Raw genomic sequence first — 72,089 nt, forward strand, 5'->3', positions numbered from 1 at the left:
GTCTCACGGACCCATCACTAGTGGACAGGTGTCTTTTACACCGTTAATGAGTTAAAACAGGTGCCATTAGTACAGGTAACAAGTGGAGCCTCGTTAGACCTCTTCGACAGCCAGAAATCTTGCTTTTTTGGAGGGGGCCAAAAACTTATTTTCCACTCTAATTTGGAAATAAATTCTTTAAAATCAAACAACGTGATTTTCTGTTTTTTTTTGTGTGTTTTTTTTTCCCGCATTCCGTCTCTCATGGTTGAGGTTTACCCATGTTGACAATTACAGGCCTATCTAATCTTTATAATTAGAACTTGCACAATTGGTGGTTGACTAAATACTTATTTGCCCCACTGTTTTTAGAAAACTGAATTCTTTGCCATGGATATGAACTTCTGAGTACTCACATACTCAAAACTGCATTTTTACTGGACCAATGTGTAGAAAATTGAATTAAATGCCATGGATGTGAACTTTGATATGTTTACAGTTCTTATTTTTGTGGTACTGTAAATCCACAGTTCTGATTAAGTTCTGGCCAAGGTTGGTAAATTTGAGTAGTGGACCTCTCTGACTGCTCACATACTCAAAACTGCATTTCTACTGGTCCAATATTTAGAAAATTGAATTAAATGTCCTGCATGTGAACTTTGCTCTGTTTACAGTTCTCGTAGTTGTGGTACTGTAAATCCACAATTCTGAATAAGTTCTGGTCAAGGCTGTTGAATTTTAGTAGTGGACCTCTCTGACTACTCACAAACTCAAAACTATGCATTTTTATTGAACCATTATTTACAAAATTCAAGTTAAAAGTCCTACACACATACTTTGATCAGGTTGAAGTTTTCTAATGGCTTACTTATATTATAGTTTATTGTATCAATGACCTGTTTGCAGCAAAATCACTACATTCTTTAAAATCACTACAATGTTGTTATTATTTTACTCTAGGCTTATTAAGGGCTCGGGTTATTGTTTACTATATGGTTTTCGTCCAAAACAACATCAAATGCCGTTTTTCTTCCATCAAGGTACAGGTACTTGTGTTTCTGGCTGGATGGATTCCAACACTGTCTAAGAACACAGTCCCCCACTGGATTATTTTATTTAAAAACAAAAAGAGTTTTAAAAGGTGATTTTCTTAACTAATAATGGTAATAATGAAGATAATAATATGAAAAATGTCATTGTAAGTAAGACTTGGCGTTATTATATGTAGACCACACTTATCATATTTGCATGACCCAAAATTTGATGTCCACGTATGTGAATGCCAGGCATTTATGGCGTTTGTTTTTCTCTAAATGATCCAAAATAACCCTATTATAGGTAAAGTGGCAAACAGTTGCAATGCCTGCCTTACTATCTCACCGCATTCAGATAAAAGGGGACCACTGGAGGATCCAAAATCCCACTTAAAGGATTTGAATCATGTGTTGGCTGTCATCTACCTCCAAACCGCCACCCACCCTTGAAAGCACCTGACGATGTTGTTGCCCACCCTGAGCTCTCCCACCCAGTCAGCCCCTCTTCTCTCTTCCGCTCTCAGTGGGTCATTCAGGCCCGGCTTGTGTGGGACGACGCTGTGTGTTTAGGCAGAGGGGAGCTGTGCGAAATGTGTGTAGGAGAGGCTAAGAAAAACACCACGGCCTGGCAGGAGTGTGGAGGGAGTGGAGGACGGCAGGGACGGGTGGGATAGGGAGGAACGGACGCATGGGTATGACGAAGCGGAGAGTAGGAGTGCGTGTTTTGAAGGTGGGGGTGGTAATATCTTCGGAAGATCGTGTTTGAGTAGGTGGTCTTCTGTACTGAGAGGCTGATGAGAGGTGGAGGGACAAAGTCATAGGAGGACAGAGTCCAACCAGCAATTTTCCAGACAAATATCAGTAGAAATGACCTTGGACTATGGTTTCTAAAGGAATCTAGATATGTTAATCAAAAATTTCTTAGACGTATGTTAATGGAGAAAATAAAAGTGAAAGGTGATATAAAATGACTGCACTAGTGTACATTTACAAGTAAAAAATGAATTTTCGGGCGCTTTCACGTGAGCACTGTTTGGACGTTTTTAGACAGAGCAGAGTTCTTTTTCTCAGATGTTATTTTGTGTCATGCGGCAAATTGACTCACTTTTGAATAAATGTAAAAGTTCCGAGCTGGGCATAAATGGAAATAATTTTACTAATGATAATTCATGACATCTGTCATAAGCATTCACTAATGCCCATGATAGTGTCATGTAACAATTATGACGGTCTGAAGGCAATCTTAAAGCAGAAATGTGAAGTAATTTCATAACATGCCAAATAGGGTCACAAGTAATTAAACATTGTCCAACAAATAAAGCATGAAAAAAATTATTTATGTGTTGTATATTTGACAAAATAAGCGCGTTTCCGAAGTTCGAGCCTGAAAGGGGACGAACCCGGAAGTGATACGTCACACCGGGAACAGCGATGGCAGCTCCTTACATACGGCCGCCACACAAAGTGCTTCAAACAATGATTCAAACAGTGATATAAGCGATAAATCGAGCGCAAGGGAGGAGATCCAAGTTTTTGAAGAGTTGGAGGAAGAAGAGGAGCTTGGAATTTTATGTTGGACTTCGCAGGTATTAGCCAGACGCTAATCAGGATGCAAACAATGTGCCTAGACTACCTGACATGGAATGGATACAAGACCCATCGAGATTACAAGATTGGTAAGATATAGGCTGTTATTATTTTCATGATTTGAAGATGCAGGCGTTTGCACATAATTTTGTTTTTGTCTATCTGATGACATTGTTAAAAAAAATAATAATCAGACTTCATGTTCATTTTGGCAGATCCGGCAGCTCTCGTACATATAAAATAATAATATAAAAACGTTGGGGGGAAATGTAGTTTTTTTCCACACAAGCAAACAGATTACAAAGCACCACTTCGGTGTTGTCCCGAGACTACATTTCCCATGATTCACTGCGTGACCTGCGCGCTCGCTGATTCGCTACCAGAAATTAAAACCAAAACGCTTGTTGTTGTCACCTGTCAGCGGCTCTCGTACGTAAAACACAAACCAGAAGGCTATCAAGCGATCACCGTGAAAGAAACGCCGAACCGTACAAATGCAATGCAATGCTTGAAGCATGAAGGTGGAAATACATAATACAAATACAAATAAATGTGCACAAACCACCGGCAGTGTGTCTCTCTTACGGCAACGTGACCGTGAATTACCGCGACGCCGACCCGCTTATATGCACATCCACACCCCTTTCCCGATTGACAGTGGATTAATCCTTTCGGACAAAATCGTAGATGACGCACAATTTAAACACGCTTAACCTAGCGAACACAACAACAACTATGATCGGGGATTGCCACGAGTTGGCTTTCAGCTAACGTCGCTAGCTTCTACTGTACATTCCACAACAGTTGGCAGCTCTGCTTTGACAAAGTCATCAGTCATCTATCCAAATCCTTGATCATAAGCAGACTGGTTAAGGAAGCAGGCATCTTCGAAGTGTTTGCAGCAGAGAACACTACTCGATGATGGCGTGAAATTCCTTCGCTTCCTGCGAACGAAAGATGTCCATTTACGTGCCCTGCTATCCTTTGGCCACTCATACAACTTTTTGTTTGAGTGAGAACAAAACATCGCCACACACCACCGTGGCAATGCAACAAACAATACTGTTCTATGGCGGACTTCCCTCGCACTTCCCGGTGTGACGTAATTTCCGAAGATTGCCGAAGAAAAGCATTTTCATTGTCAAGGGCGTTCCTATGGGTTACACAAAGAATCTGGAAGGGTTGCGTTAAAAAAAATTATGAAAATATGCTTATACAATTGTGGTCAAAAGTTTACATACACTTGGGAGGAACATAATGTCATGGCTCTCTTGAGTTTCCAGTTATTTCTACAACTCTGATTTTTCTCCGACAGAGTGATTGGAACAGATACTTCTTTGTCACAAAAAACATTCATGAAGTTTGGTTCTTTTATGACTTTATTATGGGTTAACAGAAAAAGTGATCAAATCTGCTGGGTCAAAAATATACATACATGGATCTGAAAAAGCGAATCGTTGACTTGAACAAGTCAGGAAAGTCACTTGGAGCCATTTCAAAGCAGTTGCAGGTCCCAAGAGCAACAGTGCAAACAATTGTTTGTAAGTATAAAGTGCATGGCACTGTTTTGTCACTGCCACGATCAGGAAGAAAACGCAAGCTATCACCTGCTACTGAGAGAAAATTGGTCAGGAGGGTGAAGATTCAACCGAGAATCACCAAAAAGCAGATCTGCAAAGAATTAGAAGCTGCTGGAACACAGGTGTCAGTGTCCACAGTCAAGCGTGTTTTGCATCTCCATGGACTGAGAGGCTGCCGTGCAAGAAGGAAGCCCTTGCTCCAAAAGCGGCACCTTAAGGCTCGACTGAAGTTTGCTGCTGATCACATGGACAAAGATAAGACCTTCTGGAGGAAAGTTCTGTGGTCAGATGAAACAAAAATCGAGCTGTTTGGCCACAATGCCCAGCAATATGTTTGGAGGAGAAAAGGTGAGGCCTTTAACCCCTAGTACACCATGCCTACTGTCAAGCACGGTGGTGGTAGTATTGTGCTGTGGGGCTGTTTTGCTGCCAATGGAACTGGTGCTTTACAGAGAGTAAATGGGATAATGAAGAAGGAGGATTACCTTCAAATTCTTCAAGATAACCTAACGTCATCAGCCCGAAGATTGGGTCTTGGGCGCAGTTGGGTGTTCCAACAGGACAATGACACCAAACACACATCAAAAGTGGTAATGGAATGGCTAAATCAGGCTAAAATTAAGGTTTTCGAATGGCCTTCCCAAAGTCCTGACTTAAGCCCCATTGAGAACTTGTGGACAATGCTGAAGAAACAAGTCCATGTCAGAAAGCCATCACATTTAACTGAACTGCACCAATTCTGTCAAGAGGAGTGGTCAAAGATTCAACCAGAAGCTTGCCAGAAGCTTGTGGATGGCTACCAAAAGCGCCTAATTGAAGTGAAAATGGCCAAGGGACAAGTTACCAAATATTAGCGCTGCTGTATGTATATTTTTGACCCAGCAGATTTGATCACTTTTTTCTGTTCACCCATAATAAAGTCATAAAAGAACCATACTTCATGAATGTTTTTTGTGACAAACAAGTATCTGTTCCAATCACTCTATCAGAGAAAAATCAGAGTTGTAGAAATAACTGGAAACTCAAGAGAGCCATGACATTATGTTCTTCACAAGTGTATGTAAACTTTTGACCACAACTAACTGTTTAGCCATTGATATTATTCAAAAACATGGTTGGCCAACCTTAGTTCACATTTCCGCTTTAAGATGCCGCTGTCAAATAAAGTGTTACCTATTAACCCAAATGAATCAACTAATAAGCTGCACTGGACTACAAACTGCATGATTTAAAATGAGGGGGAAAAAGTAGCGGCTTTTCGTCCGAATATTACAGTATTGGCTTTCATTTACATTTTTCTACACATCGGAAAAAAGAAATTCTGTGCCTTTTCACCTTATTAAACAAGCTTATTTCCGCTTCTCTTCCACTTTAACGTTGATTTTAAATTCAGAGCAGGACTTTTGCACGTCGTCTGGGAAAGCATATCTTTGCTATCCTTTTAGTTGCTTATATGAAGAACATGCGTCGGTGGGTAGATGATAGCCAACCTGCCAACACAAAATAAAGAAATTGAGCAAAATAAATAAATAAAATGAACACATTTGTTGGATTGAGATGGCGGCTCCCACTCCCACTCCACAGGTGGTGGCATGAAAGCGGTAGCGGCAGGTGGGCGTTGCCAGGGTCTGTTGTTGTCAAAATATTAGGAACAGCTCTCAGCATCAAACTGTGTACAAACACAAAGATAAATATAATAAACCTACTGATTTTCCTGTTCTTCATATCGACGGGTGAAGCAAGTTTCCCTAATGTTTTGTCTGAGCGCTTGTTTGGGTTGTCTTGTATTTGTGGTTGCGACACTAGATGGGAATTTTGCATGTTCAGTGTTTTTCCTACTTCCCTGCTGCCATTTTGTTGTAGATTAGTGGTGTCAAATTTATTGCGGAGTTGTTTTGCATAACAGGCACGTTAGAGGAAGTCGGACTTCCGGGCATTTAATGACATCACCAGTAGGGGTGCAACAGTTTAGTTAGCCGCCGCTTCGATTTGAACCTCGGTTTTAAGATCACGGCTTCGGTTCGGTTTTGCATTTCTAAATTTTTTTTAAAAACTGCCTTTATTTTGCTTTTTAAAAAATGAAATAAGCACTTGAAATGTAAACATTTTTGACTGTTAAAATGCCTCTTAGCTCTTTGGCTAGTGTAGTGACTGACTACTGAAATATACACACACAGTATTAAAAAAGTTACTTGGCAAAGTAACTGGTGATACATTTCATGTTTTTTTTTTTCATAAAAAAAAAAAAACAAAAAAAACAAACAAACCCAAAAACAACCTTTACTATGTTTGGGGGTCATTTAATGTTGTGAATCAACCGTTAAAGTTGCATTAGTTCCCTTCTGTCTACTTTCGACATGAGAAAATTTTTAAACTGTTTCATCCTTTAAAGATAGACTTAAGTCAAGATTTTGCCGATTTAGGAGTATTTTAGATAAAAAGTTACTTAGGTTCACTAGGAAGGTTCACAACAACAGAGCCTTTCTGAGAAGTTTACTTATCTAAAATGGCGGCTGTTTACTAACGCTACCGAGTCTGTCATTTCGCATGTAGTTCTATATGCATGAGATATCTAGGCTAGGTTGTAGTATGTCGTCTACAGTCAGGAAATATTGGAGACACCTAGCCTAGCATCGCGTTTGCTACAGAGTCACAACAAACACTCTTCCTTCTCCGTGTCTCTGACTTTTCTGGCATAATTCAACCAACGTATTAACGCACATCGTCTCGTTGACGAAACGGTAACAAAATCCAAACGGAGAAAAAAAAACGTCATGCACGAAAAACCTACAGTTTTTTAACGTAACGTATGGCGTTCACATTTAAAAATCAGTGCTCACTTGTACAAATTACGCCGAGATCGTACGACTTGACAGGTATGAATTATAGTGAACCGTCACAGTTAGGTAGTAGCACTCTGTAGCACGGGACGTCCAACTATCAGTGGTCAGGGCGAAGCTATGTGCTTTAGCGAAATCATACGCGGGTCAAGCGTTGCAAATAAATTAACGAAGCCCACCGTGTGTTTTCACTGGTGTCATCTTCGGGGTTTTCCTTCTGTGAGAAAGTGATATCTGTGTGTGATGCCGGCTGAGGTGCCGGAGTCATGTTATAAAAGTGTTGCCATTAGCATGGGGAACAAGCGCAATGCTTGCAATTTTTTCCCCCCCCAATATTTTCTCTCCCTCCGTATTGTAGTCCAAGGGGAAACCAAAATGTTGCCACACCACAGATTTGAAAGAAGCCGGTGCTTCCTCAAAATTCGGTCTCTCCACTCCCCATAGCTATTTGTTTTCTTTGTTGTTTCACTTTCACTTCGCTCGTAAGCGAGAGAGGGCGTTACTCGGCTTCTATTACACAGGTGCTTGACAGCGATCCGACATTTACTTGCGGGGTGGGAATTTCTCCACAGCGGTGCTTCACGTCACACACAGCCACACAGAGCTCGATCAATTCATTCCACAAGCGTTTGGAATACATTAATTGCAAAACCAAAAAGGCGCGGTTCATAAAGGCGTATTGAACCGTACAGGGCGAACCGTACGGTTCGGCTTTGAACTGCAAACCGTTGCACCGCTAGTCACCAGCCACAACAAAGCGTCGCCATATTGACATAGGGGCAAAAGACCAGTCACAAGCAGTTGCTCTGTCGTGCATTGTAATACAAACGCACTTGAGTTTTTTATTTACTGTTATTTTTGTATATTTTTTTTACTGTTATATGTTAACTTGATACTGAAATAGTAGTTTGGTTTAGCCTGAGAGGATTTTTGAACAATTGTGGAACTAATGTACAAAACATTTTTTTTTTTTTTAAAAAGAGGGGGGTGCATCAATAATCGTTTTATAATCGAATCTGAGCCTCTGACTCGTAATCGTAATCGAATCGTTAGGTGCCCAAAGATTCCCAGCTCTACAAAACACTGTCATAATTATGACATGACAATATGATGGCCATTAATGAATGCTTATGACAGATGTCATTAAGTGGCAAATTATGCCACTAACTCCTTTTATGTCCAGCTCGGATGTTTTACATCCATTCAAAAGGGAGAACATTTGACGGATGACACAAAATGACATCTGTCATAAGCATTCATTAATGCTCATAGCAGTGTCATGTTGTAATTATGATGGTCTTATGACGGTCTGATGGCACCACTGTCAAATAAAGTGTTACCAAATCCCATAACTACCAGTTAATGAAAAAACTAGAACAGTAACTGAAGAAATAATTAGCACAGAACACAAATTTTGATTTGTTATTTACATCTGTGGCGCTGCAATGCATGCTAGGAGGCATGTTGGATGACAACAATGTTGACAGCAGGTGGCAGCAGAGGTTGACCGGTTCCCCCAAGAAAACAGCAATGGCTTAATGAAGCTTCTTGAAGCAATGATGGTGGTTTGGTCTTATGACAGTCTTATGATGCCGCTGTCAAATAAAGTGTTACCGGCAGTGGCGGACTTGGCAATTTTGGGGCCTAAGGCGAACATATCCAGGGGCCCTCTTCTTGGGTCAAGGGTTAAAAATGTGAGAAGGGTGAGGAGGAAATATGTTCCGGTACACTAAGGGTGTCCTAAACGACAAATTTGCTCCTGATTAGTCAGCCAACTAGTTTTACGATTAGTCTACTAAATCTAATGATTTTCGTTTTTTTTTTAACTAATTTAGCAATGAAATTTTTGTTGATGCTTATTAATTCACAAAACCATTTTGGAACACTTAAATTCTTTAATAAAGTACAACTAATCATGTAAATAATAATTAATCACAAATAAACAATGAGGTTAAATGCTGATGGCATTTACTAGTGCAAAACAATGGAAAGCAAACAGATTCAGAACACTGACTTTGCCTTTCCAACATTATTCAAAACAATTCTTAAAAAAAAAATTCTAGCATTATTATTATAGTATACCACTATATATAATAGTATTATAATAATTATAAAAATTATTCATTGCCAATCATGTTTGTCACGAAGAGTGTCATTTGAAAGCTATTCTTAGTGTAGAATCTGTATTCTGTAGTATTTACTCAAAATATTATACTATTAATTCTGAAGTATGTGGGATTAACTCCAGAAATTGTTATTTATATGACCAACATGACGTGCTTTTATTTTGAAATGTTCACCGATGGTACGTTCGCTAAACCACTAACCGAAAGCTTTACACTCCGTAATAAAATATTCTTCGTCATTGCTTGTGGTGTCACTAATAGATTTAAAAAAAACAATTCGTTAGCAAATTCTGTTAACCAGCTGTTGAGTGTTGTTGTATGACTGATTGGAACTGTACTGCATTGTTTCACCACAGGGTGTGCTGTCGTGTATTTTATGTTCGTTGTGAAGAAGAAGAAGAAAGTTAGAAGAGGCATTAGCGGCCTGTTCTCAACTTCTCCTGCACTGCATTTTGGCTCTCATGGAGAGCACGTTCGGTCATGTGTTCGAAATAAACAATAGCCGACATGAAAAGTAGCAAGTGAGCTGTAAAAATAGCAAGCTTAGTGGCGTGAAAAACGCGGGAGAGCTAAGTGAAGCTAATGAACAGCTAAGCGGAGTTAAGCGATGCTAAACAGAGCTAAGCTAAGCTAAGCTAAACGGCGCTAACTGAAGCTAAGTGATTGATACTCAGTCCGTCGTCGTGGAATATTCCATTTTAGTGCCTGTGTGTGTGTGTGTGTGTGTGGGGGATAATATAAATGCAGTATTCAAATGGCTTTCTTTTTTGTTTTGTTATTTGTTTGTTTGGTATGCTGACATAATTATATATGACGAATAGTTGGGGGTGCTGCTGGCTCCGGTGGCCCAAGCCCTTGCTCGTTGGGGCAAGGGCAGCTGGTTGGGGGCCCCCTATTGGTTGGGGGCCTAAGGCGATCGCCTACTTCGCCTGAATTGTAGATCAGCCTATGGTTACCGGTTGATATTTTTGGTGTTAGTGTCCCATAATACAATGCGGACAGTTGTGTCTTAGAGTCCATTGCGGCTCATCTTTGAACAAATGCCGTTTTTGTGTCAAATTTGGTGGGTGGCGGCTTATAGTCATGTGCGCCTTTTAGTGCGAAAATTGCAGTACTTCATTTTCACACTTGTCTGAAGGTTAAGAATCTTTACAGTACTTTCTCCATCACCACATCCAATTACCCACCCAATTATAATATTTCAAATTCGTCAGTGAAATGATGAAATCATCTTTTTAAAAAAGCTGTCTAATGTATTGACCATTGTGCCTAAAAGCAGGGGCGGAATTTAGGGTGGTGCTCGGGGTGCGACCACACCGGGCTTCTAAGGTGCCCAGTTTGCGAGCGTAAAATGGAAGTGGTTGGGCGAGGGGAGGGTCGAACAGAAAGCTACGTATTTTACATATATATATATATATATATATATATATATATATATATATATAATGTATATATGTTAGGGCTGTCAAAATTATCGCGTTAACGAGCGGTAATTAATTTTTTAAATTAATCACGTTAAAATATTTGACGCAATTAACGCAGATGTCCCGCTCAGACAGATTTAAATGATAGTACAGTGAAATGCCCACTTGTTAATTACTTTATGGAGTTTTGCCGCCCTCTGCTGGCGCTTGGGTGCGACTGATTTTATAGGCTTCAGCACCCATGAGCATTGTGTAAGTAATAATGGACAACAACAATGGCTACTAGTTTATTTTTTTTATTGAAAATTTTACAGATTTTATTAAAACGAAAACATTAAGAGGGGTTTTAATATAAATTTTCTATAACTTGTACTAACATTTATCTTTTAAGAACTACAAGTCTTTATTCATGGATCGCTTTAACAGAATGTTACTATTGTTAATGCCATCTTGTTGATTTATTGTTATAATAAACAAATACAGTCCTTATGTACCGTATGTTGAATGTATATATCCATCTTGTGTCTTATCTTTCCATTCCAACAATAATTTACAGAAAAATATGGCATATTTTATAGATGGTTTGAATTGCGATTAATTGCGATTATGATTAATTTTTAAACTGTAATTAACTCAATTAAACATTTTAATCGTTTGACAGTGCATATATATTATATGAATATATACTATATATACAGTATATATTCACACATTTCTTAAAAGCTAGTCTACAAATGACCCAATTGTGACATAACATACACACTTCTTCATTTTGCTCTAATGAGCGTGAGTTTTACTTTATTTAAGTTTTACTGAGACTTCATTGTCATACTTAATCTTTACGATACTTTCTCCATTGTCACTTCCATTTACACACCCAATTAAAATATTTCAAATGCGTTAAGTGCAATCATGAGTCATCATGATACCTGCACTTTTTTTTTTTTTAAGGTTTTGCTAGTTTGTGTGAGTGCGTGTCACTCCCTCACGCTTTAGCACAGGTGGACTCATAGTGGAAGGCTGCCAAATACTTTTGGTTTAGAAGAAGGAGGGGGTGGAGGGAGGGCCAACTAGGGTGTAACACTTTTTTGTTGTTTCTCAGATAACTGTTTTTTTTTTTCCTTCTACAGCGCTACCTTTTCTCACACACAAACACACACCCCTGAAATCTCCTCCTCTCTCTTGACTTGAGTGTCTGACTTCCTGACTAGCGCTGAGCAGAGGAAGTTAAAGAGTTCTCTATTTGCTGAAAGGTCAGTGTTTTTTTTTATTTTATTTATATATCTTCCTAAGTGTGGTATTCTGGTGTTATGTATGGAACAAAGTGTCCAATCAGTGCTAAGGTGAGATGTAACCATGCTTGGATGAGTGTTTGAGTGGCCGCAAACTGACCCCATATTGAGGTTTACAGTATGCAGCACGCCGAAAGCAGCTTTTCATGTGTGCATGCAAGTTGTTCACGTCTATTACTAATATGTCAGTAACATATTATGCAACCTTGTTACACCTCTCCTCCGGGAAGGCATGTTAACCCTCCCTTTTTTTGGTTTTATTTTTTGCATTTCTGAGAACACATTTTAGTTATAGTAATAAATGATGTGATCCACATGTGATACACATTCAATTGTCATTTAAATTCTCTTCACTTGGAAAACAAATGGGGTGTGACAAAATATCAAAATAGTGCTATATCGTGATACTTTGCACCCCAAAAGCTTATCGATATGCTCATGGCAAGAATCGAGATATCCTTTTAAAAAGGTGTCAGTGTACGCACACACATTATATACAGTTGTGGTCAAAAATTTACATACACTTGTGAAGAACATAATGTCATGGCTCTCTTTGAGTTTCCAGTTATTTCTACAACTCTGATTTTTCTCTGATAGAGTGATTGGAACAGATACTTCTTTGTCACAAAAAACATTCATGAAGTTTGGTTGTTTTATGACTTTATTATGGGTGAACAGAAAAAAGTGATCAAATCTGCTGGGTCAAAAATATACATACATGGATCTGAAAAAGCGAATCATTGACTTGAACAAGTCAGGAAAGTCACTTGGAGCCATTTCAAAGCAGCTGCAGGTCCCAAGAACAACAGTGCAAACATTGTTTGTAAGTGCATGGCACTGTTTTGTCACTGTCACGATCAGGAAGAAATCACAAGCTATCACCTGCTGCTGAGAGAAAATTGGTCAGGAGGGTGAAGATTCAACCGAGAATCATCAAAAAGCAGATCTGCCAAGAATTAGAAGCTGCTGGAACACAGGTGTCAGTGTCCACAGTCAAGCGTGTTTTGCATCTCCATGGACTGAGAGGCTGCCGTGCAAGAAGGAAGCCCTTGCTCCAAAAGTGACACCTTAAGGCTATATATATAAAGATTAGTGCTGTCAAATTTATCGCGTTAACGGGCGGTAATTAATTTTTTAAAAATTAATCACATTAAAATATTTGACGCATTTAAAGCATGCGTGGAATGACCCGCTCATGCATTGTCTCAAACAGATTACAATGATGTCGTTTTTTTTTTTTTTTTGCATATTGAGAGCTAAGAGGCAGAGAAATGCGAGTGGACATTGACGTTCATTGGACTACGCCATTTACTGGTATAGGCTTTGGCAACTCATTCACAACAAATATAACTATTGTGGCGAGCGACGTGGGGAAGAACGACAGGACTGGCGCAATGGCTGTAGGAGCCATCTAGTAAACTGATGGTGAAGTTCACGGACGGCGCTCAACGCCCTATCCATTAAGACTGGGAAGGGCGAATGAACGTTCGTTCGTTCTAAACTAGAGCATTCACAGTCACTCTTTCTGAAAATTGTATATTCTCTCTGGCCAAGACAAGAAAACAAATCTTACTGTATGTGCAAGCTGGAGTGACTGGACACGACTCTAGTGAGTCAGGTGGGCGCAGCACATCACAAGTGACACAACCGGACACTGCTGCGACACAGGCTAACTACACATAAAATGTCACACATTTTCAACATGTGACGGAAACAATTGCGCATTTTCGTCTTGCTCTCGCCTTGTCAGACGAAAACCGGCATTGTATCGTTGTAACGTTTGTTCCTTCGCTGCCACCCTCCCACTTCAAAGGGATTGGACATCCACTAGCGATAAACATTTAAATTCACAGCAGAAGGATGAAAAGAGCCACATGATTGGACATGTTTCTAAGGTCACATTAAGGCTATTCTGTCAGACCTCCGTGCAGGTACCGAACAACTTGACTCAATGGAGGTTAACTCAGGACACAGTCCAATAAACACAACCACACCTTCTCTACACTCCTACTGTACACAAGCTATGATGGACGGCGCTGGCCTTTTGTCTCGGGCAAACATCACCAGAGGCGTGTTACATTCATGTTTGCACAATCCGCGTTGGCGATAGTCTGCGACATGAGATCTGCGTGACACGTGACTCGGTGTAGTAAAATATGAATGGAGATGTGTTATTTACAGTGGAATCTCCCAAAATGTAGCCTACAGAGGGAAGAAAAGTGAACTAGTTAACTAGTTTACTGATGTCTGGAAGCAGTTTCTTCTGGCTTATAACGTGACATACTACAAGGGTTGGAAAAAAAAAGTAATTTTCTATGATCTGCTATGGACATCCAGTAACCTGAGTGTGTCTTAACATGCCGCCAGCAGCTATGTTTAAGCGTGCATGTGCATGCGTGTCGGCCCTCCTCCGTACAGGTTGGTTGTGTGGAGTGGGGCTAGCAGGCTGACTAAGCCGATGAACAGGAGATATATGGGCGGAGGCTTGAAGAGGCTGCTGCGGGTGGGAGGCCCGGGCAATGCCTGCCTGCCAGAAAAAAAAAGCTTGGATCTGTGTACACTTGCATTCCATGCTAAAAAAACGTAGCACAGGGTTCGTACATGTTCAAATTAAAGCGCTTTTAAGGACTTTCAGACCAATTTTCAAATTGTTCCAGTACCTTTTAAATGTTATCCCACTGCTCATTTTTTCTTTTTAAACAATGAGGCAAAAATAAAATATGGTGCATTCACACCAGTGTTGTTTTTGGCAGCCTTTATAATTTTGGTCTTTTGGACGATAATACTTAGTAGTCTTCATCTAGTTTTAGTCAACGCTAACTAAAAATGTTTTCGTCTGTAAAATTAAAAAAAATAATAAAAATACTCCAAAAATAAACACCGTAATTTTAGCACTAAAAGGCGTACCTGACTGTAAGCCGTAGCTTTGATCACTGTATTATGGGATATTTACACCCAAAGATATTAAGCGGTAACACTTTAAGACCAAATGAACTACCATGAAGCTTTGCAGCCAATTGGTTCATTGCTTCAAGAAGCTTCATTTGGCCATCAATGCTCCCTTGGGGGAGACAGTCAACCTCTGCTGCCACCTGCTGTCAACACTATTGTTGTCCAACATGCCTCCGAGCATGCACTGCAGCGCTACAGATGTAAATAATGAAAAGTTCATGTTCTGTGCTAATTATTTCTTTAGATACAGTTTCATTAATAGCTAGTTATGGTATTTGGTAACAATTTTACAGTGGCGCCATAAGACCATCACTAGACAATCATAATTATGATATGACACTGTCATGAGCATTAATGAATGCTTATAACAGATGTCATTTAGTGTTATCCGGCAAATTATTTAACTTTTGAATGGAATTAAAAGAGCTGGACATAAATGGAGTTGGTGACATAATTTTCCGGGTGTGCCATGTTTTAAAACCTCGTAGATACAGTGCCCTCCATAATTATTGGCACCCCTGAAAAAGATGTGTTTTTTAGCTTCTAATATTTTTTTTAAATTCAAATAACATGGGATCTTAATGGGGAAAAAAAGAGAAAAATCCAACATTCAATACAAGTGCATTTATTCAGTGGGGGAAAAAATCCCACATAAAGAAATAATTATTTGACATCAAATAATGTGTGTCACAATTATTAGCACCCCTGGTGTTAATACTTTGTACAACCCCCTTTTGCCAACAAAACAAGGTCTGGGGACTGAGATGGCCATGGGAGGAGTTTGATTTTGTGTCTGGTGAATCATTTCTGTGTAGATTTGGCCATATGTTTAGGGTCATTGTCTTGCTGAAAGACCCAGTGACGACCCATCTTCAGCTTTCGAGCAGAGGGCAACAGATTTTGATTAAAATGTCCTGGTATTTCAAAGCATTCATGATGCCATGCACCCTAACAAGGTTCCCAGGGCCTTTGGAAGCGAAACAGCCCCACAGCATCACTGACCCAACCCCATACTTCACAGTGGGTATGAGGTGCTTTTCAGCATGCGCATCTTTCATGGCACGCCAGACCCACTTAGAGTGTTTGGTTCCTAAAAGCTCAATCTTGGTCTGATCTGACCAAAGCACGCAGTCCCAGTTGAAGCCAGGGACCGTGTGCTTTGGTCAGATGAGACCAAGATTGAGTTTTTTGGCAAATCTACACAGAAATGGTTTTATTAAATTGGATGTTTCTCTTTTTTTTCCATTAAGGTCCCATATTATTTGAATTAAAAAAAAATTATTAGAAGCTAAAAAACACATCTTAACCAGGGGTGCTAATAATTATGGAGGGCACTGTAACTACATCGCCACAACACAGCAATCAAGCAAATCAGTGCAGCGCAGTGGCTCCGCCCAGGGAATGCAATTTTTGACTGGGGTAACTACATTGGCACGACACCAGTGGGCGTACCATATTCAATGGATGACGATCTTGGCGAAACGTATAGCCTAAGTAGCCTGATTTGGAATTCCCCTCGAGAATGATGCGAAACAAAAACACTCATTTTCAACTTATTATAAAAAAAATTTTTTGCTGACACTGCGTTTCAGGGTCATCAACATGTTGTGCCCAGCCTGCCCCAAAAGTCAAACTCCGCCTATGTATACTTGTCTAGTCTCACTTCGCTGACAGCAAATGAACAAATACTAGTTCAGTGCCATTGATCCTGATAGACGTCCAATCATGTGGCTCTGTTAATCCTTCTGCTGTGAATCTAAGACAAGAGTGTAGGTTTGCATAGGGACATAACACTACCAACTTTTCAGGATGCTTAAATTGTCCCAACCAACTTTTAAGCAACCTTATTTACATTATGTAATGACTTCAGTCATATAGGTAATTTAGATTTCCTCCCCATATGCTGTAAGGATAGAATTGACCCTAACCTTTACCTCTTTTCACTGCTGAGTGTGCAAGTCTATTTTTTCCCACGTAAATTCACATTTGATTGGCTGATGACTTGACCACCCCCCACACATACACGCACACTCACAGCCCCATGCCACCTCCTGTTCCCCCTTTGAAGGATTTTTTTTTTTTTTTGACCAGCAGCAGCTGCAGCTAGTGTAAGTAATTTAAAAAAGACGGCAATATTGTGGAGGTGGGGAACACACCATTAATTTTGCTACCAAAAAGTCTGACCTGTATCAGCGTTAGCATAACATTAAACTGTGTGAATTTCCTAACCTGCAAAACTTGAGTAGGAAGCTGCATAGAGAGAAGTGTCCTACTGTATGTATTTTCTATTGTTAACGTTCATTAAACGGTGAGAAATGTAGTGAATCGAGGATTATCCCTTTCTCTCCAGTTTTCAATTTTATTTATGGGGTTTTAAAGCAGCCCAAAGGAGCTTTCAGTTTTTTTGTTGAGTTTAGCTATGCTTGTGGACAAAAGCAGTAGTGTCTTACCTGAAGGAAGGCTGAATTTTAATTTTTGTGTTTTTTTGTTGTTGTTGAGAGTTTTTTCAGTTATATTTGATTCATATATCTATGGCGGAAAACACAGACAAGACTGAAAAAGCAGTTTCTGATCTTGCACTCCTCTTTAAAAGAAAATGCTGTATTTTAAGCCAAAACAAATGTGTGTTTGATAGAACAATATGTCTCTATGCTGCCATAGCAGATTAATGACGCATTAAGCCCCCGAACTAGTTCTAATTTGTCCATTTTATCCTGAAAACCCCTGTTTACAGACGTCGCGCAACCGCTTTTGTTTTAACCCGGCCATAAAACTAAGGTAATCATATTTATTATTCAAAATGTCTGTCATTTTTAGCTTAGTCATAAATTGGTGTCTAATATTTAGTTTGAAAAAAAAAAAAAAAAAAAAAAAAAAAATGACTTTAAAAAATTATTCACTCGCATATTTTAAACTTTCAAACAAATGTCACAATGAAAAAAAATGGCGTCTGTAAAAAAGTCTGATATCTACCTCATAACTATCGCTTAATTGTATTTTTTGTTTTTGTTTTTTTGTTACTGTCGCATTTTCTCCGATATGTTAGATAAATAATCAATCCAAACAAAGAAAAATTGAAAAAAAAAATGTTTCAAGGGGTAAATATATGAAAAAGAACATCTCGACCGCTCCTGGATGTCTGCGATTTCTGCATCGCAACCCTTGTTATATTGCCATGTTTCACCCATAAAATCCCAAAATCCAGCTCTGGGCATTCACAACGGTGTCTTGACACTCAGTGATACATGCTACATGGAGTTTTTGGATCGGAACAAGGTAAGTACACGATAATATCTCGTTAAAGTCATGGCGTCTGTAATTCTGCTCTCGCGTGCTCTCGCCTCCAGATAGGGTTTTGCCGTTTAATTTTTTTTTTTTTTTTTAAATGCCCTCCTGTTTAAAAATGTTCTTCCCTCAAAAATGGAGATTTTAAGCTTTCCAATGATGTATCACACATGCATATCGGACAATTTTGAAATTTGGCCTAATTGGGGGTCTCAGAGCGGAACTTCAAGTCACCTGGGTGTTTTCCGCCCTATATATGTTACATTAATTTTTCAACACTCAACAGTGTTGAGTAGTGTTAAGACAAATGTTCATTTTTTTTTTGCATCCCTGGATGAATAGTTTATTTACAAGTTTGTATTTATTGTGTATTTTAATATAATTTGAGTTTTGTTCAAATATTGAAATATAAATTGTCTAATTAAATCCAGACATTTATCCTGGAAGTTTTCAAACTGTTTCTTTAGTAGTTTTTGAAAACAAAGGTTTGAATGGAACGGTGTATCACCTGAACCAATACATATAAAAGTTAGTATAAGTCAATACAGATGTATTTTGCATTGATCATTTAGCCTAGCAATTAATTTGGTTCATATTCGTGAGAAATGTAACCCTGCTCTCCCATTCACCCAATCAGTTTGGTTTAATTAATGTCCCTTCGCCAGCAAAAAGTGTACATGCAGGTTATGCTGTTAAACCGTCCCTACCAATGTTGAGACCAAACTTATGCCCTTGATTTAAGCGTTCATGCTCGTAGACGTCCAATCCGTTTGAACTGGCATGCCATGGAATGAACACCTGTTAATTCGCTGCCAGCGAATAAAACTAGAATGTTTTCATAATGCTTTGGAAAAGAAAGCTTTGGCGTGAATAAGTGGGTCCACCCACCTGAGAGAGGGCGAGTGTGTGAATGTGCTCGTGTGGGATGGCCTCACTCGGTCCGCTCATGCCGCCCTATCGCCGCACGCCTTGATCTGCCCCCTGCCAGCACCAGCACCTTAAACGTGGATTGTGCAGCTGCTGCTCAGGTTCAAACAAGATCTTTGCCTAGGTATGTACAGTGGGGCAAATAAGTATTTAGTCAACCACCAATTGTGCAAGTTCGCCTGTAATTGTCAACATGGGTAAACCTCAACTATGAGAGACAGAATGTGGGGAAAAAAAACAGAAAATCACATTCTTTGATTTTTTAAAAAATTATTTGCAAATCACGGTGGGAAATAAGTATGTGGTCACCTACAAACAAACAAGATTTCTGGCTGTCAAAGAGCTCTAACTTCTGATGAGATCTAACGAGACTCCACCCGTTACCTGTATTAATGGCACGTGTTTTAACTCATTATCGGTATAAAAGACACCTGTCCACAATCTCAGTCAGTCACACTCCAAACTCCGCTATGGCCAAGACCCAAGAGCTGTCGAAGGACACCAGAGACAAAATTGTAGACCTGCACCAGGCTGGGAAGACTGAATCTGCAATAGGTAAAACGCTTGGTGTAAAGACATCAACTGTGAGAGCAATTATTAGAAAATGGAAGACATAAAAGACCACTGATAATTTCCCTCGATCTGGGGCTCCATGCAAGATCTCACCCCGTGGCATCAAAATGATAACAAGAACGGTGAGCAAAAATCCCAGAACCACACAGGGGGACCTAGTGAATGACCTACAGAGAGCTGGGACCACAGTAACAAAGGCTACTATCAGTAACACAATGCGCCGCCAGGGACTTAAATCCTGCACTGCCAGACGTGTCCTCCTGCTGAAGCAAGTACACGTCCAGGCCCATCTACGGTTCGCTAGAGAGCATTTGGATGATCCAGAAGAGGACTGGAAGAATGTGTTATGGTCAGATGAAAGCAAAATAGAACTTTTTGGTGGAAACACAGGTTCTCGTGTTTGGAAGAGAAAGAATACTGAATTGCATCCAAAGAACACCAAACCCACTGTGAAGCGTGGGGGTGGAAACATCATGCTTTGGGGCTGTTTTTCCGCAAAGGGATCGGGACGACTGATCTGTGTAAAGGAAAGAATGAATGGGGCCATGTATCGAGAGATTTTGAGTGAAAATCTCCATCAGTAAGGGCATTGAATATGAGACGTGGCTGGGTCTTTCAGCATGACAGTGACCCCAAACACACAGCCAGGGCAACAAAGGAGTGGCTTCGTAAGAAGCATTCAGACAGTCTTCAGATCCCAACTTCATAGAAAATCTGCGGAGGGAGTTGAAAGTCCGTGTTGCCCAACGACAGCCCCAAAACATCACTGCTCTAGAGGCGATCTGCATGAAGGAATGGGCCAAAATACCAGCAACAGTGTGTGAAAAGCTTGTGAAGAGTTACAGAAAACGTTTGGCCTCCGTTATTGCCAACAAAGGGTACATAACAAAGTATTGAGATGAACTTTTGGTATTGACCAAATACTTATTTTCCACCATGATTTGCAAATAAATTCTTTAAAAATCAAATAATGTGATTTTCTGGTTGGTTTTATTCCACATTCTGTCTCTCATGGTTCAGGTTTACCCATGTTGACAATTACAGGCCTCTCTAATATTTTCAAGTGGGAGAACTTGCACAATTAGTGGTTGACTAAATACTTATTTGCCCCACTGTATGCCTTCACTTAAAACTTGGGGCTCATGTAATTAAAGTACGCATATTAGTGAATGACAAGATCACACAAAAAAAACATTACAACCTTGGTGGGAGGTAATTAGTGGCTAACACGCGGTCGAATTTCACTTGGCTTAAATGAAAAGGCACATTTTCAATTAGTTGTGTGGAGAGTGCGTTTTGTGGTTACATAGATTCAGTGTAAACCTGCTTACAAATGAAGAGTTCCTTGATGGAGGTAATGAACACAGTGGTCCCCATAGGATGACAAAGCTTTCATCTCAGGCCAACCTTCCAGCGCAACTAATGGCATCAGGCAAACACATTTTGTGGACTATTTAGCTGTATGATAGTGTGGGTCGTACTTGGGCCTAAAATAGTTGACCTGTACCTCACACCTCACCCATGTGTAAGCGCTGCGGTGTGCTCTTTTGTGTGTATGTGTGACAGGCATGTGTCTGGCCTGCCCTGCAGCCTGACTGCTTTTAATTAGGAGGTGCCATGTTGCCTCAGGGCTCTCCTGCTGACACACATACACACTCAAAGACACACACACACGCTACCCGAAGGGAGACGGAGGCTGTCCCACTACGGCAAGGTCTAGTCCTCGTTAACACACATTTGACCCTTGCAACACATACACACAAGCCAGCTATTGCAGTCAAATGAGCCAAAGAGAAGGATGCTCTCTGGGCAGCAGACTTGTAATATTTGCTTGATTATCGTGGAATGTCATCCAAGGATGGCAAAAGTCTTTCTACCCAACAGTAAGTTGCACTTACGGTGGATTCAGAGTAGGGATGTCCCGATCCAGGTTTTTGCACTCCCGATCCGATACCGATATTGTTTTACACTTCCGATCCGATACCGGCCTATCTGAGCATGTGTTAAAGTTTAAAGTTATTTAGCCTCCTTACCTAGTTGTCAGACTCATGTTGAAAAAGGTTTTAGTACTCTTGATAACAACTAGCCAGCTGAATTAGGTGAGTTTGATTAACACACAACGGTTGGTAACAAGAAACTGACCTGTTTATTCAATGACAAACACAAAACATTATAAATGACAAACAGAAATGGCATAGTCCGTCAGTAAAACGTGCAAATAATATTGTAAACTGTCATAAAAAAGCAAAACACACCAACAACCTCAGTGGAAAATCCCACAAACTCCCCAAGCTATTAGAGGCTTTTAATGTTTCGTGCATTAGTTACAATAATTGTATAAAAAGCCTCTCAGGTTTAAATAAACAACCATTTCAGTATTAAGTTAACATTTTAAAACAGTAAATAAAATACTCAAGTCTCCATTCTGTATCCGCAGCTTTAAACTACATTCAATTCATTTAATTTTGCAAATCAACTGTTAAAGTTGTTAAAATTGCTCCCGTTATTCCATAATTTCCCTTCTGTCTACTTTCGACTTGTGAAAGTTTTAAAACTGTTTTGCAGATAGATTCAAGTCAAGATTTTGCCGATTTAGGAGTATTTTAGATAAAATGTTAATTAGGTTTGCTTGGAAGGTTCACAACAGCCTACTAGGGAAGTCTTCTGCTTTAAGATGGCGGCTGTTCACTAATGCATCTAGTTTACAATACTTCAATGTTGCTAACACAGTTGAGTCTGTCGTTTTGCATCTAGTTCTATATACATATGATATCTATTATCTCCAGTAAAACGACGTTGACGTAGTTTGTAGCGGCTGTCCGCAGCAATCAGGTATTCTTGTGTTTTTTTATCCAGCAGCATGAGTTGAGCTAAAGCCGTGAGTTGAGCATTGGCATTACCCGAGTCTATGACAACCATTATGTTTACTCTTGGGACGCAATGCGGTGAGTTTCTCATTGTGTTCCGAAGACCGCGCTGTGTATTAGTTCCGCTTTACTTGACATATTTCAATAATCGGAATTTGGATGATTATGAATCGTTCTCGAATCTTCAGCGGCCGAATCGCGTGTTGGATGGTGCGTCTTTACTCACGTGAGATAATGGCTCGTCATCCAGAGTGAATTCTTCGGCAATGACTCTTGTTATTCCCTGGGCTTTGGGACTGTCGAGTGCCAGTTTGTCACGCATAGCAAAAGTTTCTGCCAGTGTTAATTGTGTAGGACCTTTCTTTTTGTCTTCAGTTTTCTTAACATACTTCTTATCTCGTTTGTGGTGGTATTTTGCTAAATGCTTGATTAGGTTGGTTGTATTAAAACTTCTTACAGCTTTACCATCACGCTTGACTTTATTGTGGCATATGTTGCACTCTGCCTCTTCGTTTTTGTCGTCCTTTAAGGTGAAATGATCCCACACAGCTGACATTTTTACCGATAAAGTCTCTCGGTAAATTGGGAGACGGTAATGTAAATGTAGTGTGTTGAAGGTGTGCCGTAAAATACGGACTGGATTTTAGGGAAACCAAAGCAAAAACTGGAATGGGTTATGTAAATCCGTGCACTGGAAAGCCCGGACCGGACTTGAAAAAAAAAAAAAAAAAAAAAATAGATCGGAAGTCTGGATCGGAATTTTTCCGTGTTGGCCGATCCGATACTGATGCGCATTTTTTTGCCCATATCGGCGTCTGATCCGATCCAAATATCGGATCGGGACATCTCTAATTCAGAGCTCAGTGAAAACTGTTAAGTTGGATAGATATGATTCTTTAGTGAAGAAGATGGTGGTCAGCCATGAAGCTAACGTCAACTTGCATATTAATTTCCACCTACGACAAAGTTCAGAAGTGGGTAGTCATAAATTTAACTTAAAAGAGTAGCGTTACTTCAAAATAATATCACTCGAGTAAAAGTAGCCATCCAAAAAAATTTACTCAACTATAAGTGAAAAAGTATATGTTGAAAAGAATACTCAAGTAATGAGTAACTGCTTCCAATTTCTTTTTAAGCAATATTTTTTCTCAGCACAACATCATCTACAGTATATAAACTTATTATATCTAGTATATTATAATAATATTTAGATTATTATATCGTCAGCCACATGGTGCGTTCAGGAACAGCATGCAAAACACAACCGCCACATTAGAACCCGATTCGTTGCATTATCATACCGATTTGTATTTATAATGCATTTGTTTTGCTATGTTTAATTGCTATTTGTAATTGTTCCAGCAGTATTCATTAATGACATAGCGTAGGTTTTTAGGATGTGGAATGAATTAATCGAATTATAATGTATTCTTATGGCAAAATCCCGCTCTATATACAGTGGTATGAAAAGTATCTAATCTTTTAAAATTTTTCACATTTCTGCATTTTAAACATTTTCATATTGTAATGAGGATAGCATGCAAACAATGACAGAAGGGGGAAAAATAAGTGAACCCTCTCCCTAAGGAGACTTAAAGAGCAATTGAACCAATTTTTACCAAACAATTTAAGTCAAGTGTGTGCCCAATCACTGATGGGTGGTTAAAAGCTGGCCTGCCCACTATACAACACACACCTGGTAAGAATTGTCTTGATGAGAAGTATTGTCTGATATGCATCATGGCTCGGTCAAAAGACCTGCGTTCAAGGATTGCTGATTTGCTGGGAAAGGACACAAAACCCTCTGGATGTTCATCAATCAATAGTCAGAGAAGTTGTCTACAAATGCAGAGTTTGGCACTGTTGCTTCTCTCCCAAGGAGTGGCCGTCCACCAAAGATGATGCCAAGAGGTCAGCGCAGAATATTCAGAGGTTAAAAAAAAATAACCCTAGAGTGTCTGCTAAAGACTTACAGAAATCACTGGCACAGTCCAATATCTCTGCACACATAAACTATATGTAAAACTATGGCCAAGAATGATGTTCATGGGAGGACTCCATGGAGGAAGCCACTACTGTCTAAAAAAAAAAAAAAAAAAAAAAAAAAACATTGTTGCCTGTTTAAAGTTCGCAAAAAGGCATTTCGACGCTCCACAGAAGTTTTGGCTAAATATTTTGTGGACAGATGAAACCAAAGTTGAATTGTTTGGGAGTAACACACAACCTCATCCCCACCGTGAAGCATGCTGGAGGAAGCATCATGAATTGGGGCTGTTTTGCTACCTCAGGGCCTGGACAACTTGCAACCATTAATGGAAAAATGAATTCAAAGTTTGTCAGGATGTTTTGTAGGAAAACCTGAGGCCATCCGTCCCACAGTTGAAGCTTGGATGGATGCTGCAACAAGACAATGATCCAGAACACAGAAGTAAATTACTTCTGAATCGTTTCAGAAGAACAATATACACGTTCTGGAGTGGCCAAGTCAAAGTCCAGGCTTGAACCCAATTGAGATGCATGACCTAAAGACAGCGATCCATGCCAGCCATCCCAGGAATCTGACTGAACTACAGCAGTTTTGTAGAGAAGAATGGGCCAAGATTAATCCTGACCGATGTGCCAGACTTATATGCAGCTACAGGAAGTGTCTGGTTTAAATTATTGCTGCCAAAGGGGGGGCCCACAAAATATTAAATGTGATGTTTCACTTCACATTATTTTTTATTGGTAAAACTAGTAGAGCCACTGTGAGCATCTGTGGCAAAAATAAAGTAAAATCATGTTGAATAAAATAGGAAAAAGTGTAGCCCAATGTGGCAGAGTAAGAGAACCGTTTCTCCGGTTTTCCGTGGTCTATCGCTGCCAAATAACTGGTACGCGAGAGGTTGAAATCCACATTTGCGCTCTGTGTCAAATTGTTTATTTTTTACGGTTCTTTAAAGACCACACGTATCATTGAACAGGATGGCGTGATTATAGGACTTCAAACTGCAAGCTTTTGTGAGGTCATGCGGCTGTATTGGTACATCTCATTGGTACATTAGAGTCATGCAATTATTGTTGTGATGTTTCATTGGTGAAAGTGGTAGAGTCACTGTGGGCATCTCTGCTAAAAATCTAGCCAAATCTAATATGTAGTATAAAGAGGAAAAATGTAAAGACTTAAGTGTACCCCAATTCGTTTCTTCTTCAGAAATCCAATCATGTAAAAAGTATGGTGTATTAAAACTACTCTTAGAAGTACATTTTTCTTCTTGAAAAGTTACTCGAGTAAATGTAACGGAGTAAATGTTACGTGTTACTACCTTCCCCTGGCCACAAAGCTAACGTTAGCTTGCATATTAATTTCCGTCTAATACACAGCTTAGTTTATTATATATATTTATTGCGTCACTCATGGACCTGTGAAAAGTAATTCAACATGTTTGACGAAATACGAGAGGACAGAAGGGTTGAAGACATCACTGCGCAAATGATCGTTATTTAGTGTAATATAGAAAATTGGCGCCATCGCCCTGCCAACTGATGTACTGCATTTTTGCAGTTGATATTCGAAGCCGTTCAAAATGTATATGCAGTTTTCTCAGTTTTCTCAAGGTTTTAGTGGGTTGTGTGAACAAAAACAACTTTTAAGACGCAAACCTTTAAAGCAGACGTGTCCAAAGTCCGGCCCGGGGGCCAAATGCGGCCCGTGGTCAAATTTCATCAGGCCCCCAGCCTCCGTCATAAAATCAATAACGTCTGGCCCGCACACAGACTTAATAAATTGGTCAGCAGTCAGCATATGAAGTAGCTTACACACTAAATGCTGCTCCTCATTTACCCACTAAAAGGCAGCAGCACTCTAAGCAACATTACCCCGTGTGACCTTTTACTCCCAATTTTCTAATTGGCGACAATCAACAAAAAAAGAAGAAAGTTGACTGTGACGGCCGACCCTTCAAGGATAGGTGAAAATTGGACTATTTCTTCACTAAAACACGCAACAACTGTGTCAGCCTCATTTGCAAAGAGACAGTCGCTGTTTTTAAAGAGTTCAACGTGAGGTGATATTACCAAACAAGACACGCTTACATGTGCAACAAGATTACAGGGAAGATGCGTAGCGAGAAATTGAAGCAACTTGAAACTAGTTTAATTTTACAGCAGCAGTATTTCGCAAGAGCCCGAGAGTCGAAGGAGAACGCCACAAAGGCTAGTTGCGAGATTTTTGAAATTATTAATTAAAAATAATAAAGCAAATGTGACACACAGAATGGCTTGCTAAAATTTGCTTAAATATATCGTTCAACGTAAAGGACGTCAGCCAAGGTCGGTCCCCCAAATTTTTACCACACCAAATCTGGCCCCCTTTGCAAAAAGTTTGGACACCCCTGCTTTAAAGTGAAAACTTAAAGGTTTAAAGGTTAGAGTTTATTCGTAAATCTTAAGAAATATATATTTTAGGGATGAAATATTGCATAAATAGCACATCAGATTTTAGAGGCTTGCGAAATTTCCGATTCTTAGATTATTCCCGATTCGGCCGTCAGCGCGGTCTTCAGGACGCAATGAGGAACGGACCGAGAGTAAATATCATGTTCAACTCTTGCTGCTAGATTAAAAAAGAAAAAAAACAATAATACCTGACTGCGGCCGTCAGCCGCTACAAACAGCACCCAGTTGCTAGTTGCTACAAATATACGGCAACATACGGCTATGGTAAATATCACATATATCTTGAACTAGATGTGAAATGACAGACGACGGCCATGTTAGATCATATACCAAGAACTAGATGCGAAATGACAGACTTTCCCGCGCTAGTAAACAGGCGCCATCTTAAAGCAGTAGACTTCTCTAGAAGGCTCTGTTGTAGCGAACCTAATTACTTTTTATATAAAAAGAAAGAAAAAAAAAACAAATCGGCAAAATCTTGACTTGAATCTATCTTTAAATGATGAAACAGTTTTAAAACTTTCACATGTCGAAAGTAGACAGAAGGGACATTATGGAATAACGGGAGCAATTTTAACAACTTTAACGGTTGATTCACAACATTAAATTAATTGAATGTAGTTTAAAGCTGCCGAAACAGAATGGGGATTTGAGTATTTTATTTACTGTTTTTAACGGTTAATTTGATACTGAAATAGTTTGTTTAGCCTGAGAGGATTTTTGAACAATTTTGGAACTAGTGTACAAAAAATTAAAAGTGGGGTTGGGGTGCATCAATAATCGATTTATAATCGAATCGGAGCCTCTGAATCGTAATCGAATCATTAGGTGCCCAAAGATTCCCACCTCTATCAGAGTTCATGTTGACACGATGCGAGAAGCACTCGTTTTCTTATAAGGAACTTATTACTTATTATTGGAAACTTAAGCAAGATGGTGTTTTCTGATTTCCTGAAAAGAAGCAATTTTATAAATATAAACCCGACAGCAACAATTTGTTCTTGTTGTGTAATACAGTGGTCATGTAACCTGTACAATGAAAGCCAGGTGTTTGAGGTCAAGGCTGAAAGCATGAAATGAGCAGAGATATCTCAGGGCACGCAGTACACCACTTTGTCACTGAGCTCCTCAGCTCATAATAATCCATCATTTAAAAGTCAAGTCTCTTTCCTGATTGGCCAGACTTCATAGGAAAGCGCTCCACGCAGGTGCCACTTAGGGCGCGAGAATAGCCGGGCCGTCTCGTGTTGTTGTTCTGGCCGTCTGGCTGGTCTGCTAGCAGTTTGTGGCTAAGCCTCAGTTTATATATACTGGATGCCAGCTTCGGCCGGCCGCAACAGTGTCACTCAACGGTAGCGCGGGGCTCTACCGCCGAGGGGAAGTGGGCTTGTCGTCTCGTGTTGTTTTGCGCGGGCCAACTGGACACTGCTACAGTATTATTGGACGGAAAGAGGAAAGAATTGGCTCGGAGATGTTCACACTTGAGTTTTGATTCAGCTAAAACTGTAAATTTGCTGGCATGCGTGTATGCTTGCAAATACTTTTTTTTTCAATCACAAAAAAAAAAAAAAAAAAGTCAATTTTTTGGATGGACTCAAACAGTGCTGCGTTCGTCAACAATGACAACGAAAATATTTTTGCAACAAAAACTTTTTTTTAAGGCGATGACAAGACTAAAACGAGCGACAAAATGTGTTTTAGCGAGCCGCATGCTAGTTTTTGTCAGACGAGACGAAAATGCTCCATAGTTTGTCACACGTTCAAATGTCTAGTTAGCTTGCATCTTAGCAGTGTCCTGTTGTGTCACTCGTGACCTGCCCCACCTCCTTCCCGACTCACCAGTGAGTCATTTCCATTCTCCATGAATGCTTGCACACACGGTAAGATTTGTTTTCTTAGCAAGAGAGAATATGCAATGTATCTTTAGCTTTTAAATGTCTGAGTTATCATCACACACTAAATGTAACTCATAGCATTAGCATAGCACTTGTATTAGCAATAGGCTAATGCTAACAGCGCGCATCCGCTTATACTGACTTCTTTTTTTTTTTTTTACATACAATTCGTGGTGTACAGATGGGTAAAAGTCATTGAAAAGACTAATGTACTCTTTTCCTGCTGAGTGTGTATAATCACTAAGTTAGCGTTATCCTTGTATACGTTCATTCGAAATAGTTGGAAATCTTTATTTTTGGAGTGCAATTTTTTAATTTCACAGAAAAAAACATTTTTAGTAAAACTAGACGAAATAGTCGAGTTTTCGTGAACAAAAAGTAGACAAACACATTTTGAATTGACTAAAATATGACTATGACAAATAGGTATTATTGTCCAAAAGAAATCTATATTGCCATTTGTGGTCGTGATTTTTTGCCAAAAACATTCCATTAAGATCCAGTGACAATCAGCAGGCATACACAACATTTATCTTTTTGCCTGATTTTAACTCTTCCAAATTCAAACTGTTTTGCTTCTTCTGGGACACATTTTTCCAGAATGTGGCGGCGGTCTGAACTGTCAAGTAAAAAAATGAAGAAAAGGATGAGCCCGATAATACTGTTTTCCTTCTGTGCGCTAAATGAGCAATATTTCAGAATTGCTTACATGGCTCAGTCGTGGCAACTTGACGCAAACACATAAGGCTTATGTGTGTGCGACATGCATGCACAGTGCGCGAATGCGTTCTACCAAACCATATAAACTTGAATATAAGATTAAACGGGGATTATTAATGTCTAGAGATGTCCCGATCGATTGGGATGCCGATCGATCGGGTCCGATCACGTCATTTTCAAAGTATCGGAATCGGCAAAAAAATATCTGACATGCCTTTTTTTAATATACATATATATATATATATATATATTAATTACATCGTTTTCTAATTGTATTTAACGTTACAGACATAATATGTTACACTCATCCAGAGTCTTTAGTTTAGGCTTAAGGTAGGGTTATCAACTTTATCCCGCTAACGGCGGTAATTTTTAAAATAATGTATCACGTTAAAATATCTAATGCAATTAATGCACGCGCTGCATGACCTACTCACGCATTGTTGCGCACAATGTGTAATGGCGCCGTTTTGCCTATATAGAGCTAAAAGGCAGCGTAAAATGAGTAGAGTGAATTTTGGCAGCATTAGGAGCCTTTTTTTAATGGGCTAAAGCCTTACAATCCCTCTCCCTACGATTAGAAATATTGTGGGAAGCAATGTGGGGAAGCAAGGTAGCAATTGATCTTTTTCTTAACACCCTATGTTATTTCCCAACGCAGAGAAGATATATCAGTTGGTAGCACTACGCACAGTCATGGTTGCTAAAGGCGTGTTACATCCACCCATCATGCATTTGGGCATGGCCACAGTATCATTTACTGAAAGCTCAACAAATACACTAGATGGCAATATTTAGTCACGATATACAAAGTCACAAGTCTTTCTATCCGTGGATCCCTCTCACAGAAAGAATGTTAATAATGTAAATGCCATCTTGAGACAAAAGCCGGACTAACTCCGGTGGCATAAAATACCGTTCGGGAGGTTTAAGAAGTCGGCAGTTTTGACCATTATGCACTAATTTAGCCCTGTCGTTCTGAATAAATTCCTTTTTAATATTTCATATTCCATTCAGCACAAGATTGTTATTTGTCATGACCATACAATTTATTTAGCAATTGGGGAAAACTTTGGTAAAAAGAATATCCTGTAAAAATATTGGAGAGATAAAAACAATGATGAAATTTTGCTGCTCTCTGTCACATTTTCCTCGTTTGAATCTTCCTCCTCCATTGGACTGAATTCTCAATCAGCAAAAATCGTTACTCTGCCGATGTCATCACCCAGATGGCGGCGCCAAAGCGCTATAATGACAGGAGTAGCCAAACGGCAGATTGAAAAACTCATTTCTCGTCATCTGCGCTTTGCCAAATTGTTGTATATAGTCAAATCGTCTCAAAATATGATTTTAATTCACATAATAATGCTAATTAAGATTTTTTTTATAGTGTCACAGGCACTTTCAGACCTCCAATATGAACCTAGCCTATTCGGTCCTTTCAAGAAGTGAATAGTGAACATTTTCATACAACAAAAATGCTATTCATCTTGTGTAACCTTGCTGCAACAACAACAAAACATTCTAACAAAGTAGTTTGGAAAAATTGAAGCTGCATTTCACCCATCTGACATCGCGGTAGAACAGGCAAAATAGTTTTCCCGAACCTCTGTCTCCTTTTGTTCTCCCGTACCGCCTCCCTCTGTCTCCCCAAACAACCCCTCGGAGTTCCTTTGCCCCCGGTCCCCTCGAACACGACTAAAAATTCATTTTTGTCTGACCTAAATCAGAGGGTGTCTGCGCCATGGGGCTTATTACACGGTGCACATACACTTGTGTTGTGGAGGAGGATGGGGTATTATTATCTTGCAGCTACCCACCCTGCTATAAAAACTAGCGGTGCGACATCTCCGCAGCGCAGTGCTGCTGCTCGGCCCTCCCCTCCCTATTCTCTCCTCCCCGGCGCTCCTTTCTCACACACAAACACACTCTTAACACGCTCACTCACAGACGCGACAACCTGCGCTTACTAGGCTGCTTCGCCTTTGGATTCTCCTCACTGGTTTATTGTTTTTTTTTTGTACGTTTTTGATGAATGGGAGCTCGATTGATTGATTGGCGGTCAATAAGGGGGAAATGCTGAGAGGTCACGCAGAAGTTCACGCTAGTCGGACTTGAGAAAAAGACAATTGAGGTAGGTGCAAAGTGCAAAACTTTGTGTATGTCTTTTTTTCATGTGTGTTTGGTGTGATATTAAGTGTGAATTAGCATGTTAAAGAACATCAGAGTTTTGTTTTAGTAAGTTAAGTCAATGCCACTTCAGCAGGATGCTCATGAGTTGCTTTTTTATTTAACTAATTTCATACATCTTCCATGATTTCTTGGATTATTTGTTCCATTTCAGAGTTGTTAAATTTAGGTTGAAGTGACTTGATATAATTACGTCTTGTATTTCCTGCATCTAATGAGAGGTTATTTTTTAAATTTTTTTATGACAGTGATTAGCGTTACTACCATATTTTTTCAACTATAAATTGCAGAGTTTTTTTTTTTCATAGTTCGGGGCGAGGGTGCGATTTATACTCTGGAGCGACATATGTGTGATTTATTAACACATTATTATATCAGTTCACATGATATTTTCAAACTAAAAGGCAACTTTAGCTACGGTACACTAATTCAGCCTGTTGTTCTTTTCCTTCTCTTCTATTTTTATTTTAGATTGCCTTTCAAGATGACATGTCTGTTCTGTGTGTTGGATTTTATTCCAAAAATTCCCCCCAAAAGGCAATTTATACTCCAGTGTGACTTATACATGTTTGTCCCTCTTCACTGCGCACTTTTTGGCTGGTGCGACTTATACTCAGGTGCGACATAGTCCAAAAAATATGGTACTCTGGAGGGGGGTAAAAAACGTGTTGCTAGATTTAAGTAATTCAGTCGTTTCACGAATGTGCTTGACTTCACCAGAATATTTTGGCTCTGTCATCAGGCAAAATAAGTAGTTTTTAATTGATTATTTGTGTATTCAGAGTGCCTAATTGGGAGAGCGACTTTTTGGTGGTTTAAAAAATAAATAAATAAATAAATAAATAAAACAGCTTTATATTGTGTTTGGGTCCAAATTAATTGTTTTCTAGTTTGGATCTGCAAAAATTAGCTGTACTTTGTACGAAAATCAATATACTGCAAAGGTTTCAGATAAATTAAAGATCAAATTTGATACACTAGCATAAATATGGGAAAATTTCCAACACATTACAAGGATCAAGTAACTTTTTTTTTTCCCAATTAAAAACAAGTTAACCTTTGTATTGTGTCTGGGTCAAAATTTCTATCCTTTTCAATTCTGGATTTGAAAAAAAAAAAAAAAAAAAAAAAAAAAATCAATGGTACTTTTTACATGGCCAATCTTCATCTGAAAAATATACTGCCAAGGTTTAGTATTTTCAGTTCAATTACAGATCAAATTTGATATACTTGCAAAAATGTGTTAATATTTCCAACACAATATAAGGGTTAAATGACTTTTTTTTGGTAAATACAAAAAAATAAAAATAAAAAATTAACCCTTTATCGCCAAATGTATTACATTTGATACTTAGAGTTATGATTATGAAGTCAGAATTTGGAAATTTGTTACTCATTTTGCAGGTTCCATGAGAAAAAAAATCTGGATTTAGCAAGGTTTACAGATATTTGAGCGCTTATTACACATTCATTTGGATTTTTCTTTACAAATAATTATAAAAAAGGTTCCATTAAGACCTGATTTTTTTTAAATTTCAGGATTCTCTGACAATTGATTTCCTGTTGCAGGCCTTTAAGGGTTAAAACATGAAAACATTTAAAGGACATAATTTTTCAGTTCATATACAAGAGTGGCCTAAATGACCCAAAATGTGACATATGACAACATGTGGACGCAAGGTCTGAATTATAATCATACTATTTTTTTGTTACTCATCATTTTTTTATATCAGTTTTTATGAATACCATATTTTCCTGACAATAAGTATAGTAAACTATAATAGCTTGACTGGGTCTGCAACAAGTTGTTTTTTTCCACTCAGCCTGTTGTGTTTTCTAGGCTATACAATGATCCATTTTTCGCGGTTAACGGGGACCAGAACCCCTGCGAAACGTGAAAAAACACTAAGTAGCACCCCTCACCCCCGAAAATAATAAAAAAAAAATTGTTTTGCGTGTTCAATGGATTTATACAGATTTTGCATTGGAAAGATACATATAAGACATGTTGTTTTTCCTCACTTTTATGTGTATATATATAATATTTTAATAAATTTTTAAACACTTCAAATGTTATAACTGATATTTTTTACACATGTTAAGGACCCACGAAATTATTTTTTAAACAAAAATAACTTGAAAAATGCTTGTCTTTATTGAATGCTTCATTGAGTGAGTCCACTCAAATTCGCTCACGTTGCTCACTTAAACATTTGCTGTGGGAACTCATTCTGTGTAAGAAGCTAAACGATGATTGACACATGCGGCGCCTTGAAGTTTTGGCTTCCAAGCTTTCATGGCAAGACCAAAGCTTAACGCCTGTCAATCATCATTAACTTTAACAAGCAACTCCAGTGCACTGCCTGACCAAGAAAAACAGCAGGAGGGAGAGACTACGTGATCAGATCGGAACAGCTCTATTCAATACTGCATTTTTTTTTTTTTTTTAACTGGGGAAAAAAAAAAAAGTCCACGACGGACTGAGGGTGCAAAGTTTGAAGCGCGAAGTCGCGAGGGATCACTGTAGTTATCCGAAAAACGTGATATGTTAAGAGACTTATACTCAGGGTATATGCAACGTATATAATGATCCCTCGCTACTTCGCGCTTCAAACTTCGCGCCATCAGTCCGTCGTGGACTTTTTCAATAAAAAAAAAAAAAATATATATATATATATATATATATATGGCGGGAAACACTCAGGTGACTTGAAGTTCCGCTCCGAAACCCCCAATTTTGCCAACTTTTAAAATTGTGGGGTATGCATGTGTGATACATCATTGGAAAGCTTAAAATCTCAATTTTCTGGGGGAACAAAAATTTTGAACAGGAGGGCATTTTAAAAAAAATTTTTTTTAATGTTTTTTAAACAGCAAAACCCCATCTAAAGGTGAAAGCACGCGAAGGCAGAATTACAGACGCCATGACTTTAACGAGATATTATTGCGTACTTACCTTGTTTCGATCCAAAAACTCCATGTACCCTGCATCACCGAGTGTCAAGACATAGCTGTGAATGGCCTCAGTCGGATTTTTGGGGGTTTTTATGGGTGAAACATGGTAATATAACAAGGGTCGCGATGCAGAAATCGCAGACATCAAGAAGTGTCTACATTTTCTTTTTCATATATTTACCCTTTTAAATGTTTGGGGTTTTTTCTCAATTTTTTTTTTTTTTTTGTTTGGATCGATTATTTATCATCTAACATATCGGAGAAAATGCGACAGTAACAAAAAAAAATACAATTAGGCGATAGTTATGAGGTAGATATTCGTGACTTTTTTACAGACGCCATTTTTTTTCATTGTGACATAATTTGTTTAAAAGTTTAAAATATGTGAGCGAAAAAATTTTTAAAGTCGATTTTCTTTTAAAAAAATGAAATGAGACATCAGTTAATGATTCTAAGCTAAAAACGGCAGACATTTTGAATAATATAATTACCTTCGTTTTATGGCTGGTTGAAACAAAAGCGGTTGCGTGATGTCTGTAAACTGGGGTTTTCAGGGTAAAATTTACAAATTAAAAATAGTTCGGGGGCTTAACACACCATGAATCTGCTATGGCAGCATATAGACATGTTGTTCTATCAAACACAACAGTTGTTTTAGCTTAAAATAAAGCAGTTTCTTTTAAACAGTGCAAGAAGAGAAACTGCTTTTTCAGTCTTTTCTGTGTTTTCCGCCATATAAATAAAAATGAGCCGTCCCAAGCCGCACACGTAAGCTCACACTCCCACCCTTTCCCTGCTCTGTGTTCATCAGAGAGTTAACTGGAGTTGCTTATTAAAGCAAACGATGATTGACATACAGTTAAGCTTTGATCTTGTCAGAGACTTGACCTTCAAAGCTCCGCATGCATCACTCATCTTTTAACTTGTTAAACAGTTGCTGTGGCAACTCATTGTGTGTAAGTGAGTAGCTAGAGTGGATTTAAGTGGACACTCAATTAAGCATTTAACAAAGTTTTTTTTTTTTTTGGATTGTATTTCTTGTATAAAAATAATTGTGTGGGACAGTAACATGCTTAAAACAATGATTATATTTAAAGTGCTTCAAAACCATTTATCAATATACATACACATAAAACTATTTTAAATTAGACTTCAGAAAAATGTAAAAAATTGAAAAAAAAAATTTGAAAAAAAAAATTTTGAAAAAAAAAAAACATGTCTTATATGGGGGGGCGCCAATTCGCGTTTTTTCACTTATTGCGGCTGGTTCTGGTCCCCATTAACCACAAAAAACAAGGGATCATTGAAGTCCGAAAGATACGGTAAATAAAATGATAAATTAAGAACATGTTATTAAGAACAAAATGAATACAATTAAAATGAATACAAACAGAACCACAGTTGAATTTGGGCTTCCAATTAAACACTAAAGTTACTATTTTTTTTAATGTTTTATTTCATTCATCATTTAAACTGATACAATGCTCACGATTCCGTGCAATTGACAATGCCGTCAATATCAGCTAATGAGGTCAACGAGTGCATTTTAAACGCTTAAACAGCACATTAGAGTTAACTAGCACTTATAATTAAAACTTTGTTGTGATTGACATCGATTTGTACCACAATTGGAGTCCTCTGTGCAAGGACCTCATCCACAGCAGCTCTTCTAATAAGGTGGGCCGACGAACGGGGCTTCACGACAGCTTTCTTTGGCCTCTCGCGTCAACTTTTGCCTCGTAATGAATGATTTCCTGCACTGGCCTGACAGCGTTTTAGTCGTTTTTGCCAAAACAAGCGTCTGCTCGTGACACGGGCGGATGATTTGCGGGGGCGGCTGCCCAGTGTCAAGACCTCGTGGTGGTGATGAGGGAGAGGAATAAGAGGTGGAGGTGACACACAGGTGCCCCTCAAGAACCGAGAAATTTTACGGCGAATGATCGCTGACAGTCACTTGAGTAGCCATGGAAACAGTACATTTAGTGTAACTGAGGTTAATTTCTCTTAAAAATAACTCATGATAAGCTTTGATGATTTTATGCGGCGTCTTTGAATGTCTTCGTTCTTTTTTGCGTATTATGGCCTTGAGTACAACATTAGGGGCAGCTATGATTGTGCCCCATGAATTCTTCCCAGTAACAAGTGTCCACAAGAGTTAAAATGTATGACAAGAACTTGATCAAGTGCGTCCAAGAGGAAAGAATCTTGTTTAATTAAGTGAAAAGATTTTCTGATGTGAAAGACTGGGGGGGGAAAGTTAATAGCCAATATTTCTCAGAAATAGGCAAAATTGCCATTGTCAGATTTTTTTTTTTTTTTTTTTGTTATATGCCAGTACATGTAGTCCCCGGGCTACGACGTACTCGACTTCCGCGATTTCAACTTTATGACTCCAGAGACTGGACCACCATTTTGTCTCCAGTCTTTACCTCACATTATTTTTTTACTTCATTAACATGACTTGTTATGTCCTCAGTAAATGCGAAGCTGTTCAGCTTGACAGACAACTAACAAAGCAATTGTGCTTTAAGCTTTTTACTTCCTCCACTTTTGACAATTTGTAAAGCTAACACACATACAGTGGGGAGAACAAGTATTTGATACACAGTCAATGGGAAAACCCATTGGCAGTGTATCAAATACTTGGTCTCCCCACTGTATGTACACGTCTGTTCAAAACGACACGCATTTTAACAAAACTCTTGACACAAAACGGTTGGTGTTAAAACGTCCATCTTGTCTGATCAATCTGTAAATTCAGTCTATTTAGTCTAATTTATCCTAATTTGCTCCACAAAAGTCCGCTAGCTCAAATGCTACGAATGCTAACGTATTTACAATTCTCATAGCAAATCGCACACACATAACACAACAAACTGGAGCTCTAAATTTACTTGCAAATGCATACTCAAACATATATTAGGTTACGTCGCCAGCGTAGGAACGGAACTTGTTCCTAACCCGGGGACTACCTGTATTATTTTACCCAATCAAATGTGAGTAGTCTGGAAGACTAGTTTGTCCCGCCTACTCATCACGCATTGGCTTTGCGCTGTCAACTGCGAGGAAGTGAAGCAGGCTTCGTCTGAGTCTCAGGGGCAGTTTACATGGCGACTCTGCGACACAAAGACGCAATGACTGAGTTGCGGACTCGCCTCGAGTGGATATGGTGTCAGCGAAGAAGAAAAATTCTGAATCCTACCTCCAAAGTGGAAGAATCCGATTTTATAAATTTATTTATACAGCCCTATACAAAAACCTAAAAGGTCCTCAAAGTGCTTTACAACGACGACAAACATTGTTCTTGAAAAATAAAAGGAAGTACAAAAACAATACATTCCAATAAAAGGCAAAACAGAAAACAATAAAACAGATACAATCTAAAAACATTAAAACCCCTAAAAAATAAAACCAGGCTACCCTTGTGTGGAGAAAAAGCAAGTCTAAAAATGTGGGTCTTTAGCCGCGAAGGCCAAGATTAATAATTTCGGATTTCAGGGGGCCGGCTATTCCACAAACAAGTTCTGTTCCTATGCTGGCAACGCAACCAGAATTTCAGTGCAAATCAGAATTAAGTCTTTAAGTACCCCTAAATCTCAAAATAACTATCCAAAAACATGAATTATACATCATTGTACTGTCCCCGCCATGATGTTTGCGCTTAATCAATTTGCGTGTTAAACTGTAATCTTTCCCCCCTCTCTCTCTCTCTCTCTCTCTCTCTCTCTCTCTCTCTCTCAGCTGGGTGACTTCTTCGTGAGAGCAAATGCGCTCTTCCTCGTGTGCGCACGTGCGCTTTTTCTTCGTGCGTACATGCACTCTTACTTGCGTGCGGTAGTACTACCTGCACTTCCTGCGCCAAAATAAAAGCATGCATCACAAAAGTCAATATTATCAAATACACGTTTCACCAAAGGGCAAAACGTTCATATTGATAAAGTAGAGATGCACGATAATATCGGTCACCGATAATTATCGGCCGATAATGGCAATTATGACGTCACACAGATAATCCAGATAAAACGAAATTCAACCGATAATGCAATCCGATAATTATCTACTTGATTTAGCCTCCAAATGTGCGCAATCAACAGTTTTGTCCAATTCTGCTAGTTTTAAGGAGGTGTTTTTGCAGTGTAGTAATGTGATATATGTTAGGAATGGCTTACTTTTAAAGGAATTTTTGTGCAACTTGGGTGTTTACTCTCCAAGTAATTGTTGCCAAAAGCTTACCATAACACAACGTCATTGCCATTGTTTAGTTGTTGCAATTTACTACTTGTTCACATTTGATGTGGAAAAAAATAGCACTAAATTACATTTTTGCACAGTAACATTTGATATTTGTATACCGTACTTTAAAATTTTACATACTGTACATATTTGAATAGAATTATCAGCGTGACATTATCGGTTATCGGGTGGAAGGGGCAGGAAATTATCAGTTATCGATATCGGTTGAAAAATGTATTATCGTGCATCACTAAAGTAAAAAAATAAGATTATGCGAATTAAAAAAAAAGAAAAGAAAAAGACTGGAGGCAAAAAGGCGGACGAAACTCTGGCGTCATAAAGTCGAAATCACATTAAGTCGGGTACGTCATAGCGGCGAATACCAGTATATACAGTGGGGAGAACAAGTATTTGATACGCTGCCGATTTTTCTGGTTTTCCCACTTGCAAGCCATGTAGAGGTCTGTAATTTGTATCATAAGTTCTCTTCAACTGTGAGGGACGGAATCTAATACAAAAAATCAGAAAATCACATTGTATAATTTTTAAATAATAAATTTGTATTTAACTGCATGAAATAAGTATTTGATACATTACCAACTAGTAAATATTTCGGCTCTTAGTTCTTTTTTAAGAACCCCTCCTGTTCTCCATTCATTACCGGAAGTAACTGCACCTGTTTGAACTTGTTACCCGTATAAAAGACACCTGTTCACATCCTCAAACAAACAAACTCCAACCTCTCCACAATGGCCAAGACCAAAGAGCTGTGTAAGGACATCAGGGATAAAATAATAGACCTGCACAAGGTTGGGATGGGCTACAGGAAAATAAGAAGCAACTTGGTGAGAAGGTAACAACTGTTGGGGCGATTATTAGAAAATGGGAGAAGTTCAAGTTGACGGTCAATCTGCCTCCTTCTGGGTCTCCATGCAAGATCTCACCTCGTGGGGCATCACTGATCATGAGGAAGGTGAGGGATCAGCCCATAACTACACGTCATGACCTGAAGAGAGCTGGAACCACAGTCTCAAAGAAAACCATCGCAAACACATTACACCGTCATGGATTAAAATCCTACAGCGCACGCAAGGTCCCGCTGCTGAAGCCAGTGCATGTCCAGAAGACTCGTTTGAAGTTTGCCACTGACCATCTGGATGATCCAGAGGAGCAATGGGAGAAGGTCATGTGGTCGGATGAGACCAAAATTGAACTTTTTGGTCTAAACTCGGCTCATCCTGTTTGGAGGAAAAAGAAGGATGAGTACAACCCCAAGAACACCATCCCAACCGTGAAACGTGGAGGAGGTAACATTTTTTGGGGCTGCTTCTCTGCCAAGGGTACAGGATGACTGCACAGTATTCAGGGGAGGATGGATGGGGCTATGTATCGCCAGATCTTGGCTGACAACCTCCTTCCTTCAGTGAGAGCCCTGAAGATGGGTCGTGGCTGGGTCTTCCAGCATGACAACGACCCAAAGCACACAGCCAAGGCAACTAAAGAGTAGCTCCGTAAGAAGCATCTTAAGGTCCTGGAGTGGCCTAGCCAGTCAACAGATTTGAACCCGATAGAAAATCTATGGAGGGAGCTGAAAGTCCGTGTTGCCCGGCAGCAGCCCCGAAACCTGAAGGCTCTGGAGAAGATCTGCATGGAGGAGTGGGCCAAAATCCCTGCTGCAGTGTGTGCAAACCTTGTCAAGGACTACAGGAAACGTTTGGTATCTGTAACATCAAACAAAGGTTTCTGTAGCAAATATTAAGTTCGATTTTTGTGATGTATCAAATACTTATTTCATGCAGTTAAATACAAATGTATTATTTAAAAATTATACAATGTGATTTTCTGATTTTTTGTATTAGATTCCGTCCCTCACAGTTGAAGAGAACTCATGATACAAATTACAGATCTCTACATGCTTTGCAAGTGGGAAAACCAGCAAAATCAGCAGTGTATCAAATACTTGTTCTCCCCACTGTACTTTTTAAACCCCGCAACACTCCAGGAAAAAGCGGAAGAGGAAGAATTTTAAACAGTACAGTACTGTAATATGTTTGAAACTTTTGATCAAAAAGAGACTTTTTGGTATCTGATCGGGTGCATAACTATGTAAAAACTAAACCCTAGTCACTTGCCCTATAAAGGATTAACTGTCAGATTAAAAAGTGGATGGAGCCGGTTTCACTCAATTAATATTGAAACATATTGGGATTCATCGATATTTTCGCCCACGCTTTTTTTCATTATTAAAACAGTGTTGATTCATGAAAAAGAGTCACCAGTGTGGCGGTGAAGGTCCAAACAAGGGCGTTTGGCTCAAAAAATGCCGCTGACGGTGGGGAAGCCGCGGCCACCGCGCCAACCTTCCCCACCCTGTGTCCATGTGGCACATCCTCCTTAGATCCTCTCCACGTTGTAATTAGGGAATGGCCACTGGCAGCGAGAGCAGGCGTACAGCCGGAGCACGTGTACAGTCATTCCAGGACCGGGGGTGGGCGGGGGGCACTTTTGGGAGCAAACAAAATGACACAGGGTTGCGCCTCCCATTCGGGCTGCTTTTTTTTTTTTTTTTTTTTTTTTTTTTTAATTGTTTGCCTTGGCGGGGACGTCGCAAGGAGGAGCCCGTCTTGTCTGTTTGTGCAACCTGTTAGGGAACTTTTCACAGGAGCTTTTAGCCACGCTTTCACTTTTTAACCTTTTTAAGTCACTAAATAGGATTTCAATTAACTCACTGGCCGTAACTGACGCCGAAGTCCAATCCATTTTGACTGGGATGGGCATACTATACATGTTGAAGATTAGAGTGTAAAATTTAAAAGTGCTATGATACTACAGCAAGTGGCTTTAAAATGATGGCAGACCATATTTTGGACACAAATCCAAATTAGCTCCTAATTAGTCTTCTTGTTTTATCTACCTTAGCTACGCCCACAAAAATAAATAAATAAATAAAATTAAATTTAAAAAATGAGCTGCAGATTTTTGCAGTCTGCTAGCATGCTTCCCAGAGGCAAGCTATTCTCTTGTTGCAGTGTGACTTGTGTCATTCTGTCAAAATGTACTAGCTAGCGGAGCTTTGGCAAGCTAGGCTAGGGTGACCAAACGTCCTCTTTTGCCCGGACAAGTCCTACTTTCATGTAGTGTCCTCGTGGTCCGGGCGGGTTTTATAAATTCATAAAAATGTCCGGTTTTTATGATTTTTCACGGGACCAATTTGAAGAGATCCCTCCGGCCGCTGGGTGGCAGCAGTTGACATGGCTCCTACTACAATGGAGGGAAGTAGTAGTTCTTCTCGTTTTTGTTGGCAGTTTACCCCTTTCATGAGCATTACTGCTATCTACTGGGTTGACGATTTGGCCACAATGCCTGTTTTTAAAAAAAAAAAAATTATGATAAATACGTATATAATGGCAACTGTTGACTTCTGTCAGAGCTTTGACTGTAAATTCCCGTTTGGTGTCGCATCGGCGCGCTGCCGATGATTGTAAACTTTCATAGCAAAGTTTGAAATTTGCCACAGCTAGCTATCAGTAAGCTAAACCGCGCTAGGCATTATGGGAAACGTAGTTTTGAACTGCTACGTTTGGAAACATGCTGATTGAAACTCAGTTTATTTCGGTTTTTGTTTGTGTGCAATCTAGAACATTGAATGAGAACATCAATTGAATGGGAATAACAATTTGTCAAGGACAATTGTCGTGATAGTAGTTTATAAAACTGTTTAGTTGGCACATAGCCTACTGTGTGTATTTGTATTGACTGGACTACATTTCTATGGGTCTGCATTATAAAGTCTTTTTTTTTTTTTTTAAACTGCATTTTTCCATCCAGAGTGAGGGGGCACACTTTAAATATAGTGATACAGGCATCTTTGAGTGAACTTCGAGTAAAATTCAAGTATCTTGAGGCCGGGCTGAGTGTCCTCTTTTTTGGAAATCAAAATGTGGTCACCCTAAGCTAGGCATGATAATCAATTACTGCATCGAGGAAAAAAGTGGGCAGTCCCTACTGCTTTTGTGTTGGATTGATTAACTGAAATGGTACAAGCAGGATTTGAACACCAAATTCATTTTCTACATGTAAAGTTCTATTAGTGCAGTCGTTTTCATTTTTTGACATGCTCACTGTTTCTTTGGGCCTTGAAGTTGTAAACAAAGTAGAGGCATTATTTGAAAATTAAATGAGCAGAATATTTCATTCTTTGACCTGTGATTTAAGCAGGGAATAAAAAAAGCATCTTATGATGGTGTATACAACTAATCTCTGTATGCCAGAGCATATTGTCTGCCTCCATTAACGCTTTCAAGGACAGTGTTCACTACAGGACAGCAATTCAAAAGTTCACACTTACTATTTTTGTCATGAATATGACTGACTGTTCTGGACCATTAAAAAAAACTTTTTGACACTTAAAACCTTTATACATATGACTATTGTGACCATGACCAGTTTCGGTCATTGAGTTTTTTTTTTTTTTTTTTTTTTTTTTTTTTTATGCTTGAGACCTTTAACCCTTTTTAAAGAAACCATTTCTGGTATTTTTTTTTTTTTTTTTTTTAATGACACTTTATAAGGCAAGTGACATTTTGGTCATCTATATACTATTTAATTATAATGTATACGACGATTTTGGGTCATTAAAAAAAACCTGACACTTAAGAATTTTAACCCTTTAGGGAGCAAGTGACATTTTGGTGATTTATACTGTATAATATTTATATGGCGGAAAACACTCAGGTGACTTGAGGTTCCACTCTGAGACCCAAAATTTGGCCAAATTTCAAAATTGTCGTATATGCATGGGTGATACATCATTGGGAAGCTTAAAATCTCAATTTTCTGGGGAAAGAAAACATTCTGAAAAGGGCATTATTTTGAAAAAAAAATTTTTTTTCAAACCCCTGAACCCTAACTCAAGGTGAGAGCATGAGAGAGAATAATTAAATACACCATGATTTTAACGAGATATTATCGCATACTTATCTTGTTTTGATCCAAAAACTAAAAATGTAGCCTGTCTAACAGAGTTTCAAAACACAGCTGTGAATGGGGATTTTGGGGATTTTATGGGTGAAAAATGGTAATATAACAAGGGTCGCGATGCAGAAATCGCAGACATCAAGGAGTGATTGAGATTTTCTTTTTCAAATATTTACCCTTTTAAACTTTTTCTTTGCTTGGATTGATAATTTATCATCTAAAATATCGGGGAAAATGCGACAGTAACAAAAAAAACAAGTGATAGTTATGAGGTAGATATTAGTGACTGATTTACAGACACTTTTTTTCATTGTGATGTAATTGATTTAAAAGTTTAGAATATGCGAGTGAATTCTATAAATTCATTTATTTTTAAACTAAATGTTACACATCAATTAATGATTCTAAGCTAAAAATGATAGACATTTCGAATAATATAATTACCTTCTTTTTATGGCTGGGTTGAAACAAAAATATTTGTGCGGTGTCTGTAAACTGGGGTGTCCAGGGTAAAACGGACAAATTAAAAATAGTTCAGGGGCATAATGCGCCATGAAACTGCTATTCTCAGCATATAGACATATCGTTCTATCAAACACAACAGTTCTTTTGGCTTAAAATACAGCAGTTTAGTTTAAAGAGGGGTGCAAGACCAGAAACTGCTTTTTCAGCCTTGTCTGTTTTATGCCACATTTAAATATATAAATATATGTATATGACTATTTGAGTCATTAAAAAAACTTGACACTTAAGACTTATTTTGTTCATTAACATCAGATGATTGTTGGTACTGTATTTAAAATAAAAATGTTTTGCACACCCTTTACAGAGCAAGTGACAATTTTTGTTAATTAAAAAGAAAAACACATACATCAGCAACTTAACATATATTAGCAATTATTATTATTGTATATTTTTTCAGTTATTGATCATTAATGTATTTATAGTTATAATTATAAATACATGTATAAATGATTATGTTAAGGAAAAACTAAATGAAATTCAAATGAATAAAACCAGAAAAACGCCGGTTACGAACCCCAGTTTTTTCCCCCCATAGTATCTAACTCAATAAATGCCATTGAGAGCAACAAACATCCAATTCATTCAAACCGGTAAGACTAACTACTAACCTTTCACTTCCATTGACAGCGCTAGACGTCCAATTCATTGAGGCTGGGAAGGGGATTTGCCCCTCCCAGTAAAAATGGCAGCCAATGACTGCCCTCTTCAAAACTCCACGAGTTAAGCTTTCTTGCAACTAATATTTAAACGTACATGCAGACAAGGTGTGTTATTAAAGCTAACAGTTGACATAATAAATCTATCCAGTTGTCTTGTCACTGGACAGTTGCTCTTTTGTCGCACCTTTTCCCACGGGCTGTTTGCACAAGCCTAAGGGCTCGTATCCGGTCGAGCTACATCCTCTACGGACCTGTTAATCACTCCATCAATGGTTTCGACATAGCAACCGTTTCCTAGCAACAAGACAATAAACTAAGTCCAAGGTGTGTAACTGCAGGTGAACTGAGGGATTCGTTTTATTATTTTTTTTCCCTCTGGTAGGAAATCATGGGAGTCATCCGGTTCAGGGACAAATTGTTGCCGCATTGTAAAAGAGGAAAGGAACATCCTTTAGAAGTGAGTTAGCAGCAGCTTTATTCTATTCTCTGATTAATTGCTGTACACTCCAACATAAATGCTTGTTCTCATTATTAATTATTACTTTTCATACTCACGACTAACAGACTGTCCACAGGGGGGGAAAAAAAACTCAAATTTGTATTTGTTTATATGTATTATTGTTTCTACTTTATTTAGTTAAGTATTTTGATGAGATTTTACTTTAACTATTCTATCCCAATGCAAAAAGATGGTTTTATTTTGATGTCATATTTTCTATATATTTAGTGCAAATATTGGACTATAACACACGACTGTCTTTAAGCCGCACCCAACCAACTTAATAATGGTATTTACGTATGTATATATATAAGCCGCACCTAAAGACTGCTGTTGTATCTAATGTCATACACAACACTAGAAACTGCAATTTCTGGAGAAATTACGATGAGGCTTTGCTGTGGTACATACAGATCTATCAGGTCACTTCCTGTTGATTTGGGGACATTTCGGGGACACATCCTGTTGCGTGGCTGTTAATTACTTACATGTCATTGGGCTCCAATGGTACGTCTTTGGTCAAAATTCACAACCACACAGGTTTTTCTGCCATTGAAAATGAATGGGAAATTTGGACGTACATGGCCGTCAATGGCATCGACTTACTTGGGCACCAGTTGAATGTCAATGGTAAATGGTCGAAAATCACAAGGACCTTCGAATGTTTTCTTGCCATTGAAAATGAATGGGAAATTTGGACGTCCACTGCTGTCAATGACATCCCATTACAAATGAACTGGAGTTTTTTTGTGAATTTGGGGGGAAGTGTACGTTTACACGGCACATTCTCAAAATCAGATGACTGACTCAGACACGGGTGCAAAAATATGCCAGCGGGACAGCCCTAGTACTTACAGTGGGGCAAATAAGTATTTAGTCAACCACCAATTGTGCAAGTTCTCCTACTTGAAAAGATGAGAGAGGCCTGTAATTGTCAACATGGGTAAACCTCAACCATGAGAGACACAATGTGGGGGAAAAAAAACAATCACATTGTTTGATTTTTAAAGATTTCCAAATTAGAGTGGAAAATAAGTATTTGGTCACCTACAAACAAGCAAGATTTCTGGCTGTCAAAGAGGTCTAACTTCTTCTAAAGAGGTCTAACGAGGCTCCACCTGTGACCTGTATTAATGGCACCTGTTTCAACTCATTATCGGTATAAAAGACATCTGTCCACAATCTCAGTCAGTCACACTCCAAACTCCACTATGGCCAAGACCAAAGAGCTGTCAAAGGACACCAGAGACAAAATTGTAGACCTGCACCAGGCTGGGAACACTGAATCTGCAATAGGTAAAACGCTTGGTGTAAAGAAATCAACTGTGGGAGCAATTATTAGAAGATGGAAGACATACAAGACCACTGATAATCTCCCTCGATCTGGGGCTCCATGCAAGATCTCACCCTGTGGCGTCAAAATGATAACAAGAATGGTGAGCAAAAATCCCAGAACCACACGGGGGGACCTCGTGAATGACCTACAGAGAGCTGGGACCACAGTAACAAAGGCTACTATCAGTAACACAATGCGCCGCCAGGGACTCAAATCCTGCACTGCCAGACGTGTGCCCCTGCTGAAGAAAGTACACATCCAGGCCCGTCTGCGGTTTGCTAGAGAGAAATTGGATGATCCAGAAGAGGACTGGAAGAATGTGTTATGGTCAGATGAAACCAAAATAGAACTTTCTGCTAGAAACACAGGTTCTCGTGTTTGGAGGAGAAAGAATACTGAATTGCATCCGAAGAACACCATACCCACTGTGAAGCATGGGGGTGGAAACATCATGCTTTTGGCCTGTTTTTCTGCAAAGGGACCAGGACGACTGATCTGTGTAAAGGAAAGAATGAATGGGGCCATGCATCGAGAGATTTTGAGTGAAAATCTCCTTCCATCAGCAAGGGCATTGAAAATGAGAGGTGGCTGGGTCTTTCAGCATGACAATGATCCCAGACACACAGCCAGGGCAACAAAGGAGTGGCTTCATAAGAAGCATTTCAAGGTCCTGGAGTGGCCTAGCCAGTCTCCAGATCTCAACCCCATAGAAAATCTGTGGAGGGAGTTGAAAGTCTGTGCTGCCCAACGACAGCCCCAAAACATCACTGCTCTAGAGGAGATCTGCATGGAGGAATGGGCCAAAATACCAGCAACAGTGTGTGAAAAGCTTGTGAAGAGTTACAGAAAAGGTTTGGCCTCTGTTATTACCAACAAAGGGTACATAGCAAAGTACTGAGATAAACTTTTGGTATTGACCAAATACTTATTTTCCACCATGATTTGCAAATAAATTCTTTAAAAATCAAACAATGTGATTTTATGCCCCAACACACACACACACACACACACATTCTGTCACTCATGGTTGAGGTTTACCCATGTTGACAATTACAGGCCACTCTAATATTTTCAAGTAGGAGAACTTGCTCAATTAGTGGTTGACTAAATACTTATTTGCCCCACTGTAATTTACCATTTACATTAAAAATCACATCGTATTTTCTGCAGTGCATTTTACTTATTTTTGTTAAATTACATTTAAGTATATTACTTATTTCGAAGATCTTTATATTTTCATAACTTTACAATTTATTGTACATGGAATGATAGGGAGATTACACTCGCCATTATTAGTCTTTATTAGCTCATTGTGTAATTTAAGTCACCTGTAACGGTCAATTTATTGCTATTCAAAAATCTTCATTTACATTCAGGCAATTTTGTATTATAACTTCATTTTTGATATTCTTTTGGCACAAGTGTAAAAATGTCTTAGTCACTGCTGATAAAAAGGTAGGAAAAAGTATTGCTGATTTTAATGAAAAAGATGAAATGCGAAGTCAATATGCCACAAAGGTGCACACAATTTTTTGTGACATGTGAGTAGTAGTGGAGTTTATTTATTTTTAAATGATTGGGAGTAATCTTATTTTTGCCCAAGCAATTCATGTTTTGATCTTTATACTTACAATATGTGACCTCTGGCAAGGCATCTGTCAGGTTTTGTGTGATTTCTGGGCTGTATTTTAACTAGCAAATTGTGTCGAAAAGGCAAAGGGCAGGACACATCTCAAACAAGTTAGGAAAAATAATGCTGATCATGACAGGATGCGATTATCTTGACAAAAAAATCTGACCTGGTTCTTGGTTCTATCACCGCAGGCTAATAAAATAGGTCATTGTAGCCTTTAACATCCTGATAATAATCAAATGATATTTTTCTGTAAAAAGAAAGTATTTTTTATGTTTATTCATGTACCATGTTCCTAGTTTTTATACCTGAAATTATAATAAAGATATTTTGTAGACCGTAATTTTCAGGTGCACCTGACTATAAACCGCCACCCACCAAATTTGACACGAAAACAACATTTATTCATAGATAAGCAGCACTGGACTATAATCCGCAGCTGTCCTCACTCTATTATGGGATATTTACACCAAAAGATATTAACCGGTAACACTTTATTTGACAGTTCATAATACGACTGTCATAAGACCAAACAAACCACCATGAAGCTTTGAACCAATTGTCTGCAAAGCTCTATTGCTTCAAGAAGCTTCATTTGGGCATCACTGCTCCCTTGGGGGAGACAGTCAACCTCTGCTGCCACCTGCTGTCAACAATGTTGTTGTCCAACATGCCTCCTATCATGTATTGCAGCGCTACAGATGTAAATAACAATCAAAATTCATGTTCTGTGCTAATTATTTCTTCAGTTACCATTCCAGTTGTTTCATTAATTGCTAATTATTAGGGCTGTCAAACGCTTAAAATTTTTAATCGAGTTAATCACAGCTTAAAAATTAATCGTAATTAAGCGCAATTAATCGCAATTCAGACCATCTATAAAATATGCCCTATTTTTCTGTAAATTATTGTTGGAATGGAAATATAAGACAAGACGGATATATACATTCAACATACTGTACATAAGTACTGAATTTGTTTATTATAACAATAAATCAACAAGATGGCATTAACATTAACATTCTGTTAAAGCGATCCATGGATACAAAGACTAGTTCTTAAAAGAAATGTTAGTACAAGTTTTAGAAATTTTATATTAAAACCCCTCAATGTTTTCGTTTTAATAAAATTTGTAAAATTTTCAAACAAAAAATAAACTAGTAGCTCGCCATTGTTCAGCACCACCAATTCTCATGGTGCTGAAAACCATAAAATCAGTCGCACCCAAGCACCAGCAGAGGGCGACAAAACTCCAAAAACACAAGTAACAAGTGCACATGACACTGTACTGTCATTTTAATCTGTTTGAGCGAGGCATGTGCGTTAATTGCGTCAAATATTTTAACGTGATTAATTTTAAAAAACTAATTACCGCCCGTTAGCGCGATAATTTTGACAGCCCTACTAATTATGGTATTTGGTAACACTTTATTTGTTAGTGGTGCCATAAGACTGTCATTAGACAATCAATTATTACATGACACTGTCATGAACATTAATGAATGGTTATAACAGATGTCATTTAGTGTTATCTGGGAAATAATCTCACTTTTGAATGGCAGTAAAAGATCCAAGATGGACATAAATGTAGTTAGTGACATTATTTGCTAGATGACACTTAATGACATGTCATAAGCAATCATTCATGCCCATGATAGTGTCATGTCATAATTATGACGGTCTTATGACAGTCTTATGACGCAGCTTTCAGATAAAGTGTTACCTATTAACCAAAATAAATCAACAAATAAACCGCACTGGACTAAAAGGAAAAAAGTAGCAATTTATAGTCCGAAAATTACGATAAATGAAACAATGTTCGCCTTGGTGTCCATTGTGAAATGCTCACACACTTTTGACATTTTCTGCTTTTGTTTGGTGCCTTTCTCTTCGCTTTCTTCAGCTTCTTAGTAGTTACCTCTATATTCATGAATGGTTTGAATCAAATATATCCGCCGCCTCTGTCTTCTTCCTGCCCTCAAAGCGTAGAAAATTCCTCAATCAATTTTTAAAATCCAGTTACTCGAATTATTTGAGAAATCCTTTCAGCTCCAACAATATTTTTCTTTCATCACTTTTGACACACAAAAAAATAAAGCGTGATGGTTATCTGGTTTCCAACGAGGTGTCCCTTATTTTTTTTCAGGGAATTGGCTACCCCAATCCGTGAGCACATAAGTATTTGCACGACGGACACGTGAGAGCGTGTTGAGGCTTTAGCGCACTGACCGCCGCTTCTTTCATTTAGTCTTTTTAAATATGCGCTGTCAAATAACTGTAATCAAAAAGCCCCAAGTGTATTTTTACAAAATGGCGGTTGTTGAATGACCATGTTTGCTGTTGTTCTTGTAAAAGGACCGTGTAGTTTTGATGTCATTTTTTAAACAACCTTTGAAGTGCTAATTAAATGGTTACAAAGGATGATTTTTTTTTTTTTTTTTTTTACATGGAAAGTTATTTTATATGACCAAGTTGGATTTTTGGGGGGTAAATGTTAAGTTTTAAAAAATTCTAATAGTGAAATATGAAGGTTTTGCACCCTGAAATATTATATTTGCATAAGAATTTAAAAGTATGGGATGTAATTTTTGTAAATACTTAAATGCTAACATACTAGCAATTGACTTGCTAATATATTGTAGAACAAAAACAATTTCTGGGATAGGATACTTATTTTCTAAAGACAACACACAAAAATGCTAACATGCGAGCTTTTTGCATGAGAATATTGCAATAGCTATTAAGAGAAATCAGTATGTGTTTGTCAGTTGCCGTGTACTTCGGTGCAATTTCTAGTGGTTAAACACTGTTATATGTTATGCCAACATAGCAAAAAATACCTAAGGTCAACTGACATGGCTTGCATTAATTTAGCAATGTAAAATAGTGAAATCATTTTACATAATTTATGCTTTAAGATATCATTTCAAATGAGATTTTCAAATGCTGATATGCTTTCTCATGGTCCTTATCCAGAGGGAAGAGGATGGTCCACCACAGAGAAGAAGATCGCATTGGTATCCCTTTCCCCAATCACAGCAGCGATGTCCTGTGCAGCCTCAACGAGCAGCGTCGCGACGGTCTCCTCTGCGACGTGGTCCTCATCGCGCGTGACCAGGAATACCGCAGTCACCGCTCGGTGCTGGCGGCTTGCAGTCACTACTTCAAAAAACTTTTCACCGTGGCCAACGGCGAGGACGGGCGCCACCACCATGCCGCTGCCCCGACACCCTCCGCGGCCATCTACGAAATTGACTTCGTGGCTCCGGAGTCGCTCACCGCCATACTGGAGTTTGCCTACACATCCACACTGACGGTAACGACGGCAAACGTCAGCGAGATCCTTAACGCGGCGCAGATGCTCGAAATTCCCTGCATCATCAATGTGTGTCTGGAGATCATGGACAGCGGCGGGGAAGGGGGTGGGGGATCTGAAGGAAGGGGGGAAGAGGAAGTAGAGGAAGATGAAGAAGACGAAGACGGGTCGAGGAATGACGATCAGGAGTTTGATGACGACAGGTCGTCTGAGAGCAGGGGCGAGCCTCTGGGGATGGACGATTCGCCGCCACCCAGTACCTCCGCTCACCAGGAGGGGTCGCCTCACAGCATGCATGGAAAGCAGGTAGACCTTGGCCAAGGCTCTGACTGACACTGCCCCCTGTATTAAACGCTAAACTAACAGTTTGTCTTGTTTCAGGAGAGCCCTGAGAACCGCTCCCTGAAGGACTTCTCCATCGAGTCGCTCCTCCAGGACGGCCTGTACCCCCGCATTTCCGCCCTAGACAGAAGGGCCAGCTTCTCCCCCCTACTTCCTGGCTTCTACCCCTCCATGTGGGCTGCTGACTTTCCCGCCTTTCCCCAGCATTTGCTGGATCCCGGGCTTCATCAGCACTCTCACATGGGCAGCGGCTCCTCACGGGTACCTGCAGCTTATCCTGCATCTGACGCCCCCCTGTCTGGGCCCCTTGATCTGGCCGTGAAACGAGAAGTTATCAAAGAGGAGATGAAAGAGGAAGTAATTCCTGGTTTGCTCCACGGCAATTTACTGAAGGACTTTGTCAGTTCGGGGCTGTGCGGCGCCACCAGGTCCGTGCCTTCCTCGGGCCACACCTTGGACGTGGTCAAGGATGAGGCCGACTTCCGCTCGTACCTGAGCTTCCTGAACTCGGCGTCTCACCTAGGGGCGCTCTTCCCTCCGTGGCAGCTGGAGGAGGAGAGGAAGATGAAGCCCAAATCTTCACAGCAGTGTCCCATCTGTAACAAGATCATCCAAGGGGCCGGGAAGCTACCGCGACACATGAGGACTCACACGGGGGAGAAACCCTACATGTGCACCATCTGCGAGGTGCGCTTTACCAGGTGAGTGAAGAGCTATTCCTTCCAATCTTTAGACTTTCAAAGACCATCTCTCAAAGGTTTGCCATACTGATTTAGATGGAAAATTGATTGTTTTTATCAACTGACAATTGAATTGTGCCGTAAAAACGAAGCACCCTCCTTTCATGTATAACACCCATGTTCAGAGCTTATCGAATAAAGATTCGAAAAGTGCGGAAAGCCCCTTCTGGTATGTTTGCGGGTGATGTGGCACCCACCCACGGCTTAGACACACTTTCCACCAGCAAATACCAACCTGACATTCCACGTTCTGTACATTGCACATCTCAGTGCTAAAAGTACCGCTTCTATATCCTTGACTTGTTATGACTAGTATCAAAACAAACCTAAAAGATTTTACAAGGGAACATTTTGAGGGTACCAACTGTAGTGGTCTAAAGCTCAGGTTGCTGAGTAGTCCTCTCCTAAACTATAACTTGTAAGTTCGATTCTCCGTCCGGATGAGCGAATACCCTTAAGCAAGATACTGAACCCACAGTCATCAGTAGGCGAATGAGGAGATGTCAAAGCACTCCAAGAACCTTGAAGGTAGAAAAGCGCTATACAAGTGAAAGGGTCCGTTTATCATATTACGAGAACTATAAATTGAGTCGATCTCGTTCTGTGCACAAAAGGTTTGAGAGCCAGCATTTAAAAGACTTTTGATATTACATGGACACTTGATTCCATGTTGCCTTTTGATGGCGTGTTTCACACAAACGGGAAGAAGCCATAGCTTTTCTCACCAGGTTTGACGTGCATTTCAAGAAGCTTCAGAGTCAACCTCAGATGCAGAAAAGTTCTCGAGGGGATTTAAAATATGAGATGCAGAGACGGTGAAGGGAAAAGGTACCGTTCTCGCACACACCATATAATTGTTTGTCTAACACATTCATTTAACTATAGTTTAGGCAGACTTCACTCAGTGGCCTTGACACAGTAAAGTTAATCACCTTATCGGGGCTCCTGAGGGGGAAATGGAAAAAGGTACCGTTTCTCGTAGGCACCGTCTGTTTGCATTAGTCGAACTCACGGAATACAATTAATCAGGGAATAGTATCATAAGATAAGAAAGTTGATAGCAGGCGCTTGGGACGTCAAGACCAGCGTCGGTCGCAGTGGCAACCACGTCCCGTCCACGGACGAATCTAACTGCCTAAAACCGGCCACAGAGGGATGGTCCCGGGAAAACATGCAGCCACACCTTCAGACCGACCTCCTACACCACGGACTTAAAAACACTAGACACTGATATAACACAGATTTGCTGCTCGGAAACATTTTCTATGTAGCCTTGCTTTGGATCCAGAATGGTCCCTCCGTCGTCTGTTTTTGCCTTGTTTTTGACCATTGTCGACAAATAAATTGTCAACCTGTTTTCGGTGAGTCTTCTTCAAACTGTTGAAACATGGAGTCAGTACAAAGGGTTAAAATAAGAAGAAAACGCGCGGAGTTTTGTTTCCTCCCGGTTTGGCTCGCGGGAGCGGTAAACAGCGGAGCACCAGTTCCGTTCGGCTGGTGCCGTTTCCGTGCAGCTTTGGCCGGGGGGACTAAATTCCAACAACAGACAGGTCGCACCAGTGAAAAAGGTCTCCGTTGGCTACCCAATATGCTTGGATATTCACAAGCCTGCCACCCAGTCAGTGTTAGTACCTGCCACACGGAATAACGAATAGGGAAAAAAAGCGGCGGTTTCTCAAATTTTGTAACACGTCAAAGGCTTGAAAAATGCCAGGTCGCCGCTACCCTCCGGTTCTGGGTCTATCTTATCACACAAAATGAGTTCGCCTTTCCAAGCATGCAGAAGTTGCTAGCTATGTTTAACATTTGCATTTCGTCCCGCCTCGCAGACAGGACAAGCTGAAAATCCACATGAGGAAGCACACGGGCGAGCGGCCGTACATCTGTCTTCACTGCAACTCCAAGTTCGTGCACAACTACGACCTGAAGAACCACTTGCGCATCCACACTGGCGTGCGGCCGTACCAGTGCGAGCACTGCTACAAGAGTTTCACGCGCTCCGACCACCTGCACCGTCACCTCAAGAGGCAGAGCTGCCGGGTGTCCCGCCCGCGTCGTGGTCGCAAGCCGACCACGTGGCGGTCCGCGCCGGGCACCGGCTACCTGTGCCCGCCCAACACTGCTGCCACCGCGGGAGTTTTGGAGGAAAACGGGTTCAAGTCATACCAGGACGGTGAGGAGAAGGACAGGGCGGAACGGCAGAGGGGAGTGTTCGCCTTTGCCTTGGCGGGAGACGACGTGTTGGCGCGCTCGCCGTTTTACGTGCCCGCCTCAGACCCCTGGACTGTCAGACTGGAGTGTGCCCCGCCCGTCCCCGAGACAGCTACATGAACACTGAGCGCATTAAGAAACTCAAAGACAAATCAGTGAACTTCCTGACATTTTAGTTTATATTTTTATGGCAAGATAACAATGAAACCACTTCAGATGAATCCATGTCACGTTTAAAAAGCCTCGTGAATGTTTACAAGCACTTAGGAAGAGGTTGTTGTCATTGAAAATCATAAAAATCGGTCAAAAACTGACAAAGAACAAAATCTATGAGTAGTTCATACATCTGCCTCAGGTTTTGAATTTGAATACTGCTTTAGATTTCCTGTGTTGAGCGTGCATGTTCTTCCAATAGTTTCCTGGGCTCACACCATTAACGCAGTAATGTCCGGGTGTGAATGGCTGCTGCAGCTTTCCTACTTTTTTTTTTGTCCTATGAAATACTACAGCAAGTGACATTTAACACTAGAAGTCCCAGAGAATTCTGGTACTCCTACTAGTCCCAAACAATGGCCGATATGGCCTCTCCCCCGGAAAACCCAGAGGTGGCAAAAATGACCCAAGTGCTTTTGAATTGGCAAGTCGTTGTCGGACTGACAACAGCCGTTCATATGGAAATGCAACCACTAGAGATACATTAACTTCAGACACAATGACCACAATCCATACTCCATGCCCCTGATTCAGTCCTTCTAAACTATAGACACAATTCCTGCTTTCCACTCAAATTGCAGTTCTAAAATGCTTTTTTTCCTTCTTCAAAACAATGTACACATTTGGACCATTCTTTCTGTCGTTATGTGTGGAGTATAGGAGAAGTTAATTAAAAAATGTGTCAAACGTGTCAAATTTCACAAATAAATGTAATTAAATAAATGTAGCTTGACTTCAACTGACACAAACTATCACGAGTGACGGAGGAGAGGCCAAATCGGCCATTGCTAGGGAATATTAGGTGTGTTTGTCTTGGGAAAGGCCAAGTCGGCCTCTGCTGGGTTTTCTAGTGTTAAATGATAGCAAACCAATATTGGACACAAATCCGTCCGAAAAAGTGAGAGAAAAGGCTTAATAATGAAATTAGATCATAATTAGTATTCCTTTCTCAGCTGCCTTAGCCCCACCCACTAAAAATATCTCCAAACAGACGATAGTGTCACACCCAGAATGAGCAACATATATTTGCAGTCTGCTAGCATGCTATCCATGAGCGTTCTGTCATGCTGTTAGCATGTAGTAGCTAGTGGAGCGCTAGCAAGCTATACATTATCATCAATTCCGGTTATGACACAACCAAAATGCCTGGGGAAAAAATGGGCGGTCCCTGATGCATTGTTTTGGGTGGAATAACTATGTAATGGTATGTAAACCTACCATATTTGAATGCCACATTTATTTTCTATATGTAAAATTACAAAAGTGCAGTCATTTTCATTTTCTAACATAGTCGCCATTTCATAGCACCGTTAAATGGCTGTCGACCTGAGATCGACTCCAGTGCATCATCGATGCTAATAAGGGAAAATGGAAGGCCCCACTAAAGTCACTCGTGATGCTAAGTGGTAGAAAAATGGATGTCTGTCTTTATAACCTGAACATTTCCAAGCTTTTATTTGATACGCCCTCAAAGGGAACATACTACGACACGTTCATGATCAGATAAATGTAAAATAATTATGTAGGTATCGGAACATATAGCAAAAGTCATACACACAATCATGTATTCAATGATAACAACCTTCCTTCCACTGCACTAATTGTACATAGCACAAGAAACAGGCTAAATAAAGCTTCCAAAGACTTTGATGCTACATGATTGAGACGCAAGTCAATGTTTTAGAAATAAAAATGTCATGTGTCTCGTTAAGAACTCCTCTCAAACACATTTGACTTGAAATGGAGGTTAAAAGTACTATTTTTGTTTGGGTTTTTGTGCTATTTATGCCTATTTAAATGAATGAGCTTTGGCTACATTTTGCAAAATGTTTTATAAAGACATGTTGAACCTGTTGTGAGAGCTTTTTTTCACCATATAAATATTTTAAATGATAAACATAAAAAAAATAGTGTATATACTTTATTGAAAGGCAATCATTTTTCATGAAAAGGAGATATGAAAAGTATTCAGTTGCAGGGGGTAAAAACTTTTATAAATAACCCTAAATTTAGACCTACTACAAGAAATAGAAAAGTATAATTCGTTTTTTTACCGTTATAGACAGGTACATGAGCTAATATTAAAAATAGTTTTAACATTTTTTTTTGTTTTTTTACACACACTACAAAGGCTTTCATGGCCATTGACGATGATAAACGTCAAATCTTGTGGCTTCTTTCATCCTTCTGCCCTGAATTTCAATGAGCTTTTCACTAGTAGACGTCCAGTCCATTTGAACTGGGAGGAAGCGTTATATATATATTGAAAGAGAATACTTCGTATTTTACAATATTACTACCTTAATTTTCGGACTATATGGCGCACCTAACTATAAGCCGCAACTCACTAAATTTGACACAAAAACTTCATTTGTTCATAGATAAACCGGACTGGCCTTAAGCCACAGACTTCATAATATATTGACGAGACACGGGCCGATCCCCATCAAAGCTGACCAAGTGGAAACACAGACAAAGAGCGTTTTACGTTGAAAATTCTTGTGAATAAATGCTTAAATCCCTGAATTCCTTATGGATATGAACGTAAAACAGTCTCGATTCTTGGTTAAAAGCTATAAAAAAAATTTTTAAAAGGGCAGCGAGCATTTTACGTAAATATGTCGAATGTGCTGCTAGGGCGCCGCCTTATCACCACAAAGAGCTTTTTACGTTGAAAATTCTTGTGTATAAATGCTTAAAATGCTTGAACGTAAAAAAGGTCTCCATTCTTGGTTAAAAGCAAAAAAACGGGCAGTTAGCATTTAATTTAGGTAAATATTGCAAAATATGACGCCAATGCCGTAGCGGTTAATTTCTCCCATTGATTTTTTTTTTTTTCACAACGTTTCAAAATGCCTGCATGGTACGAAAAATATAATAATTACCTTGAATCCTCGAACAAATCACTCCAGAGAATCCTTCCTGTTTGTATGCGGTACAGCTTTTGTACTTTTTCAACCTAAACCCGGCGTTAGATCACTGCATGTTTGAGAATAACTGCGACCGACTGAAGCGGAGTGTGGGACGGCCCCCTACTTGGAGGCGTGGCGCAGTGTCTGGGGAATGTGTCCCATCAATATCATTATGAAGTCTATGCCGCAGCTGTCTTCACGGTATTAAGCGATGTTTACCCAAAAGATTAACCTGTAACACGGCAGGATCATAAGACTGTTATAAGAGCAAATGAACCACCATGAAGCTTCATTTGGCCATCACTGATACCCTGGGGGAGATGCTCAACCTCTGCTGTCAACAATGTTGTCGTCCAACATGCCTCCTAGCATGCATTACAGCGCTACAGATATAAATAATCACAATTATGTTCTGTGCTCATTATTTCTTCAATTACTGTTCCAGTTATTTCATTAATTGCTAGTTTGGGTATTTTGGTAACACATTTGACAGTGGCATCATAAAACTGTCATAAGACAGTCATAATTACGACACCACAATGCCATGAGCATTAATGAATGCTTATGACGGATGTCAGTCTGTGTTATCCGGCAAATTATTTCACTTTTTAATGGACGTAAAACATCCGAGCTGGACATAAATGGAGTTAGTGACATAATTTGCCGGATGTCACTTAATGACATCTGCCATAAGCATCCATTAATGCCCGTGATAGTTTTGTGTCATAATTATGACGGTCCTATGGCAGTCTTATGATGTCGCTGTCAAATATAGCGTTACATATTAACCCAAATAACCCAACAAATAGGTCTCAATGGACTATAAGCTGCAGGATTTTAAATGACGAAAAAAGTAGCGGCTTATATTCAGAAAATTATGGTACAATAATCATCATCGTAGTAATACTTGTAATGATACATTTTGTTTTTCCTATAAATTGCTGATAAAGCATCTGAAATTCATTATTATACTTTATAACGTATTATTTACTGCATTATAATATCACCACTGTAGATTACTCAGTTTTATACCGTCTTTTATCACGTGATTGATATGTTTTACACATTCCAGGCCAAACAAATACTATTTATTTGTAATGTACAGGTATGTCTCAGGATGCCCACTTCTTACGTGGTTGCTTTTCCATCTAGTGGAGAAAATATAGAACTGCAACATATCCATGAAGAGATTCAAATCATTTGAAAATGTGTTGATTATACATTTACCATTTTTTTTCGGACAATAAAGCGTACTTGAAAAAATAAAAAACATTCAAAAAACAATTGACAGTGCGTGTTGTGTATGAATTCTGTTTGCGCGTAATGACCTTGAACCTATTTATTTGGATCATAATTGTATTATACTGCTCTAGTAAAATGCTCAAGAGACACATTCAACAATATCAAATATCAAATTACCTTGTTGCACCGTAAGTGTTAAAACACACCCGTTCATGGATGGTACTCCTTATACAGTACAGTATTTTATTTAAAAATGTTCAAATGTATGCATGTACAAATCATTTTCTTTGTTATATATCTCATTTATATCATAATTATTACATTTGCAGTGCTTAAAAATAATTTAAAAGATTAATTATACTTTGGGGGGGAAAAAAAGGGGGGGGGGTCTTAATGTCATATATGTATCTCTTTCCATTGCTGTTAAATCTGAATAAATACATTGAACACACCATTTAGAATAATAATAATAATAATAATGATAATAAAAATTTAAATAATATCTACTTCACAAATTTTCGATTTCCACGGGGGGGGGGGGGTCCCCATTAACTGCGAAAATACGGTGTCTTGTCATTTTTTTGGGTCTCCCTAATCCGGGGGTCAGCAACCCAGGGCTCTGGAGCCGTATACGGCTCTTTGGCGCTGCCCTAGTGGCTCCCTGGAGCTTTTTCAGAAATGCTTGAAAATGGAAAAAGATGGGGGAGGGAAATACATTTTTTGTTTAAATATGGTTTCTCTAGGAGAAAAAACATGATTCTAATTCATCAATTTAATCTTGAGATGTCATCTGAAAACAGTGGAGTCACGTGGTGCGACATTCTCTATTGGATAAACTGCATGGAAAATAAACCTATTTTCCGCACTACAAGGCGCACCTCAATGCCTCAAATTTTCTCAAAAGCCAATAGCCTTATAATCAAGTGTGCCTTATCTATGAATCAATATTAAGCTGCAAAAGGTCTCACAGGAATTCGGAGCGCAGCGCCATCTAATGGATGCATAACATAACACCAGCCTCTACGGTAGTGTCGATTGTATGTGCCTCATAATGTGGTGCGCCTTTTATATGAAAAAAGTAGGTAAAGTAAAATAGGCATTCATTGATGGTGCGCCTTATACATACCTGTCAAGTTGTACGGTTTCGGTGTATTTGTACAAGTGAGCACTGATTTTTAAATGTGTACGCCGTACGTTCAAAATATGTACGTTTTTCGTGCATTACGTTCTCCGTTGGGATTTTGTCACCGTTTCGGCAACGAGACAATGTGCGATATTATTATTATTACTACGTGGGTTGAATGACGCGAGAAAAGAGACACCGAGAGAGGAGCGGGAATGGGAAGAAGGGAAGAGTTGTGTATGGAGGTAGACGCGATGCTAGGCGGCTCCAATATTTCCTGACTGTAGCCGACAGCCTACAATCTACGCCCACTTGATGCTAAACTAGATATCACATATAGTACTAGATGCTAAATGACAGACTCGGCAGCGTGGGTAAACAGCCGCCATCTTAAAGCAGTAGACATCTCAGAAAGGCTCTGTTGCAGTGAACCTTCCTAGCCAACTTAAGTAACTTTTTTTTTTTATCTAAAATACTCCTAAATCGGCAAAATCTTGACTTGAATCCATCTTTAAATGATGAAACAGTTTTAAAACTTTCACATGTCGAAAGTAGACAGAAGGGAACTAATGCAAAAATGGGAGCAATTTTAACAACTTTAACAGTTGATTCACAACATTAAATGACTTCCACACATAGCAAAGGTTACTTTGTATTTATTTTTTTTAATGGGAAAAAACATGTAAGGTAACACCAGTTACTTTGCCAAGTAACTAATTACGCTTACATTCAGGTAACCGAGTTATTAACTCAATTACTTTTTTGGAGTCGTAATTTGTAAGTAATTACTTTTTTAAAGTAAGATTAACAACACTGGTCATAAAGATGCAGTCTGCAGAATGAAAAGTGACGAAAGCGGAGATTTTATTCTGCCAATTTGTTGCCGAACACAATTTTCCTGCAACTATTGCTGATCACTTCTCAGAATTAGCAAATGTTTCCTGACTCAACGATTGCATCGGTAAGTTCATTTTATCAATTGACCTTTTCCATTTATAATTGGACACATTAACGAACTACCTTCAAGTCAAACTGAATTGCGAGTTGAAGTGCAGCCATCAAAAGACGTGATAGAAATTGCCAAAAGTGCTACATACAATTATAACAAAATCGCTGTTAAATTATAGTAATCATGATGTAGCTGAAGATATTGTTCTTTGATTGCACAAGGTTATATGTGACAATATTACCAATTCATATTATTTTAAAAAATGAGTTTTATTTTTGTTTCATATTGCACGCTATATAAAATGTTATAAGATTAGTCACCAATTTGTAAGGGCACTATTTGTAAGATTGCCAACAACCTCGGATTGACAGGTATGCTTATAGTACAGAAAATGCAGTAATCATGAATGCTCATTATGTATTTGTAGCCAATTTACCGGTAGTCATTTTGATAATAGGCTAATATAGAAACATAAAGCATGTGTTGCCTTCATTATAAGGGTTATATAGGGCTTTTAATTTTTTGCGGCTACAGACATATGTTTTTTGGTTTTGGGTTTTTTGGTCCAATATGGCTCTTCCAGCATTTTGGGTTGCCGACCCCAGCCCTCATCCTTTCAGAGTAGACAACCTCCCAATTCAATGAGTATCTAGGCCTCCAGGTGGTGCTAGAGAGTCAAATATAGTCCCCTTGCCGACTTGAAAATGTTAGATGGCTTGTTAGAGTATGTTGGTCTAACAGTGTTATTGTTTTTTCTAGAGCTTTTGTTTAGAAGATGTTTCCTGCTGGGGGCCTTTCGAGCGTGTCACACTTGAAACACATTGTTCTTTTCCACTTCCTTCAAGGATGTGCAATTGTGGATCCACGTAACATGCAACCAGACACACACATAGTTTTGTAAACTTGTATTTCACAGCAGAATAAAAGAATAGGAATTTAAAGGGGTTATTTCAGTTAATTTCTTTGTATTTTGATCATTTTAATTGTCTCTTCATGCATTTAATTCTGTCACACACAGCAGTGGCGGATGCTGGTCTTTCAATGAGGGGAAGCTCAAAGTGTGTCTGCAGTGGAGGGGCTCAGCGGCACCCGCTGCTCAGTAGGGAAAGAAACTAGAGAGCCAGAAGCCTCCGAACACAAGTCGCTGCAATAGAAAACCCCCCCACCAGAAATAAGCTCTATTTTCCGCTAGTTGTTCTTAACAAAGCAAGTGTCGCTAGGATGATTATTAAAGCCTTTAGTTCAACTCAGAACAACTGAATGAAAATTGAAAAATACCTCTTCTCGGATATTAATCCGATAAGATCACTGATTTCCTCATTGTACTCTGTTTAGTATTGTTTTGTGTGCATATGTTAATAGTAGGGTTGTTCCGATCATGTTTTTTTGCTCCCGATCCGATCCCGATCGTTTTAGTTTGAGTATCTGCCGATCCCGATATTTCCCGATCCGATTGCTTTTTTTTGCTCCCGATTCAATTCCAATCATTCCCGATAATTTTTCCCGATCATATACATTTTGGCAATGCATTAAGAAAAAAATGAATAAAACTCGGACGACTATATACATTCAACATACAGTACATAAGTACCGTATTTGTTTATTATGACAATAAATCCTCAAGATGGCATTTACATTATTAACATTCTTTCTGTGAGAGGGATCCACGGATAGAAAGACTTGTAATTCTTAAAGGATAAATGTGACTTTGTATATTGTGACTAAATATTGCCATCTAGTGTATTTGATGAGCTTTCAGTAAATGATACTGTAGCCATGCCCAAAGGCATGATGAGAAGTGGAACCATGACTGTGCATAGTGCTACCAATTGATATATCTTCTCTGCGTTAGGAAATAACATAAGGTGCTAAGAAAAAGATCAATTGCTACCTTGCTTCCCCACATTGCTTCCCATGATATTTCTAATCGTAGGGAGAGGGATTGTAAGGTTTTAGCCAATTAAAAAAAAGGCTCCAGAGGCTGCCAAAATTCACTCTACTTATTTTACGCTGCCTTTTATCTCTCTATATAGGTAAAACGGCGCCATTACAGAATGAGCGCGACAATGCGTGAGTGGGTCGTGCAGCGCATGCATTAATTGCGTTAAATATTGTAACGTGATACATTTTTATAAAAATTAATTACCGCCGTTATCGGGATAAATTTGATAACCCTAATTTAAGCCTAAACTAAATACTCTGGATGAGTAACATATTATGCCTGTGACGTTAAATACTATTAGAAAACAATTAAAAAATATACAGTACTGTGCAAAGGTTTTAGGCAGGACACCACTTGGGGAAAATATATACATACAGTATATCCTGTATATACATAATATAATAAAAATATACAGTACTGTGCAAAAGTTTTAGGCAGGTGTCCTGCCTAAAACTTTTGCACAGTACTGTATATATATTAAAAAAAGGCATGGCCGATATTTTTTTGCAGATTCCGATACTTTGAAAATGACGTGATCGGACCCGATCGGCATACATCTCTAGTTAATAGTGTGGCAGTTTGTTGTTGACCGACGAGCTAGATTATTTTCTTACATCTCAGCAAGATGGATTTTGGCATCTTCTTCCACTTCCTGCCAAAGTCTACAATCAGAACAATATCCAAAGGTATATATTCTTTATCTTCTGCAGAAAGGGCTAATATGAAGCAGCTTACGCAGTCATTTATATTAAGAAATTATGAACTGCCGTCAGTAGACAGCGTGCCGTTCCATAAAACCTTTTATGATCCTTTACAGCTCATCTTCTGCCTCCTGCTCGTGTTTAATCGCGTTACAATCGCTTCCAGATCACTTACTCCGCATCGGAGTAATTTCCTGGCTAACTGACGAGCACCTTTATTGATTCCAAAGCAAACAGGAAGTGAACGGATTGTGTTTCAGTCAGTCAGCTCTGAGTCATGACAACACAAACGCATTGAACAGAATTGTTTATTAAATGCGTAAGCAGCACTTAAATTTTTTTAAAAACCTTTCAGTGCCATTGACGATGATGGATGTCCAATCATAAGGCTCCTTTCATCTTTCTGATGTGAATTTATACGAGTTTATCACTAGTAGACGTCCAGACCATTTGAAGTGGGAGGGTGGCAGCGAATGAACGTTCAACGTCGGTCTATCGGTGTCAATTAGGCCGTTTTTCAAGATTTTTGTAAAGAGCTACAGTGGTATGAAAAATAACCTGTTGAAATTTCTCACATTTCTACATAAAATCACCATCAAAGGTGATCTTTTTCAAAATCACACAGATGTAAAAACAGTGTCTGCTTTAACTAACCCCAATATTTATTGGTTTTCATATTTCAATGAGGATAGCATGCCAACAATGACAGAATGGGGGAAAAAATAAATACCGTAATTTCCTGAATATAACGCGCTTTTTTACCCCAAAATCAACTTGTAAAATCATGGTGCGCATTATAAACGGGTACATGGATGGAGACAGAAATTATATATATATATATATATATATATATATATTAGGGCTGTCAAACGATTAAAATTTTTAATGGAGTTAATTACAGCTTAAAGATTAATTAATCGTAATTAATCGCAATTAATCACAATTCAAACCATCTATAAAATATGCCATATTTTTCTGTAAATTATATATATATTCTATAAAATAAATTGTTGGAATGGAAAGATAAGACACAAGATGGATATATACATTCAACATACGGTACATAAGGACTGTATTTGTTTATTATAACAATAAATCAAGATGGCATTAACATTATTAACATTCTGTTAAAGCAATCCATGGATAGAAAGACTTGTAGTTCTTAAAGATAAATGTTAGTACAAGTTGTAGAAATTTTATATTAAAACCCCTCTTAATGTTTTCTTTTTAATAAAATTTGTAAAATTTTCCATCAAAAAATAAACTAGTAGCCTGCCATTGTTGATGTCAATAATTACTTACACAATGCTCATGGGTGCTGAAGCCTATAAAATCAGTCGCACCCAAGGGCCAGCAGAGGGCGGCAAAACTCCATAAAACACAATTAACAAGGTGGCATTTCACTCTACTGACATTTAAATCTGTCTGAGCAGGACATGTGCGTTAATTGCATCAAATATTTTAACGTGATTAACTTAAAAAATGACCGCCCGTTAACGCAATAATTTTGACAGCCCTAATATATATACATATATATATATACACACATATATATATATATATATATATATATATATATATATATAAACACCGATTTTTTTTATTGACACGGCCACGTTGTGTTGAAGAAACTTACGCGGCGATCAGTTGCCGACCATTACGGTACCAGACGTCACCATTTTGTTTCGGTAATACTTCACTCTGATCAGCCGAATGATTTCGTCTATGTTAAATTCTGCTTTTTTCCACTCTGCATAAAGCACAGAATTTAGTTTCTTGAACTAATTTGAGTCAACGTTTATTGCAGCTCCGCAATTCGGACCATAACAAACGTAACAACACAGATTTCCTGTGTGTGTCCGTCAACTAAGCCAAATAACAATAGTTCCTATTGTTACTGTCGTGTCTGTTTTATCTTGTCTTCAAAAAAACTAGAATACTTCGAATGCCGTGTTCAACATTTTATTTCTTGCTTTCAATTAACTTAAATGACTATCATGCGGTGCTCTTTTGTCTAGCCTCAGCGGCCCTCTGGCTCATAGACAATCACAACATAGATATGACAATACAGCAGCATGGATCCACCGGTGCCACAACATAGAACAAAATAACATAGAATACCAATATGTCACAGTGTCGACAGCGATGAGCTCTCTCGGATTTCCGACTTAGGTATCAATCCATGGAAGAAACATTTATTCATCATGATGAAACGAGCAAGTTATACAGCAGCCTTTAAAAGAAAAGTCACATCTGTTTTGTTTTGTTTTCTAGATTCTGGTAAATTGGAGAAGTTGTCAAATCATATTATTACCGTAAACATTGTCAGTTTATGGTAATGTTTTGAACTACCAATATGCTATGCTTGTGCTGTGTTTCACCAGTCAGTAAAATGACATTTCTGCAGCTGTACACGAGCTGTTTTCTTGTATTCTTATATTTATTGGTGCTAAAATTAGGGTGCGCGTTCTAAACGGGTACAATAATTTCCCCTAGATTTTACAAGTAAATTTAGGGTGCGCATTATACACGGGTACGCCTTATATTCGGGAAATTGAAGTGAACCCTCTGCTTAAAGAGAAAAAGAGCAATTAAAACCAATTTTTACCAAATAATTTAAGTCTGTGTGTGCCCAATCACTGATGAGTGGTTTAAAGCTGCCCTGCCAACTATAAAACACACACCTGGTAAGAATTGTCTTGGTGAGAAGCATCGTCTGATGTGATTAATGGCTCGGTCAAAAGAGCTGTCTGAAGACCTGTGATCAAGGATTGTTGATTTGTATAAAGCTGGAAAAGGATACAAAAACATCTCGACAAGTCTGGATGTTCATCAAGCAACAGTCAGAGAAGTTGTCTACAAATGGAGAGAGTTTGGCACGGTTGCTTCTCTCCCAAGGAGTAGACGTCCACCTCAGATGACGCCAAGAGTTCAGCTCAGAATACTCAGGAGGTAAAAAAGAACCCTAGCGTCTCTGCTAAAAACTTACAGAAATCACCAGCACAGTCCAATATCTGTGCAAACAAAAAATACACGTAAAAGTATGGCCAAGAATGGTGTTCATGGGAGGTTTACACTAAGCCACTGCTGTCCAAGAAAACATTGTTGCTCGTTTAATGTTCGCCAAAAGGCACTTGTACACGCCACAGACGTTTTTGCAAAATATTTTGCGGACTGATGAAACCAAAGTTGAGTTGTTTGGGAGTAACACATAACATCATTTGTGGAGGAAAATGGAACAGCTCACCAACATCAACACCTCATCCCCACCGTGACGATTGGTGGAGGGAGCATTATGATTATGGGCTGTTTTGCGGCCTCAGGGCCTGGACAACTTGCAATCATTAATGGAAGAATGAATTCAAAAGTTTATCAGGATGTTTTGCAGGAAAACTTGAGGCCGTCTATCAGACAGTTGAAGCTAAAAAGAGGATGGATGGTGCAACAAGACAATGATCCAAAACACAGAAGTAAATCAACTTCAGAATGGTTTCAGAAGAACAAAATACACGTTCTGGAGTGGCCAACTCAAAGTCCAGACTTGAGCCCCATTGAGATGCTGTGGCATGACCTAAAGTCAGCGATTCATGCCAGATATCCCAGGAATCTGACTGAACTACAGCAGTTTTGTAGAGAAGAAGGGCCAAGATTAGTCCTGATCGATGTGCCAGACTGATCTTCAGCTACAGGAAGCGTCTGGTTGAGGTTATTGCTGCCAAAGGGGGGCGCCGCAAAATATTAAATGTGATGGTTCACTCACTTATTTTTTCCCCCCCTTCTGTCATTGTTTGCATACTATCCTCATTAACCCTTTAACACCTAAGCCTATTTTGGCCGAATTTGCATGCATTTGATGTTGCTTTTATATTTCAAAGAAAAAATTGTTTACAATGGCCAAATTGGGTCCCTTTTTTCAGGACACCTTGAACTTCATGTCTAAACTGTTGTTTTCTTCACTGACCAATTATAATCCACATTTTGGACCCAAAAAGCCAAAAAAATCCCAAATTCTTTTTTCAAAATTTGTAATGTTGACGTCCCATTGACAACCAAACATGCTCGACCAACCGTTTTGAAGCTTGATAATGTTTATTCAACTTGTTAGGATAAACATTGAATAGAAAAAAATAAGATTGAATAGTTTTATGTTTGACAATTCACCACAACCAGCAGGTATGGTCATAGGCGTTTTTGGCCTTTACACATACTATGGTCAAAACAGGTTATATAGTGTGCAAAATAGTGAGAAAAAAATTTATATATATCATCTCACACAAAAAGGGTTTGGAAGATATCTCTTTGTAAAGTTAGGTGTTGTACCCATCACCTTATCAAAAGTATATACGTACATGCAATCAAGCTTCTCGAACGCACATCTACATAAAAATTGAAAAGATTATAGTGAAGAAAAAAATATATATAACATTGAAAAAAAGTATTTTCAAAAATATTGACAAGTAGTTGAATTCAAATTTTTCAGGCACGCGACCCAATCAAGTTTTTTTTTTTTTTTTTGCGCACTCAATAAAGCTTCTTCTTGAACAGGTCACGGAGGGAGCTGCGTCACACACAACGTCACACAGCCTACTCTTTCGCCGTTTGCGCTCTACTGTCACTTCTACTCGCCGAGACGCCGATTCATCAGAGGAAAACAACGACAAATACGACTCATCTTCTTCCTTGAGTTAATGAAATAATGCATTAGCTTGTGCTAAATGTAGTTTTAGATTCATTCTGCACGTTTCAAAGTCGCTCGCTCAAACAAACCGGTGTTGTGCATTTTTCGGCACAACACCGGCCGTTGCTTGCTTCGCATGCCTCCCTTTCAATAGTTGGCGCCTCGCTCGGAAATTTATTAAAAATGATCACATTCGGTTCGTCCTTCCTGACATCACAACGACACTTGGGATAAGTAGTCTCTTGTGCTGCTTTCGGTTTTGAGAAAGGACAAGAAATGATTAAAATATGGAGATGGATACATGGTCCGTGCAGCGTTTTAATGCATATTTATAAGTACAATAAAACCATAAAACTCAAATGACATTATCTCCCGTTTTTCTTGACTGATTGACTTCAAATAAAAACTGGTGTGGACATCAACGTCCGCACTTTCAAACGAGACCAACCAGCAGCACGTGGGTGATGTAATTACAGCGTGACGAAGCTTCAAAGACGATATGCGTAAACGCGTCGCTGCCGACACGTTCGGTGTTAAAGGGTTAAAATATGAAAACCTGTAAATGTTTGGATGGTTTTAGTTGAAGCAGATGCTGTGTTTTCATCTGTGTGATTTTGACAAAGATCAGATCATAATTGATGATTTTATGCAGAAATGTGAGAAATTCCAAAAGGTTCAGTTAATTTTTCATACCACTGTATATGAATAAAATTGATTTGATTGTCATGAAAACATCCAATGAATTTGAACTGGGAAGGATGGCAGGGAATGGGCATTATATGTAATTATATGAGATCGTTTTTCTCATAATACGATGTAAAGGTACGAAGTATTACTATTTTAATCTCGTGGTATCACAATTTTAATCTCGAGATACGACTTAAATCTCCTAATATTTCAAAAGTCTTAATATTTTAACTTAATTCACGCATGTTTATTATTTTTTTTCCCCTCTCTTTCCGTGGCCCTGATATTCGGTTGTACTTTATAGTATGACATTTGATGACGGACTTTAAAAAGTTGGTCAGTTCCGGATTTAGCTTTTGAGCAAAACTTTGTTTTTATTTATCTGTTTTAACATTATATATTTTAAATAGAGAGAAGGGAAAACAGGTAGAATTTTGGTCAGTTTTTCAAAATATATTTAACAATTTTGATATTTTATTTTGATACCTGTGTATTAGTGCATCTGTCAAACCGACATGATAATCCATATTTTTACCATTATGTGAAAAACACATACGTACACCTCAATAAACAAGTATTTATGTTCACTCAAGAGCTATAAGCTAAAGAAAGCAACCGCCTGATTATTTCAGAGTAGAAAAACAAAGAACATTGGAGTGCGAACACACCCTAAGTAATTAACTTGCCTTGTGGCAAATACAAATTGACTGCAGCGCACAAGCATTTTCCAAACATTAGCGACAACAACGCTAATGAGACTTAGCTAATTGACATGCTAAACTTGTGTTGAACTTTCTATAAACTAAATCTAATTAGGGCCCGAGCACCAACTGGTGCTAGAGCCCTATTGTAATGCAAATGATTTTTTTTTCCCATGGCAAATGAAAATTGCCAATTTGGAGGCCTTAACATGCTCAAAAACTCACCGAAATTTGCATATCCATGCGCATGTACGTCAACGTAAAAAAATGGCTCAAAATTGCCTCTCCTATTAGGTTTTTTCAACGTAGAGCGATGAAATTTGAGGAGTCGATACCGTGTGCAAACTTGCTCCAAAAAGTCTCTTGCATCCCTATTCCAAACCTAACAGGAAATGAGATATTTTAGATTGAATGCAGGGGTCGCGTTAACCGAATATTTTCCATCGTTGACCGATTTTTTAAAACGGTGACGGAAAAAACTGAAGTCCATCCGTCATTTTGACAGGTTGCAATTCACACCCCAGACCACAGGATGGCGAGTGAGCATATTAATTAGCTATTGTCTCTCTTGCTGCATGACGTCGTTGGCCTTACTCTGAAAAAATGTCAAGGCAACTGAGTGTCTGAAGTTTCTTCAAAAAGCCCCAAAACGACGATGGTGTTGATAAAAGAGGTGAAAAAACAGAGACTGCACAAGCGGGCACGCAATTCAAGTTCATGCGCACCAGGAGGAAGGTGTGAAAACTACGTTCAGGCCACAGCACGTGAACTGTTAATTTCATTGTTCCATATGCTACATATGGTAGGCTACCTACCTACTGGGACCACAGTCAACTGTTTTTGTCACTGCGGAGAAAAAGTTACATATTCATCTGCTTGATGTGTGATGGAACGGTGTGGATTCTCTGTTAAGCTTGTTCGGACAGAATATTAATTTAAAATGAATGAAAACTGTCACGTGACTGTGTCGTAGCCGCTAACGCGCTCGGCCAAATGGACACACAAGTACGGAAGTTGAATTATGCCAAACAAAGGGTCACCACAATGTCATTATCATCATTTTAAAAATTTAAGTGACAGGTAAAACTACATTATGACCGGATTTTTATGACCTGTCAGTCAAAATGACAGACAACGAAAAAGTCTAGCGCAACCTCTGATTGAATGTGAACTTTATATCAAGTTACAGGGTGCATATGTGAGACATTGGCACCTAGGGAGTTAGTTGGATCCTTCTCAAAATTGGTGAAACTGTTCATGTGACATATGAGATCTTAGGTTATCAAAAGTTTCAGTTTTCATTCATGGCTCTCACCTGGGCGGGGTGCCAAAGTCGGCCATTTTTTGTCAACACGCCAACTTCAGCAGATGACTAATAACTCCCTGATATAAGGTTCAGTCATTTTCAGATGCATGTATGAGAGGTATCCCAGCCTGAACATGGCTGCATTGAAATATTACCCATTAGGCCTGGTGCCCCTTGCTGGAAATGGGAAACTGCCTTTTTACTAGACATGCTCCTCTTCCAAGGGAAAAAAAAAAACAATTGACCTTATACCTGCATCAGGGGAGCCTTAAAGTGCATGTGACACGAAAAATCATGTTTATTTCATAATACACGCGGTATTTTATGCTCCTGAATGATATTGACCGCTTGGATATGTGTGGAAGCGATCGCTATATTTATTTAGTTTTTTTAATCCCGCGCCATGAAAATGAGTGACTTCCGGCTTTGGTCTTGCATTGAGGAGGAGGGCGCTGTGACGTGTACGGTAGAAGACGTCCTCTTCACTATACAGCGTACTGT

General features: G+C 39.0%; 1 protein-coding gene across 4 annotated transcripts; it reads left to right on the forward strand.

The window, feature by feature from the left end:
• The first annotated feature begins 11,717 nt into the window (after positions 1-11,717).
• LOC130905948 (zinc finger and BTB domain-containing protein 7C) lies at positions 11,718-57,182 on the forward strand. Of its 4 annotated transcripts, XM_057819767.1 has the most exons (5): positions 31,439-31,652; positions 45,440-45,514; positions 51,502-52,147; positions 52,223-52,884; positions 54,753-57,182. In XM_057819767.1, exons 3-5 carry the CDS (start codon positions 51,512-51,514, stop codon positions 55,252-55,254), a joined length of 1,800 nt encoding a protein of 599 aa, XP_057675750.1. In that variant the 5' UTR covers positions 31,439-31,652; positions 45,440-45,514; positions 51,502-51,511; the 3' UTR covers positions 55,255-57,182. The 4 variants fall into 4 exon arrangements, with proteins under 4 accessions (XP_057675752.1, XP_057675750.1, XP_057675751.1 ...); XM_057819769.1 differs by lacking the exons at positions 31,439-31,652; positions 45,440-45,514 and adding an exon at positions 11,718-11,823; XM_057819768.1 differs by lacking the exon at positions 45,440-45,514 and having other exon boundaries at positions 31,439-32,325.
• Positions 57,183-72,089: the final 14,907 nt, after the last annotated feature.

This window comes from Corythoichthys intestinalis, chromosome 17 (genome assembly GCF_030265065.1).
Source record: "Corythoichthys intestinalis isolate RoL2023-P3 chromosome 17, ASM3026506v1, whole genome shotgun sequence".
NCBI lineage: Eukaryota > Metazoa > Chordata > Actinopteri > Syngnathiformes > Syngnathidae > Corythoichthys > Corythoichthys intestinalis.

Excerpts from the sequence above, each read along its gene's own strand:
- LOC130905948 (XM_057819769.1), top strand. The coding sequence starts at position 51,512 with ATGGTCCACCACAGAGAAGAAGATCGCATTGGTATCCCTTTCCCCAAT. Across the intron at positions 52,148-52,222 it reads ACAGCATGCATGGAAAGCAG|GAGAGCCCTGAGAACCGCTC; the intron begins GTAGACCTTGGC and ends GTCTTGTTTCAG. Across the intron at positions 52,885-54,752 it reads TGCGAGGTGCGCTTTACCAG|ACAGGACAAGCTGAAAATCC; the intron begins GTGAGTGAAGAG and ends CCCGCCTCGCAG.